Below are 72,089 nucleotides of genomic sequence, written 5' to 3' on the forward strand. Positions count from 1 at the left end.
AGGTAATTGAGAAAATAACGTGTTTTAGTTGAAAATAATTGATTTATATATTAATTAGAAATTAAAATAGATTTAAAATAATAGGGTCCAAAAATAATGAAGGGCGGGAAATTAACTAAAATAACATGAATAATTAAATAAGGGTAACTAAGTAATTTCAGGTGGAATTTTATTCCGACATATAATTCGTTTAATAGTAGTCTATTTAGATACGAATTTGATCCGATTAATATGATTATAATTACCTAGCAAGGGTAATTTTGTAATTTCAGCAAGTACCGACCGACTGACTACCAAATTTTTAATATTTCGTCATTATAATATAGTATAGTATAGATATATATAATAGAGCAAAGTAGGGGTTGGATGAAACAAAAAATCACCCTGAAATTACTTTTAAGCCCGTACGCACAAAAATACTAAAATCACCTTGAAATTACTTTTTAACCCCTAAGTTAAAAAAATATTTTTTAAATATTTTTTAATACCTGAAATTATTACGGCACATATCACATGCTCCCTACACTTTCTATTCACCCCCAGTAATTCTCATTCTCTCCCTTTACTATTGCTCAGCTCTCCTCTGTTCAATAAACTTTTGAGTATCAAGGCAACCCAAGGTATTGGTTTCAGACTGTGTGACGTGTTGATTGTGATTAATTACTTTTATATAGGTGTTATGGTGTTGTGTGAGACATTAGAGATATATGTTCTTTTTTATCTTTGTTTCTTGATTTCTCGTACTCTTGTTTGCTCATAACACATGCTCTCACCGCCCATTTGCCTGTGAATTCGCGCAAGCTAAACTCAAAATCTCTCAATTAGGTAATCCTCTCTCTCTGCCTTAAGATGATAATTAAATTAAAAAAATCAAAGGAGTCATGCTCTGGTTTTAAAATCAGGCAAGCACCATGCAGACATATTTGGCACTGGCCGGAAATCTACAACATCCAATTATATCATATGTCACTGATACATAAAGTTGTACACTGTATATTAGTATTAATTTAGTAAAATGCCTATCATTGTGAATGTATGGGTCCTGCTAATCTGGAGTGTAATCATCGATTCATTATAAGTTTTGCTGGAAAATAAAATGAATATAACGGATCACATTACATATACCGCATTTCCCGAATTTTTATTTTTTGCTTATTAGTATGCAAATTTATTGGGCATATATTTGGTTTGTCGTTTATCATCACAATCTGACTTAGTAATTGGTCTGTTAAGTTTTGTGAAATTGTATCTCTGATTGTTGAGTCTATTTTGATAACGGATTTTCTGATTATATTAATAGTCTACATAACAATTTCTATGACTGCACTGAAACTGTTTTGAGTTTGTAACTATAGTGTAGAAAAAGTATGAAATTGATTCGGTTAATTGAGCTATTATTTTCAAGTAAGATATATGTCAATAAACAGTGTTAATTTATGTACTTGTATGCCATCATGAAGTTGTAAATATATTATCATTGACATAATTCAAATGTGATTTGATGTGCATAGACAAATCAGTTATTTGTTATAAACAATGAGATATTCATGTTAATTGTCAAGATAGTCTTTCTGTGTAACTGTATGCCGTCGCATGGTCTCAACTTAAAATCTTTGGTATATTATTATTAGTTATTAGTAGATAAATGTAGATTCATCTTTAAGCAATTCCCTCCATTTCATTTAGCAAAAAAAAAAATTCCCTCCAGTTCACTTCTTTTATACAAAAAAGGGATAGACATAATTCTTGTTATTAAGATTAGTTTATGTTGTTAAAGTGCTCACCCATGCCTAAAATTGTAAAATAAGCAAGATATCCAGTTGTCAATTGTCATAATTATAATAAACATGCCACTGATTTCCCCTCTTTTTAAGCTTGTCTAGAGTATTCCTTATTGGTATTTATGTTGCAATATAAAGGATAAGACCAAAACATCTGATACAATACCAACATTTGGTAACAACATTGTGTATCATTGTTTTGTGTTTTTCATATGCAAACTATTTGGAATTTTCACATAACACTCTTTAGTGTGCTCCCAGTTTCGGCTATGGGGTCCCCTTGCCGTCGTACACACATTGACAAGAAGAAAAGGGACTTTGGCAAGTCTGCCTTGATAATTTTTCTTAAAAAGGGTAAAACTAAAATGCTTACGAGTGTCCTTCTTGCAGCTACCAACAACACAATACTGGATATCGGACCACAAGATCAGGTGTGCAAGTTCTGTGGCGCTTTTGTATGGGCAGTAGAATTTACTGGTACACACGTGGGCACGGGTCCTAAGGCTTACTCTATCTGTTGTGCTAAGGGAAAAGTGCAGCTCCCCTTACTAAAGGAGACACCACCTGAACTAAAACAACTTCTCACAAGCACTATTATGAGGGAAATAAAGTTTTAGCACAATCTACGGATATACAACATTATTTTTGCACTGTGTTCGTTTGGCGGCAGTGTGAATGAGAGTATAAACAACGGATCAGGACTATATGTGTTTCGCGTCAATGACCATGTATATCATAGTATTGGTTCTTTAGTTCCACCTGATGGCCGCACACCTAAATTTGCCCAGTTCTACATGTACGATGGACAAGAGGCAATTGATTACCGTTTACAATTCCCGCGTAGTGGAGATCCGTTGGATCCCGATATTGTTAATTTGTTACTACAAATGCTTACTAGAGAAAATGTGCTTCTGGGAATCTTTAAACAGATTCGCGAACTATAGCCTTTATCTGAACAAACACCCGTTCGGCTTCGGCTTCTCGAAAGGTCTACTGATGGGCGTTTTGTAAACCTCATAGGAAGAAATGATTATGAATTTGCAGGCCTTGCAGTGGACAACAACCTAGTCAACCGCAGGGATATAGTGGTTGAGTACAAACGAGGAGGCCTACAAAGAATAACCGGAATACATCTGTGTTTTATGTCATTGCAATACCCTCTGCTCTTCACTCACAGGGAAGATGGCTATATCCTGGGTATTAAACATCGTAATGTTAACAATGCGAATCAGGACAATGACAAGACTGTCAGCATGCGAGAAATCCAGGCATTCAGACTGCAGTGTCGTGCTAGCGAGGGGCACACTCTTTTATTAGGGGGGAGACTATTTTTACAATATGTGGTTGACTCCTGGTGTTGTATTGAGCGCATACGATTAAAATGGGTAGAGAAACATCAATCAATAATTAGATCAGACCTTTATAAAAAATATTGTTGATTCTGTTAGGCATGGAGACGTCTCGGCCACTGAAGTCGGCAAGCGTATAGTGCTACCATCAAACTTTACAGGCGGTTTTAGGTATATGCAACAAAATTTTCAAAACTCGTTGGCTATCTGCAAGGAATATGGCCACCCTGATTTGTTTGTGACTTTCACTTGCAATCTAAAATGGGTAGAAATACAGCGCGCGCTTGTAGCAGCAGGTAGTACAACTGCATCTGTGCGACCAGACTTTGTTGCACGAGTGTTCAAGCTTAAACTGGATGCCATGATGTCTGATTTCATGAAAAAGGATGTGGTTGACCGCGTCCTTGCAGGTTAACCTCGAAATATGGGAGCTATATTTCTTAATACGCCATTATTATACCTATAGTATAAAATGGTTATTCGAAAAAAATGAACAAATATAATTTAAAAAGCAGTTGTCAATGTCAGATTATTTTGTTTTTGTCTGGTTCATCATAGTTAACTATATTGGTAACATGCAGGTAGCTGTGTACACAATAGAATTTCAAAAGTGCGGCCTCCCGCATGCATATATTGTTCTATGGCTGGCTGAAGGTGACAAACTCGTGTTTACGGAAGATATCGATCACATTATTAGCGCTAAACTCCCTGATAAAGAAAATGATCATGTCGGATACCAAGTAGTCTCTCAATTTATTATGCACGACCCATATGGTGAGGCAAATCCTAGGTGCCCATGTATGATAAATGGAAAGTGTTCAAAATTCTACCCCAGATCTTATATCTCTGCCACTACAATGGATCAGATGTCTATGTTTTATATCAAAGGAGAGATACAGGAATAACAGTAGAAATTAACAAAATTCACCTAGACAACATGTACTTCCTTTTTATTATATTTACGTATCATTATCATTATACAAAACATTCCTGCAAGCAAGCCTGGTGTGATTTTCTTTGATAATAACCACAAGCTAGGAGTCGAAAGCAAACCTGGGGATTTTATCATCTATTATATTATTGTGAAACACCATGTTTAGCCACCATTCGTAAATTATGCTATTATTTACAGCTAGCTATCACTAAATTGGTATTGAAGTGTCCTTGTTATTCAATAAGCTCCTGCAAAGACCCTAGACTCATTACATACATTGTTTTCTAAGTATTAGTTAAATTAACCAGAATCTTTATGACATAAACCACATATCTACGAGGACGGTTATTTTTTCCCGAATAAGATGTTAAAACATCGATTAATAATTCTAAAATGTACACAACATGGGTCCATCGTTATAAAACAAAACTCCTCAGAATTTTTTATTTATTCTTCATGATCTATTCTGAAAAACATTCATTGTTATTGAGTCAGTAGATAAATAATTATTATTGCGCAAATCATAATATTTTCATATCTGATTACCTTGAAAAGTCTTTGCTGATTATAGAAAATATTAAATAATATAGAAGAATACTTAATTGATTAGGAAAACTGTTAGGTCATTTATAGCCTTATTAGGACAATTAAAAGGATGAAAATAATCTACATCATAAAAGATAATACCTTGTTCTGAACTCTCCAAAAACTCTATTGCGCTTAAAAACATACATACTTACGAACCTTTGGTAGTGATAATGCTATTAAAAGTACTTGCTATTAAATTTGTAATTGAAGCTTATATTTATCCTCCTCTGGTCCAGTCGGATTACATTTTTAATCTGTTTCACGGGCATGTGGTTCCTTACAATCGGGGATTACTTGTCAAGTATCAAGCACATATCAATGTGGAACGGTGCAATCGATCACAATCAATCAAGTACTTATTTAAATATATTGGCAAAGGTCCTGATAAAGTTATCGCGGTCATGGAACGCACTGACAGCCGATATAATGGCCCAACAGTGGCGGCATACACATCACAAGAAGTATAATTAGACGAGGTCAAAAATTACCTGTCCAGCAGATATGTGTCCTCAGCTGAAACTTGTTGGAGAATTTTTGAGTACCCCATACACCACAGAGAACCATATATACAACGTTTATACTTTCATCTTAAGAATGAACAAGAGGTTCGATTCTATGATGACGATACTCTGCCTGAAGTTTTAGATAGGGTAAGGCCGGATGACACCATGTTTATTCAATGGTTATTAAATAATCGACGGGATGAAACGGGTCGTGACCTAACATTTGTGAGGTACCCCACAAGGTTTCGCTGGGATAACTCTTGTAAGTTTTGGGCTGCCAGAAAAAAAAAAGTAGATGTTGTCGGGCGTAAAAGGTTTATGCTCACCCAGCCAGCGGCGAGAGATTTTATTTGCGCCTGCTTCTGAATGTCATTGTTGGTGCAAAAACTTTTGATGAGATACGCACCGTTGATGGTATAGTGTACCCAATAAACAAAGAGGCGTGCTTTCACAGGGGTTTACTTGAATCTGATAAAGAGTGGCACGTGGCTTTAGATGATGCCTCTCATTATGCAACATCACCACAACTTAGGGAATTGTTTGTAACAAGATTGATTTTTTATGAAGTAAGCAATCCAGCAGAGTTATGGGAAAAGCACCGGAACACTTTAGCTGATGATATTCAGTACACACAAAGAAGATTGTTGCAATTGCCCACGCTTGTCATTAATGATCACGATAAACAAGCACTAGCTCTGGAAGGTATTAATAATTTACTCAAACAGCATGGAAAGACGTTGACCGATTTCCCAGAACTCCCACAGTTAGACACGGCTGTAACGTATAAGTATGGGAACCAACTCTTACTGGAAGAATTGATGTATGATTGTCATGCACTACAAATTGAAGCAACAAAGCGAACCACATATCTTAACCAAATGCAGCGCCTGATATTTGACAAAGTTATCCAATCTGTTGCTTTAAATTCAGGAGACTTCTATTTCATTTATGGCCATGGTGGTACAGGCAAGACTTTCTTATGGTCTACCATACTGTGCAAACTCCGGAGTGAAGGTCTCATCGTCTTAGCTGTTGCATCATCGGGGATAGCTTCTCTCCTAATAGAGTGTGGAAGAACAACTCATTCCAGAGTCAGGATACCTACTGACATAAATGAGGTCAGCACATGTGAAATTAAAAAGAACACACATATTGCTGAATTAATATGCAAAACAAGCCTCATCATTTGGGATGAGGCTCTAATGACCCACTGCTATGTGTATGAGGCCGTTGATCGGAGCTTCCGTAAGATTCGCCGAACTGTAAATCCAAATGCTGACCCGCTGCCTTTTGGCGGCATCACCATGCTCATGGGTGGAGATTTCCGAAAAACTTTACATGTTGTACTAGGGTCGCGAAGGTATTGTGGCTGCAAGTATAAGCAAATCTTATCTTTGGCGAGAATGCAAGGTATACACGCTCACCGTAAATATGCGTGTCGAGCAAAATGTACCTTTGGTATCAATTGATGGAAAATTATTACATTTCAAGGATTGGATCTTAAACATCGGTAATGGGCTACAACAGACATTTCAACTTGGTGATGACACAGATTCAACGTGGATCAAAATCCCGAAAGAGGTATAATCTCCGTGCATTTAAGATAAGGACTTATGTTGCCCATCTTATATTATACGAATATGTGTATACGTGTCTATCTATATATATATATACCCATATGATAACAATCATTATTTAGATGCAGCACACCAGTTTAAAGTAACACATATGTTACACATATAGTCTTCACAAAAGGAACATGATACCAAATAAATGTCCCTGTAAAATACAAACAAAAAAACAGATCCATATTATATAATATTGGTTCTGCTAGCTAATCATATAACTTATAGTGTATACTTTGATAAAGGTTGTCATATTTAACGAGTTTATAGTTGCCTTTTATACATACCATTTACTACTTATTTAATAGACACAAAAATAACATAGTGCCAAGATAATGTACATAACTAGCCTTTTTATTCATATGAAATATAAATTCTGTCAACTCCGTAAATCATCCATTCTCCAATAAACTAGATCTATCTTGTAAACTTAACAAAATACTTAGGCTACCTATTGCCATAAAAATTATCTAATATCGGGAAAAATAGTTGTATCATTTATTATGGTTCCAAGCTGGAAATGTCACCAATTAAAACTGCCAAAATATTGTTCCAATTTAGGTTACTCTTAGTAATTCATACATGCAGTTACAGGTGTCATTTTCTGGTGACCCCATCAAGGCAATTATTGATGAGATCTATACAGACCTCAATAAAAAAACAAGGCTGCCTTGATTACTTCCATGATAGGGCGATCCTAACCCCTCTAAATGAATACGTGGATAAGATCAATCAGGAGGTACTAAAGAGGTTACCGGGTGCCTCTCAGTCTACAAAAGTTGTGAAATTATCTGCAAAAGCTCTTCCACTAATGCCTTTGATGAGTCCTTTATCCTACAGAATACCTAAACTCTTTAAAATTTAGTGGTGTCCCTAATCATGAAATCGAGATCAAAGTGGGAGCACCCATTATGCTGCTTCGTAACCTTAATCCAAAGAAAGGCCTATGCAATATGACACGTCTTATTGTTACTAGATGCTACACTTTTCTCATAGAATCCCTCATCATAACCGGGAAAAAGATTGGTGAAAAAACATATATGCCAAGGATATGTATGTCCCCAGCTGACAAAACACTTCCATTTATTCTCAAGAGGAAATAATTCCCAATTGCGATTTGCTACGCAATGATTGTCAATAAGAGCCAAGGCCATACTGTGAAAAATGTGGGACTATATTTTCCAAATCCAGTATTCAGCCATGGTCAGCTTTACGTTGCCATATCGAGAGTAACTTCCCCCGCAGGTTTGAAAATTGTTTGCGCAAAGGAACATGACATATGTGATGGTTACACAAAAAATATTGTGTACCATGAAATCTTTAACGACATTGTGTCTGTGGATTAATTTTACTTTGTGGAAACCACAATTTGGACACTGGATACATCCTCTCATCCGCTGAAAAGGGCTATCATACACTATTATGTATAATTTTCAGACAACTGTATTTTCTGCTGCTTGGGCATTCTGCTAATGATGTTGAGCAAAATTGAGATATTCTATTCATATCCTTGACAATTTAATGTTTTAGTACACATATATTTGGAGATAAATTTTTCAGATGTATATATTTTTTAATTTGTACCATTATCTTTATGTGGTTTTCTTCTCATATGGCCATCATTTAGGACGATGGCTTTCGAAAACTATTAATTAGTCACTATTAGAGTCCAAATTATTTATAGAGGGATGAATCCACCTAAACTGGACGAGTTAGTATTTTTGTTAGCAGTGTTTGATAAACATTTTACTTGGTTGTACTACTCTTACTTAACTGGACGCTTTCTAAACCAGTGATTGTAAAAATTTTGACTGAATTGTTTGTCAATGCTACTTTCAGCTTTCACAGACGACTCATCAACTTTTTCATCTTCTCATTCCACAACCCCGTTACTAAGCTCAAGTTGTAAGTAACCTACTTATCCTCTTTCTATTTTACAAATTGTTAGGTGCTTCACTGACTACGTTATTGTCAAATATTCGTAGTGTAACCATGTTTACCTTTTTAACATGTAAAATGTATCTTGTATCCAGATGGAATACTTGTTAAGAGTTTATTAATTATTCGTTCAGAATTTTAAGAATTTAGATTATTAACAAATGGCCCATTATTGTCCATTTAAGGTCTCAACATTGTAATAATATTATCATTGAGAACTTATTAACGAAAATTTATATTTTACTAAAATTAACATACCAAGTTTTTGCCCAACGCATATTACTGGTTGATTAGGATAATTATAAATTTTTCAAAATTTAATCAACAAAATAATTACAACTTTAAATTTACTCAGAACGTATATCAAATAATAATAATAATTATTATTATTTAATTCTGGATTATTTGTAATACATTAGACATGTCATATATAGTATAATTCAATTAAATAATATAAAAATAAAAGAGGCTCATAAATAATTAGTAATTCATAACAAACGTTTAAGCGATGATATAAAACCAAACATAGTTGAGATTTTAAAGCACAATATTTTTTTAACAAGCTCTATTTTCCAAGAAAATGCATAGATTACGTATTTTATATTATATCTCAGCAACACATGCCACATGATTTGTCGTTTCATGTATCTTAGATTTATGTTATCGGATAATTTTAAAATTTAATAAACAAAAAATTGTAACTACTATTTTAAGATTAAAAAAACAAATTGGAAAATTGGAAAAAATTAAAAAGTACTAAACGGGTAATTTAAAACTCTACACAGAGAGAAACATCAACGGTTGTAACTTTATTTCTTCACTACATTCCAAATCTGGGCTGTAAAAAAATTAATACAAATAACTGATGTAAACGGTCCAGAAGACACTTAAGGACATTCATTGTCCTTAATGAGTGGTAAAAAACTTCTCTTCCAATATACCAGCCATGTATATATTCATGTGAAAACCATCACCTACCTGTATAGTGTGACACTCCATAAAAATACTAAGCTTCCCGTCAACACAAATGGCAATTCTTAGCCAACTTGGAAATGGCTACCACAAAAGTAAGGTCCTGGCGCGCATCATTTGAATATGGGAAAGCTTCTCATTACACGCTTATTATTCTACAATGCTGAATTTTATTTTGATTGATGCAAAGGTAAAATTTTCTCATAAAATCATTTTATCATCTGCTTGCATGTAAAAAATTATTCATTTCTATTTTCCACCATTACACATGATTAACTTCGAGTACACTTTGTAGAATGAATTATACTGGGCTATAGCTCCATTTTCGGAGCATGATCACATATTGTCCTTCATTTGTGAAGGACTACATTACTACATAAAAGATTTCAAAATAGTTACAGCACAACCTTTTTGGAAATCTATCGATACGGACCGGACTCTTATCTTAGGAAAAAACAGTCGTATCATTGATTGCCTGCATAGTAGCTCTATCCCTCGCCTCAAATTTGGTTTTTGCTCCTGGCCAGAAACAAAATGGGCTAACATGAAGAATATCCTTACCGATACTGAGAAATAGCTTTTCCCACATAATTTCATTCGGGCGTGTTCTACCTTTTTTTCCTTACTAATAAACTTTAGAATTATGGCATTTTTATACATAGGCGGAGTCATTATATATGTAGGAGATATCGAATTCCAGATAAACGACATTAGAAGAGTTAACCCGATTTTGGTTGATAGCAGGTATATCTAGCTAACTATTCTCCAAATACCACATTGCAAATCAACCTTCTTTATAATATTCATACAAACAATGCAGGCTTTCGAAATTACAAGTATCTCTGTGGGGAAACAAGACGCGGATGTTCAAATATGATTTCTAGCCACATCGCCATAAAAATGTAACAGTCGTCATTACTGGATTACTAATCAAAAAACAAAAAGGTATACCCGATAGAAGTAATAGACAACCAAATCTTAAATTATCTGAAATATCACACATAATTTTACTAGAATTATGCCTTTATTTCTATTGCAGTGATAATTTCTTTCATCTCAACACCATCTACTAGTCTATTCTTCAACGCGCCGGGCGACGAGTTGCTCAATCTACCAAGACGCGCCAGCGCGATATATGGTGACTTTATATGCCAGGTGCCCCACGAAGTGGAATATCAATACGAACTACTACAGAGCCTTCCACCAAAACCCCACATTTGACAGTAAAATAACTCCTACAGATCAGGCTCTGGGCCTACCAAAAGGTTATTAGTCCATTACATATCTTTTGGAAAAAAATTATATCACGCACCTTATACCGTATAACATTAAAAAGTTTCCTAACATTACGCACATTTCACATATAAGTTCTGCTGCATTGTTACTATCGTTGATGTCAAGCTACACGCATACCGCTATGATGGCTCTTACCTTTCCTGCAAACATATCGTATCTATCGAGAAAATAAGTATCATTGTGATGAATGTGGAAGGAGTTTTGTAACACCTATCAGGAGGTAAAATTTTGACTTATGTGTTTATTAATTTGTAGAGGCGCTCTTCAAAGGAGACTTAAAAATACTTTGTCGAACACGATTTAATTAACAGGCCACGTACTGTGCTAATTGTCGAGGATAATACTGGAAAAACTAAGTTCACTCTCCAGCCTCCGGAGCTTAAACAACTCCCAGGCTACACCCGAAATGAGCTAATAGCTTATAGCAAAAGGTAAACTATTATTCCATTACATATCAATTATAAATACACAAAAATTATATGATCATACCAAATTAATATATTACACAAATGCGCGTCAATGGATCCCGTATCTTTCCGGCTGTTCTACAGGTCATAAAAGGAGCTCAATGTACTTTTGATATTGTGCTCACTCCCTCCTCTTACACAAACAGAAATGGAAGTTTTATGGTGGACGAGATTGTGCAGTATTCAAGATTGTCGAATAAGAATGTATTTAATTAGGATCATCCTACTACTCCAACATCACACTTACAAGTGGGCATAGTTAAGCTGTGTATCTTCAAACAAATATCCTGGACAACCACGTCATTAAGAATACCTTTCCTATATCACTACATTCTCAAAAATGGCAATATCCCGGACAACCACGTCACTAAGAATACCTTTCCTATATCACTACATTCTCAAAAACGACAGTATCGCATATTTTCTCATGTCTTTCATTCACTTTAGTTTCAATAATCATTCTTATAAAACAGCTACATTGAAACTGACTACACTTACTTTACTCATTTAATGATATCTCTATCGTCTACATATATGGTATATGCCTCAACACAAATGATGCTCAACAAACAGAAGAAAAATATACTAGACACCATCCATCTGTTGCACTTTAGTAGCTATACATATGTCAGGTGTCAGACCTCAGCAACAACATCTGTTTCAACCGCTGTAAGACACAGATTTCAGTCCAAAATTCCTAAAAGCAAACCATCAATTTTCACCACTCTAAAAATATAATTTTTGCACAAACTAATAAATATCAAATGTATGCATCAAATAAATCCAAGACCATAACTTTATGACTCAAATATCTTCCACCTCACGATTAAAATCAATTTAAAAAAATCGTGAAAAATATTTAAATTTATGACAAAATCAAATTTACCAGTTATGGTTACATCTTGAACCTCTTTGTTCTTCGCCTCAAATAAATTTAAATTAAGATATTTTCTTTACATATGTCAATAGCAATTCAGCAAGGGATCACATCAAAATATTTTAATTATAACAAAATTGGTGAACAAAATTATAGACTCTGTCCTGTACAAATAATTTCTGTAACATGGATACACGGTTAAACCGGATGCCTCAATGGGACTAAACAAGCACAAGTACATCGTTATGAGTTTCTCATACTTGTTTGGTACATATATTTACCACTATGGCTTAGTTTAATCATGAAATCAACTTTTATCGGTTATGCGAACAAAACCTCCTTTTCCATTTTAAAAAAAATTATGGTATATGATATTTATCCTTAAGGTAAAATGGCTAAGAATTTTAAGTGCCAACATGCCATATACTTCTGCAACTTTGTTTGCGGCTTGAGCAGTAAAACTAGAGCATTACCCAATAATAATAATTAAATTTATTAATAAAATATAACTAACAAAAACACATTCGCCTCTACTACCGTTTAGTTCCTTAGAAAATAACTGGGATTCTTGGACACTACAAAAATGGGTATCTAAAACATAAATATTCATTGCAAATAGATACCAGCCTAAATTCTTTTAATTTGGACATCCATCTCTTCATTATTACTAATTTCAAATGTAACAACGTATGTATTTAATGCAATTATGAAGCAGTAATTATAACAAATTATGTTGGGAATAAAGCAGTGATAACAATCTGACCAAGTACATTACTTGATGTGCACTTCCGTTACAATATTAGTACCATACGTGAGGCCCAATCACACATACCTAATAAAATAAACTCTCGTTACTATATAAAAGGCATCTGCACAAATACAATACATAAAAAAACTACACGACTACAAAAGTCCATAAACAAACTTATCCTCCAGAAATGGCTCCTCAAACAATTTTAATTTATGCTCTCAACCGGGATGCTGGCAAAGCAAAACTCCTTGTTCGTGCGACGCGTGTCTGGGAAGCTACTCAACACTAAGGTCATTTTCATTTATAAAGAGGTAAGATGCATATCTTTTACAATAATATATTTCACACTCAATATAGGAGAGGCCTTCCCAAATTAGATTATCAACATATATCATAATAAAAAATGATTTATCTTATAATCAAAGGTTATTATCATATTTGATTGCAAGTTTATGATCAAATTTATAAATCAATGTTATCAAATAACTTTATATTCGGCTTCTACGGTGCTTCTGTACTTAATGGTGAAGGTAGTACAAAAGTGATTATTTATTTATGTTTACTGATTTTACAATCATAACAAAACATTGCAGGAAATCAGATAATGCTCACTATCTGGAACAATCAAAAGGCGGACTACTTCCCATTGCTAAAAGAAGGCTCAGTTTATAACATCTCTGACTTTAAGATTGTCTCCAACCCAAAAGAATACAGAGTAGTGGATGCAGAACTGGCACTAAACTTTTATCACAACACACGTGTCCTACCTGTTGAAGACACGGATCGAATCCCCCATTTCAAATTTAACCTAACAAAATTTGAGGATGTCCAATCACTACTTTGGGAAAAGAAACAATTCATAGTTACACGATTAAATTTCAATATACTCTACTGCACAATAATATCAACACATCTAATTCCTGTATTTGGATAACTATGCACCTATCTACACACATCTTTCATGTGAATGTAGAAATTATTGGAATGGTAAAAAAAATTGGTTATCTCAATACTGCCTCCAATGGTGCTAAAAAATTGGAGATCCTTTTGCTTGACAGAAGGTCAGCCTTATTTATGTAATAGGGCTGCTGAAATATCAAAAAACTACTATTTGCATTCCAATTATTGACTATGTAAAAAAGCTATATATTTTTCTTTCGACCAAAATGTTAACTTTAACAAATACTTCCAAATCTTACACAGCCACAATGAGATGATTGTCAATCTGTGGAAAGATAAAGCACTTCATTTTTTGGAGCGTTTAGCTGCTCTCAAAGGGACGGCAACATTCGTTATCATAACGGGCCTCCTTGCTAAGCAATACTCAGGTTCATAAAAATTCAACTACAAATATTGTGCACCTTTCATACACTTACAAAACTTAAATTAAGTTTAGATTATTTTGATACAAAATTTTGCTACATAGTACACTGTGATTTATATTGAATCACAGGCAATCTACACTAGACACAACTCTAATTAAATTCCAACAAATGGTGCTTAAATTGACCTACTGTCATTATAATGTTGTGCAACTGTCGATCCTTAACTAAAATTGGTACCTCCATAAGTTTTGATATTGATATTTATATTTATAAACATGGACATGTATAAAAATAAGAATAGAGACTGCAAAAACTTTATGAACACTATTGAAAATATTAACCTACTGCCACAACTTCCTAAGAACAAGTGTACCAGATTATAAAAATACAAACTCAATTTTTTTTAAATATTTATATACGGTACTCATTGGTCTGTCGTACTGACATCCACAAAGGAATTGCAAGAAATGGTCATATACTTGCATTCGAGTACCTTACTTCATCATGAATAAATTTTTGGTACATTCATCCAATGTTGTAATCCTATCTTTTCTACAACACCGGGATCTAATTTTTTAAATGTTAATATAAAGATCGACATGTATAACTTTCTCTACATTCATAAAGGCTGGACTCAGGGACGTAATTGAGAAAGATGAATTATTTGCATTAAATAATCTTTTCAGATTTACTTGGCTCAGATACAAATAAAACTCTACTAATAATATATGTCTAAACAAAAATGTTTAAACCATTTATTACTCCCATATTTGATCTTCTTGGACTACAACTTGCTACCTTGCACGGACAACAGTCATACTTTCCAGTGGAGAGGCAACCGAGACCTACTTCAATATAGACTATATCCCTCTCAAAGAACTGGAGCGTGATATGTTAGTAGTAGCGAAACTATACTACCCCCAACCAAGAAACAACTCATCACAACGACAGAAAATGCTTTGAAACAATTCTCCATCAAGGAAATAATGGATACTCAAATCTCAAGTGCCACTAAGGTAATCACATATGTTCCCATCAGACATAACACATGGACAACATTTAATTAATTTATTTTGTGAACTTAATATAAACACAAATCAGTTGTATAAAAATAATATGTCATGCAGGTACAACGTTTCATCTGTGAATCTACTATTGTGGATGTCTCTAAATATGACGGCTGGTTCTACAACTCATGCCCAAAGTGCCCAAAGAAGATAAGGGTTGACAATGACAAATTTTATTGTGGTAACTGCACCAAGAAAAAAAATGGTTTCAAACAACGGTGGTGATTTTCCCACCATATTTCGAGTGGTCACTATTTATTCTATATCCACTACCTTCCCTAAACAAAAAACATTATTAAAATTAAATTTTATTGGAAACCCTTTTAACACCTACACACTGTGAGAAATTTTTCTAACACAATCTGCCCATAATAGGTACAAGGTTATTGTTGGGGTGAAGGATACTTCAGGAAAAAGTACTTTCACTATTTTCAACAAGGAGGTTGAGCGACTAACGAGTGTCCCCATTGAGAACATCATATCTGAGATTGGCCATGTATTTTTACTGTTAGGTCACACACATTGTAAAAGGGGGTTGAATACAGTGTATAGTACAATCAAATCGAATTAAGAACACAAGTATGAAACACAAAATAATCTTATTAAAAAAACAGTATTACAATAAAACTGTTCTCTCTCAGTGATGAACAAATATCACGAGAGCTGCTAGGTTTACAATGAATAATATTCTCGATCAAGATAACACGTCTAGTGTAAACCCTATACTGTGTTTATATAGATACACATTTATAAGATAATCTTCTAATTGATATCGAATATTATTATGTGTCCTAAAATATATCAACTAGTTATCTTTTCTTCCAAGTATTCTATTCTTCATAGAATTCTTCTCCATGCATATCTCTTCTTATTTTAGTCTTAATCTTCTTTCCTTTCAATCAGCCGCCTTCCTTATCTGAAAGTCTTCTTAAGTCCTGATATATCTCCTGATAAATATCTTCTGATATCTTAAGTTCTGATAACTTAAGTTCTGATATCTTAAGTTCTGACTTCAGTATAAGTACTGATTTCCAGTTAAGTCCTGATTTGTCCTGTTAGTTAAGATCTGAAAACTAAACACAAATCATTATTAGACATGACATCACAAATATATCTAACAATCTCCCCCAACTTGTAAATTAGCATAATATACAAGTTCAATAGATATTTGATGATGTCAAAAAAATTAAGTACAAATGCATATGAGAATTTGACTAAATAACTACAACTCACAGTCTTTGTAGCTTTTATCATCCTTAAAGTCTGATATCAGCTTTAGCCTGTATATACTTCAAAATTTATCAGTTGTAGTTCTTGACTTGGCTTCTGTGTGTGATCTCTTTAATTTCAGGAGTTGTTCTGAGATAGTTCTTCAACAGAGTTCTTTCTGCATATTCAAGTTCATTCGGCATCCTCCTTTTTACATCTTTAAGTTCAACTGTATCTTCACCTGTCTGAAAGATAGCAGCCCTGAGATCATTTATTTTTGCTTTCCTTATCTCCTGATCCAGTCTGATGACATAGGCTTTATCAGACTCTAGATTGAATTCAAGTCCCTTAATACCAAAAAATGTAGTGATTTTGGCAGTATTAGGCTTCTTCTCAACCAGTTCACCATTGTGAGCTCTGTACTTAAGATAGTATGGCCTGTCAGACTTTACAGAGTAAAGTTTCTTCTGTCTTTCAATATTAGACCTTATGTATCTGGCAGCACCATCTGTTGATATGTTCTTCACTTGAAGTAGAAATAACACATGTTGCAATTCTTCAAAGTACTTCAAATGAATAGCATTCTTTCTTATATGGAATACCCTCCCATATTTCATGAAATATAACATGATTTCTTCCTTCAATACAGAGTGGTAGACCATTTGTACAGACTCCAGTTGATTCAATCTTTCAGGAGTTGTTCCCACTCCTGTTTCAGAAAGAGATTAGGATCTAAGGTAGAGTTGATTACTCTTCTCTCATCAGCATTACCCAGTCCTGTCTTATCTCTAGCTTCCTTCCCTCGAATAACTCTTGCTTCAAAACCACTTGATGTAGTCTTCAAAGATTGAGTAGATTGTTGAGCTTTAGTGAACCCAGGTAGTAGAAGTTTTGAAGCTTTAACATGAGCAATGTCAGAGGTTTCCTTTCCTTTATCTTCTGATATCAAGCCAACTTGAGCTTTGTCAGAGGTTGCTTGCTACATTGTCATATCAGAATTTACTAAGTCCTGATCTTGAACAACATGAGCTTTGTCAGAGGTTGTTTGAATATTCTTCTTCTTCTTCAAAATTAGACTAGTATCTTCATCAGAATTTACTTGTTCATCCATGGTTGGCAGATAGATTTTTACAGAATCATCAACTTTAGCTTTGCCCTTGAACCTTGGATCTACCTCTACTTGTGATTTGGCTTTGAATTCATATTTAGTTGCCTCAGAGTTTGACTTCTCTTTAATTACAATGCCCTTAGGCTTTGGAGGTTTCTTTGCAGTAATAGAAGCTTTAGACTTAGATTTGACATTTTCTGCTTTAAGTCTGGCTTCTTCTTCCTTCAGACTTTAAAAGTCCATTCCTGGATTGTCTTTGAGAAATAGTCTTTTAGAAATTTCTTCATCCAGCTTCTGTAACTTGGGGTCTTGATAGTAGACTGTTGTTTCCTTCCCCTTAAGCTTCAGTGTCTGCATAAACTTCTGTGATTCTTGACTCTCACCCTGTATCAGAACATCAGGCTTAGTTAGAACTTGTTTATCAGAACATTTTGTTCTATCAGCATCAGAACTTGATCTCTGTGTAGAAGTTCCTGCTTTCCTGGATGAAGAACCTTTTCCTTGACCATGACCTCTACCCCTTACAGAGTTTCCTTGGTCTTCATTATCATCATCCTTACCCTTCAATGGTTGATCAGTTTTGCATTTGGACTTAATCACTTTCTCCCCCTTTTTGGCATCATCAGGTATAAGGAGAGAGACAAGCAATTCCACAGAGTTTTGGATTTCATTGAGTTGAGTTTGTTGAGCAGCTTGATTCTTTAAAACATCATATATTTGAGCTTGCTACTTTTCTTGAATCTTTTCTATATTCCCAATGCGGTCAAAGGCTGGCTTAAAAAACCCGTTCTTTTCTAGTTTGACATTCATGTCTTGCTGAATCAGGGTTTCTTGAATTTTGGCCACCTTGGCTTGAGTGCAGCTTGATTCTTTGACATTCATGTCTTGCTGAATCAGGGTTTCTTGAATTTTGTTCACCTTGGCTTGAGTTATTGAGTGTTGACCTTGAAGATGCCTTGTACTCAGTGCAGTAACTCTAAGTTGTGCCTTGAAATCATCATTTATCAGTATTTCATCAGCTTTGGCCAGGTGCTCAGCAAGAATATTTGCAGTAGGAACAAAATCAACTTTGTTCCACTCCTTGATCCATTCTTTTCCTCTTGGAATTTCACTTCAAGGTACTGGTGCATCCTCTCTAACAAATTTCTTGATTAGATCAGTTTTGCCTAGAACTTGTTGAGGTGCATGTCCAAATGGACCAGCTACATCAGCATTTTCATTTGTAGCAGCTTCACCAGTATTTTCATCATTTTCAGCATCAGAACTTACAGAGCCTGTAGAATCAGCTTCCTCTGATAAAATGATATTGTGTGAGGCTATAGAGGTTTCAAGATCATCCTCTAAGTTCTGATCAACATCCAAATTCTGATGCTCACCTAATACCTGATCTTCATCATCTAGATTCAGAAGAGGTGTTGTTGGAATATCTACATTAATATCAACATCTAAAATTGGTGTTGTTGATGAAGTATGTTGAAGAATGGTTGGAGCATTAAAGTACAGAACCTCATGCACAACCAAGTTGTGAATATCTATTTCAGCACTTGTACCTGGGTCTTCAGCATGTACTTGTTCAATGATAGGAGACACAGGAGATGTGGATACTCTGTCTTGAGCAGTTTCTTCAGCTTGAATTGGTGACAGTGGAGGTGTAGATTCAGTGGCTTCAGCAAATTCTAGTTGTGTAGATGGAAGGGATTCAATCACAATTGGCTCCTTTGGGATCAGAGATTCCTGATCCCCTTCCTTAGCTGCTGCTTCCACATCCTCTGAATCTGACTCAACTATGTCCCAGTTAGCTCTTTGTTTCTTCACTCTCTTCAAGGGTGGAGAGACTTTGGGAGCTTTATCATCAGAATGTACCTTTCTAAGCCTTTTGAGGGGCCTAGAACTCCCAGTTTCCTTTGTTTTCTGAGGAGACATTTCCTCGGCTGCTTCTCCAACAGGTTCTGATGTGTGAACTTGTGCCTCATCTTCTGATTCATTTCTCAGAATCATCCTCCTTCTTTTCTGCTGTGACTGAGGTACTATCTTAGTCCTCTTTGCTCTAGAAGAAGAAGGCTGCATTTATCACAGGTTCAGATGCATGAACCCGTGCTTCAATTGTTTCATCAAACCATCAAAATTTATTATTGACCATTATTAAATCAAAACATTCATCACAGGATAAAGTTAAAAACGATGAAGTAAAGATTAACAAATTGCAATTGAAACATGAACAGTCACATAATTTGAGAAACAAAGACCAAATCTTGCAATTTAAAGGAAATTTCATTAATATATCAGATGAGTACATTTCATGAAATTTATCAATTACATGCAAAAATTACAAGATAGTCCTATTCTAAAAATTCTTAACATCAACAGCCTTAGTCCTAGTCTAAGAAGACCTAACGACTAGCTCATTCTACTGCTGATGAAAAGCACTGCAAGACGGATGATCCGTTCTTGCTGTCGGAGAGCTTCTCTCCTTTCCTCTTCCAGACGATCACAATGGAGATGATAGTCCATATAAAAGAATAAGAGGTCTGTGTGAACCTCTTGTGGAACTGAGTTCCAGATTTCGTCAGGAATGACAGTTACATGCCACTCCTATCGCCAATCATCACAACTCAACTCGATATTGAAAGTATCATAGTTCAGGAGCAAGTTGAAACAAACCAGGTTTTTGATGAGTATGTAAAAAGAGTGAGTTTATGAGAAAGATGGAAGATGTATTGGCTGGAATGAAAATAGCCAATAGAATACCAAGAGATGCAAGGAGTATTTAATAATTACAAGTAAAAATAATGATACCTCGTCTCCCTAGACCAATGTGTAATAATAACAGTCAGTAAAAGATCTAAAGCCAGATTTAATGAGCACGGGAAATAATTAACAATTACTATGCACATGTGGGTTTTTAAGACATACACGTTAACCATTAACCCATAATTATTATGACTGATTTATCTCACATAAACCAATATTCTGATAAAATATAACTGTTCAAGTAGTGACCAAAAATAAATCAAGTAAATAAATACTGCCACGTAAGCATCAGAACTTGATTATTATCATAATTTAAAGGTCATCAGAATATGGCTTCTTAACTCAAAAAGTGAATGTTTATTTCTGTAATTCTTCACACAAATACTGATTTGGTTTCAACAGAACTTAATCATCAGAACTTGTCCTCAGAATATATGCAACTAACACTTAAACTGTTCATTAAAAACAACATTGATCACCACAGTAATTTTCATCATTCATATGGAGTGTAAATGTGTGCATGAAGCTAAATATCAGACAGAGAGTAAAGTCTGATTCACTCGAGTACATCTTAGAAATAAGGCATAACTAAGAACTTTGCTTAAAATCTGTCATTAGTCTGAAGTCTACTATAGAATGAGTTCATGCATGAGTCCACCTCAACTGTTTTGTGCTCATTTTATGCATCTTTTGAAATCCCTTTTTACAGTGGCTTCTCAGTGTAAGTGAGTCACGACTGCTTATCAGAATTTATGCTATTATCAGAGTATTTCTCCAGTAATCAGAGAATGTGAAAAGTCACCAAGAAAATTTTATTTTGCTTTTCTAATGCATATTACTTAATACCAACAATGCACTTGGGTCTTCCCTTTCACATATATTTTTCTCTAGATCTCAAAGGAGTACCTGATATTTATTTCTTTTCTTTTTCTTCTGATAAGTGAGGCTTATCAACACTTAGTACATCCATAAGATTTACCAACATCAGAATTTAACAGATAAGAAGCACTATTCTAGTTTTTGACTTAGTAATAAGATACACAAAGTAAACCTAACCAAGCTCAATATCAGAATTTGCTTGTGTTAAAATATTTCCACATAAACAGTTACTTCAAACATGGGATCTTTAGTATATTAAAGACTACTAGGTCGGCATCTAGCACAGTTATCCTCATTGGATTGAATAGTCACAGAAATATTCATATCACTATTAGAGTTTAGAAATTCACATCAGACAACAATCAGCACTTAGTAAATTTCAATTTAAGCACAGATTACATAAAGATAGTAATATCTGTAAATACTGATCATAAAGTCTAATATATCATAACATAAACTAAGCAGATTTAGCGAAAGAACCTGAAACCATTCCAAGTTCATTTACCAATTTTGTAAAAGTAGCTTCACATAGTGGTTTTGTGAAGATATCTGCTAGTTGTTGATCTGTTGGAACAAAATGTAATTCCACTGTACCTTCCATCATATGTTCCCTTATGAAGTGGCACCTAATGCTGATATGCTTTGTCATTGAGTGTTGAACTGAATTACCTGTCATAGCAATAACACTATGATTATCATAGTATATAGGGATTATAGAAAATTCTAACCCATAATCCAGTTACTGATTCTTCATCCAAAGAATCTGTGCACAACAGCTTCCTGCAGCAATGTACTCTGCCTCTGCAGTTGATGTGGAAATTGACTTTTGTTTCTTTCTAAACCAAGAAACTAATCAGCCTCCAAGAAATTGGCAGCTTCCACTTGTGCTTTTTCTGTCAATTTTGCACCCTCTGTAATCAGTAATATTTACTGATGTACCAGTATCCTTATCCAATTTTGTTGCAGTGGTCATGGGAGTGGATGCACTTGAACAGTCTTGCATTCCAAATTTCTTCAACAAATTTCTGGTGTACTTAAATTGACAAATAAAAGTTCCTTCTTCATTTTGCTTGACTTGAAGGCCCAGAAAATAGCTAAGTTCTCCAATCATACTCATTTGATATCTTGACTGCATGAGCTTGGCAAACCTTTTACAAAGTCTGTCATTTGTAGAACCAAAGTTGATATCATCAACATATATATGTACCAAAAGTAAATCCTTTCCATGGTTGAGATAAAATAAAGTTTTGTCAATTGTCCCTCTGTTAAATCCACTTTCCAGAAGAAACTGAGCTAATGTCTCATACCATGCTCTTGGAGCTTGCTTAAGGCCATAAAGTGCTTTATCAAGTCTGTAGACATGATTAGGAAATTTTGAATCTACAAAACCTTGAGGTTGTTCAACATATACTTCTTCTTCTAATTTTCCATTAAAAAGCACTTTTTACATCCATTTGAAAGACTGTAAACTTTTTGTAAGCAATATAAGCCAAAAATATCCTTATGGCTTCCAATCTAGCAACTGGTGCAAATGTTTCATCATAATCAATTCCCTCATATTAAGAATATCCTTTTGCAACCAGCCTTGCTTTATTCCTTGTAATTATGCCATCACTATCAGTTTTATTTCTGAACACCCATTTTGTACCAACAACTGATCTGTTCTTTGATCTTGGCACTAGGGTCCAGACTTTATTTATTTCAAATTTATTTAACTCTTCTTGCATTGCTTGCACCCAATCAGCATCTTGAAGAGCTTCTTCCACTTTCTTTGGTTCAGCCTGAGAAAGAAAAGAATGATAGAGACATTCATTTGATGTTGTTGTTCTAGTTCTAATACCTGCTTCAGTATCTCCAATAATCAAGTCAGGTGTATGTGCTGTAGTCCACTTCCTTGCAGATGGAAGGTGATCTCTAGAAATGGATGTTCCCCCATGATCCATGATGTCTCCATCAACATTTTCTGATGCTCCCCCTGAAATTATGCTCTCTGAGTTGGATTCTTCAGAATTTGAGTTTCCAGAATTATCAGAACTTGGTCCATCAGAACTTGATGAATCAGAACTTGAAGAGCCTGTTTTTTAGGTTCTAATGCTTCTTGAGATGTGGTTGGATCTTCAGTATGCTCCCCCTGCACAGGTGCATTTTCCTTTGGAGTAGTCACCACAGTTTCAATAACATCAGAGTTTAACCCATCAGAGTTTGCTGTATCAGGATTTAGACTATCAGAATTTAAAACTTCATTCTCAAATCTCAGCTGATCATGATCATTGAAATCTTCAAGTCCAGTAATCTTCTTATCATCAAAAGAGACATTGATAGATACCATGACTACCCTTGTTCTTAAATTGTAGACTCTGAAGGCTTTTGTGGAAAGTGGATATCCAACAAAGATTCCTTCATCAGCTTTTAGATCAAATTTGGATAGTTGTTCAGGATGAGTCTTAAGAACAAAACACTTGCATCCAAATATATGAAAGTACTTCAGATTTGGCTTTTTTTTCTTCACCATCTCATATGGTGTCTTTCCATGCTTGTTGATACGTGTTGGATTCTGAGTAAAACAAGCAGTCTGCACAGCTTCAGCCCAAAAGTAGGTTGGTAACTTTGCTTCATCAAGCATAGTTCGTGCAGCTTCAATAAGAGTTCTATTCTTTCTTTCAACAACTCCATTTTGCTGTGGAGTTCCAGGAGCAGAAAATTTCTGCTTTATTCCATGGTCTTTGCAGAACTCTTCCATGATCAAATTCTTGAACTCAGTGCCATTATCACTTCTTATAATTTTCACAGAGTCTTTGACCAACTTATCCAGTTATTTGACATGATCAATCAAGATAGATGCAGTTTCACTTTTTGTGTGCAAGAAATACACCTATGTGTATCTGGTAAACTCATCTACTATGACCGTAGCATATTTCTTCTTTGCAATAGACATGACATTCACTGGACCAAATAGATCAACATGTAGTAGGTGATAAGGCTCAAGAATTGAAGATTCAGTCTTCCTCTTGAATGAAGATTTTCTTTGTTTTGCCTTTTGACATGAATCACAGAGGCCATCAGGAGAAAATACTGATTTTGGCAGTCCTCTTACAAGATCTTTCTTGACTAGTTCATTTATATTGTTGAAATTTAAATGAGAGAGTTTCTTGTGCCAATCCAAGCTTTCCTCAATTGATGTTCTGCTTAACAGACAGATTATAGAACCATCAGTTTTTGTTGAAAGCTTGGCTTCATAAATGTTACCATGACTGTATCCCTTTAGAACAACTTTTCCTGTAGATTTGCTTACAACTTCACAGTGTTCTTCAAAGAAATCCACATGATAACCTCTGTCAGAGATTTGACTAACACTCAGCAGGTTGTGTTTAAGTCCTGAGACTAGAGCTACTTTTTCAATGATGACATTCCCAAGATTGATATTGCCATATCCCTGAGTTTTTCCAATGTTGCCATCTCCATAAGACACTCCTGGGCCAGCTTTCTCCACAAAGTCTGATAGCAGGGCTTTATTTTCAGTCATATATCCTGAACATCCACTATCAAGAACTAAGATATTTTTCCTGTTGCCCTGCAATCATAAAGCCCACTAATGATTAGTTTTAAGGACCCAGACTTGCTTGGATCCTTTGGCCTTATTAAGTTTGTTAACATTTACAGCGGATTTAACATCAGAGTTTATGTCAATATTTTTCTTATCAGAATTTACAGTATTAGACTTTGCATCAGAACTTACATTAGAAGGAACAATGCTAACTTTCTTTAAAAAGGTTTTATTTGATAATAATCATAGTACAAACTATGAAATTCCTTACAAGTGTAAATGGAATCCATAAACTACCACAATAAAAACAAGGATTTTATGGCTTAAACCTAACAGAATGACTCTTAACTCTTGACTTAGAAGGTAAGGAGTTTATATTCTTATTCTTCCTGCAAAAAGAAGCCAGATGGTTAGAATTTCCACAGTTATAACATTTCTTTCTAGGAGCATTAGGAACAGGCATATAATTATTACTTTTATTCACACCTTCCTTTCCATTCCTATTTTTCCTAGGTGGCTTTACCTTGTTTATATTCTTAATCTCTTTCAGCTTATACTTAAGCTGCTTCTTTGTCATTAAGCCTATGTTAACTTCAGTTGGCTTATCCTGTTTTGGTTTGTCAGAAGTTAATTTCCCTTTACCTTCTGATTCAGTATCTTTCATCTTTTCAGAATCAGACTTTACAGTTTTAGCTACAAACTTAACAGGATTTACCTTTGGCTTATTATTCAGTTTAACAATAATTGGCTTAATTTGTTCAGTTCATGTTTCACTTTTATCATCTCCATAACCTAAGCCCTCTTTCCAGTTTCCACTACTTAGTAAATTCTGAGTAGTTCTGCCAGAGTTAGTCCAAGTCCTGATAATCTCTCTATCCTTTTCTAACTCAGTTTTTAGAGATTGATTCAATTTTAACACTTCATCTCTAACATAAAAAGCATCATTTCTTTCTTTCTGAGTTTAATGGAACATAACTAACTCCTTTTCTAAATAGTCATTCATTTTCTTAAAAGCCAGATTTTCAGAAGTTAACCTATCACATGTTAAAGTCTGATCTCTATAGCTAATGAATATGGTTTTAAGATAAGATCTCAACTCAGTAATATCATCAGTATGAAAAGCATAAGTTGTTTGAGGTACCTTTAACTCAGCAGCTTCAGAACTGCTATCAGCATTTGTCATCAAGGCATAGTTCACCTCATCTTCAGAATCTGAAGTGTCTGTCCAGCTTTCCTTCTTTGTGACAAGTGCCTTGCCTTTGTCACCTTTTCCTTTCTTGCAATCAGGAGATATGTGGTCTTTCTCACCACAATTGTAGCATTTAACATTTGAGTAATCTCCTCTATCAGACTTTTCAGCTTTGCCTTCAGATTTTCTGAATCCCTTCTTATCAGAACTTCCACTTTTCCTGGAAAACTTCCTTCCCTTTCTGAATTTCCTGTAGGCTATCTTTGTGATACCTTTCACCATAAGAGCACACAATTTTATCATCTCTTCATCAGCATCCATCTCAGATAGACTTTCAGTTTCTGAATCCTCATCATCATCAGAACTTGATGACTCAGTATCAGACTTTGTGATGAGAGCCTTTCCTTTGCCTTTCTTTTAGACAGCCACTTTGAGGGATTCCTCCTCAGCCTTAAGAGCAAATGTTCTTGTCTTTCTCCCATGTCTCGTGCTTCTTTGATCCATCTCAAGTTCATGAGTCTTCAGCATACCATAGATTTCATCAAGAGTAGTTTCATCAAGAGCATAGTTATCTCTTATCGTGGTTGCCTTCAAATCCCAACTTTCAGGAAGAGCTAAAAGGAATTTAAGATTAGTATCTTCAAGATCATATTCCTTATCCACCAGTGACAGATCATTCAAGAGTTTGACAAATCTGTCATGTAAACCAGTTAATGACTCATCAGGTTTTGAGTCAAAGTGCTCATACTCTTGAGTGAGTATAGTCCTCCTGTTCTTATTAATTGAATAGTTCCCTGGCATCTTGTTTCCAAGGCATCCCATATCTCCTTTGCAGTCTTGCAGTTTATTACCCTGTTTGACATGACATTATCAATGGCACTATGCAGCAAATGCCTCACCTTTGCATCCTTGGCAATAGATGAGATATCTTCAGCTGTATATTCACTTTTCTCCTTTGGTACAGCCATTACTGGCTGATCTGCAACTACAACAGAGAGCTTGGTTGGCTTATGTGGTCCTTCATTAATTCTGTCAAGGTATTCTGGATCTGTAGCTTCCAGAAACATAGTCATCCTTACTTTCCTTATGGGATACTCAGAAGGTTTCAGTATGGGAACCCTAATTGTCTCATATCGATTATGGATTTGAGTCTTTGGAGTTTCTTCAGTTTTGGTGGGCTTGGTTGGAGTTTGTTCTTCTTCAGACATGATTATTTTGGATCTTTACTGTATATGTGTTAACAGATTAGGACTTACTAAATTCTCATATACATTTGTACTTAATGTTTTTGACATCATCAAATATCTATTAAACTTGTATATATGTTAACATATTGGCCCTGATACCACTTGTTAGGTCACACACACTGTAGAAGAGGGTTGAATACGGTGTATAGTTCAATCAAATCGAATTAAGAACACAAGTATGAAACACATAATAATCTTAGTAATAAAATAGTATTACAATGAAACCGTTCTCTCTCAGTGATGAACAAATATCACGAGAGCTGCTAGGGTTACAATATATAATATTCTTGATTAAGATAACACGTCTAGTGTAAACCCTATGCTGTGTTTATATAGACACACAGTTTGAAGATAATCTTCTAATTGATATCGAATATGATTCTGTGTCCTAAAATATATCAACTAGTTATCTTTTCTTCCAAGTATTCTATTCTTCATAGAATTCTTCTCCATGCATATCTCTTCTTGTTTTAGTCTTGATCTTCTTTCCTTTCAATCAGCCGCCTTCCTTATCTGAAAGTCTTCTTAAGTCCTGATATTATCTCCTGATAAATATCTTCTGATATCTTAAGTTCTGACTTCAGTATAAGTACTGATTTCCAGTTAAGTCCTGATTTATCCTGTTAGCTAAGATCTGAAAAATAAACACAAATCATTACTAGACATGACATCACAAATATATCTAACACTTACCATTTAAATTTATTCACCAAATATTATGGAAAATTATGAGGCCTACTCCATTAAAGTGACTGATCAAAATGATCAAAAAATATCAACAATGCAGGACAAACTCACCGATGAAATTCCTCCAATAGTCAACAACGTCATAGGCAAAACATGCTTCTTTGAGGTAAAAGTTACCTATTTCAACAGAATTGGATGTGATAGATACACAGTTGCATGCATATTTGAAATTACAGAGGTAACAGCGATAACAGAATCTTTTAATCCAGGCGATGAGGCAAGTACAAGAATGAAATAAAAAGTTGTTTGAAGCACCCCGTACCATGCTTCCATAATGCCTGATGGATGCCTTCGGCCTATATAAATTTGCATTAGACAACACTCAATTTCATTATCTTTCATATCTGTTTCATATTTTCTTCCCTGAAAATCATGGACATTACTAAGCTAACTTTTCTATTTTGGATTTCTTGTATTGCATATTTTAATCAAATATATCTTCTAAACAGTTCCAACCTGTTTATTTTGCAACCATGTATTACTGCTCAAATCCTCTGCTATTGGATTTCTACAGAATACACTAAACTTCCTCAATAAATAAAACTTAATGATTTAGACATGACACCTTAAACAAATAAAGGAGACTGTTTTAAAAGAAACACAAGAAAAAAAAAAGACATAATCATCTCATTATAGGTGCATTGTTTTTCTACTATAACCTTCTATTTTCCTATCTCAAGTTTCTAACTCCGTTCACCAAACTTTCATGTCTCTCACACCAAATATGATATAAGGACCTCAACCTTAGCCCTTAATCTCTCAAACTCAAGTGATACTTCTGCACCCTTTTTGGTCTCCTTCGCAGCAAGCCTACGTTTTTAGTCAGCCCTAACTCTTCCAGTCTTTACCATCTTCTAAGCGTCACTCGCTTTGAGCATCCCTTGTTACAAGAAAGCATCAACAACACTACTTTCCGTCATTTTACTCCTCTAACATTTAAATCAAAGAATAATATGACTTAATTGTATATTTATGATTGATTACTACATAAAGGGGGGAAATAAATTGGTTGAACAAATAAAATTCTAATGTTATAAAACTCAAATTACCGTTATCTAAGTAAATTATCTTTATAATTAATGTTATGATCATGCTACAGAATTAGGTTTACACGCTTCATACTATAAGAAATGTAACAATCAACCTAAATATTTAAGTTTCATCACACAGTATTATATTTAATTTGATATCATTTTATTGTTTAGGTTTATGAAAACGACTCCAATTCCTATATATCATTAGCGCACTTATTTCCATTTACATGGTATTAGATTTTCATACTTAAAGATATTCACGAGCATATGCAACTATAGCCAAAATTCTAACCACGCATTAAACGAGCTATCCGCCTATTCACAAACGAAATTACAACACTATATCGTGCGGCCGGATCGGTTCTACCTACTCGATGTATAGAATCCGGTCCGTCCCTTTTATGGTACAACTGAACAAGAAATTCATTTTTTTGGTATATATATTAAAAAAATTCCAAAAATGGTACTAAATGCCTGTACTAGGGGGGTTTTCATATGACACCCAGAACAAGTGGCATTCTGGGGTCCTTTATATTTTTTTTCTGCGAGAAATAATGACTTTGTTTGTTTTGTTTTGAAGGGAATAAAATTAGAAAAAGGGCAATTTTTGGACTCCCATATGAAAAAAATGGAAAATGTTTTTAGTAATTTTTTTTTGTTGGCTTGTAATGTAAACCTATTTTATGTGTGTATTTTTTAATTTAAATAAAATCCCCTACAAATAAGATTTTTCTAGCTCCGAAAAGGGTGTCGTGCAATGTGAGATTAAATTTTTTAGGTGAGGGCATGTTTTGGCATGGGCGTATGTAAATAATCGTTGATTTATTGGGTTCCAATTTTTTTTTATCTTATAATGTAAACCTATATTTTGGGAAAAATTTAATTTTGAATTAAAAATTTATGTGGCCAACACTTTTGTAGCTTCGAAAATGGTGTCTTTAGCAGCGAGTGCGTAATTGTCAAGCGAGGGCAAATTTGTGCACGGGCATATTTAAATAACCAAAATTTGTTTAGGTCCATTCTTCTATTGTTTGGTAGGTATGTAAAAAAAAATTGAGTCTGTATGATTAAATAATAAATTTTATTTATTTGAGAGAGGGTGTCATAACGTTAAATTTAAAAACGTTAACTGTTAGGCGTAGACATAAAATGAATGTGTATTGAGCATTGGAAACTAAAATATTATGACAGAACAAGTAAATAATGAAATGGAAAACAAGGAAACGGAACCATATTACAAGTAGACTGCTTGTAATAGCAGTAGTACATATGTTTGACAACAAGATCACGTGTTTTAGTGTGGGCGCCCTGGGCATTTCTTACTACGCTTGGTGTGACCTTCTTGGTTACATAAACTACATTTCTTTCCAGACCGCAGACCATCAATCTCCGTTCGGATCCGCACCGATTGTCCCTTATCTCCGCGTTTTTTCTTTAGTTTTTTCAAGGACTCTTCCGGCACTAACTTTCCATACCCCTTCCAAGGTACGGGTAAATCGTAGTTCCAGTATTCAGTTGGTTCCAACGGATAAATTATTGGCCTGTACAAGTCCTACATTGTTTAGTTCTTATGGAAATGTTCGATGAAATGCTCCCAACTCAATCCATGTGTTATACAACCTGCCATTGCATGGGAGCACAACATGTGATGGGTCGCCCATTTTCCACAGGTGCACGTACGGTCATTGAGGTTGACAACCTGGGTTTTACCTCCCTTTACCGTCCCCTTAGCAGTTGTGTACTGATGTGTTAGTATTTTCATAATCCCGCGGAGACGATGGAAAGTAATAATCGCATGTCCCGTTGCCTTTCTCCGAATTTTTGCTAACATAGCGGCGGAACGTGCACATAACTGTTGCCCCTCTTGTAGACCGTCATCCACTATGTTTCGATGTTTATCTACAATTATGACCACTTTGTAAAAGAGGTACTCCATCATTGCTGTTACTGGAAGAAAACGAGCCCTCTTTATGTTGCCGTTGAATCCCTCAAGCATGTTTGTGGTTGTTTGACCGTAGCGAACACCAGTATCGTGGGAAAGTGTCCACCTCTCCACGGGTATTGTAGCAAGATACTGTAGGGCGGTGGGGGAAATTTCACCAATCCGCAACATATATGCATCGTGCTTTGAGACTTGTGTGGTTCTCCCAGCTTTCCACATTAATTTTTTTAGTTCACCACCTGGGTGATGACTACAAAAGTTACTTCTTACATGGAGGAGACAGAACATATGGATGCCGAGTGGCTCAGCAAAACCGTTTTGAGGGTCTCGTAGGGCGGAGATAATGCTGGCAGCACGGTCAGAAATGATGCAGACACCGGTCCGTTGCCGACATACATGTCTTCAAAGACGCTGTAAAAACCAAGACTAGTTCTCGTACGTCTCCTCATCAACCAAGCCATAACAGAAAGGGAACGGGTGGTTGTTCGAATCAACACCCATAGCAATAAGCAGTCTACCCCTATATCTTCCTTTCAAGAATGTCCCATCTATTGAAATCACAGGACGTGCATGTTGCCACCCGTCCATCATTGCCTTTAAAGACCAAAAAATCCGCTTGCAGACGGATGTGCCCCGCTCCTTAGCATGAGGGACAGCATCGATCTCAGCAATGGTTCCAGGATTTGTCTTCATAATAGCTGCCAGAAACATGGGTAGAGCTTGGTATGTTGTAGCCCAACTGCCATACACTTCCTCAATTGCTATTTGATTCCCTCTCCACGCTTTCTTGTACCCCACTATGTGGTTGTGCTCGTTGTTGATCAACGGGATAATGGTTTAAATGGGAATTTCCTGTGTATCTATTACCTGTTTCACATAAAATCATAAATGTCAAAAAAAATTCGGCCTTAATAAGCGGCGTTTGTTAAAGATTTACTTACACGTGGTTTTACAATCTGCGCAATCATCCTTGCAGATAACTTCTTGTGACCTTGTAACGGCTGATCGATCATGCATTTGTGTTCCTCTCTATTAACATTAATCCGCCAGTACCCGGAATCATGCATGAAAGCAGCCCTCATCCTCCAGTTACACCCCTCAACCCGGCACTATACAATCAGCTGTTCTTTGTTACTCCTTGTAGTTTTATATGTACGATCAGTGTTAATATGTGCACGCCTCACTGCTCCCAAGAGCGTTTCTTTGTCACGGTAACACATTCCCTCACTCAGTTCCCCCTTGTCGAGGTCTACATCAGCATATATATATCATAAGGGTTATCTATGATTGGTGGAGTGTATTGCTCTGTGCGAAACCATGGAACCCTTGGAACATGATGTTGTTCTCGAACTACCGGAAATGTATTGGAAATTTTTTCATTTCTCTCTGAATGTCCTTCACCATCTTCGGTGGCAGAAGATTCCTCATCATCATCATCGTGAAAGTGAAAATTCTCCTCACTTGATGAATTGGCTACAACTCCATCTGCCAGCAGGGCTAATCGCTGACCTGAACCTCTTCCCACCACATCACTTTCATAACTAGCCCCCCTTGAAACCCACCACTGTATTGACTGATTTCCCCTCCATACACTCTACCATGTTCAGTATCCCCCCTCCATAGCCTCCACCATATTGACTACTCCACCCTCCATTACCCCCACCATGTTCAATAGTCCCCCCTCCATACCCCTCACCATGTTGACTACTCCCCCCTCCATACCCTGCACCATATTGACTATTCCCCCTCCATAGCCTCCATCATATTGTATACTCCCCCCTCCATACCCTCCAACATATTGACTACTACCCCCTTCATACCGTCCACCATGTTCACTAGCCCCCTACCAGACCCTCCACCATGTTGAGTAGTCCTCCCTCCATACCCTACACCTTGATCAAAAAGTACATTTGACCACAATGGTTGTACATCACCACCATATGTTGTTGCTGTTGGTTGTGACCCGAAATTATGCTGGAATGAGTACGGGTCATCAACAACAATTTCTTCTGTTTCGATGAACAAAGAAACATCTCCTTGAATGTTTAGCAACATGGCAGGAACATTTAACATGCGTGTACCATCATCATCACATAAAATATCCATTTGATAAAACCTTCAACTAGGTTGTACTGACCAAGATATGGATACTTTAAACTCAATTTTAAATTCCACTGATATGAACTAATGTTCATTAAATTATACACGACACTTTTAAGGTCATTGTAAGTGGTACCAAACCTAATAAACATCATTTTTTTGGATCGATAGAGTAATTGATATTACTACCATCTCGAATAACTACTCCACCCCAAAAAAATTTGACATTCACGTGGCCTTCCATCTCCCTGCGTTGAAGACAGCATTAACAGTTAGGAAACCAAAGTCAAGATTGTAGATGTAAATAAACATACATGTAATACTGACATACCCTTTTGGACAGAGGAGTGTTCTACAAGTATGAATGATATTATTATCCTAAAGATTTAGGAACTTAGAATTGCAGTATGTTTTAAATACATTCAATGTTGGAGGACACATATATATAGGAATAGAAGCTGTAGGCTAGAGATAGCTAAACTTTTTGAGAATTCGGATAGGAATGCATTATTGATAGAATCCAATGGAGATTTCCAATAGGATTTTTGTTAAAGAGAAATCTACTATTTTTGTCCTATTTGGAAGATATGAAAGAGAAGATAAGATTCTTGAAATTTACAACAGAAGCAAATGTTGTATTATGTTGTTTATATTTTTTGTGTTTAATTTTATTTGAGTCCGTGATTAGTAATTATGTCTTATAAAATTACTTGGCATAAGTAATTGTCTTACTCATCGTCAGACAAAAAACAATCAGAAACATAATCAGGACCTATAGCAAATTATGATACATCATTACAGTGTGGAGGTCGCCGTCTTCAGCATACTCCTGACTTCTTCTTTGTAGGTCTATACGGTTTAAGCGCATACTCATTCGATTCTCTTCCTCTCTAGCACGAAATAATGCTAATTCCAGCTCATGAGGCGTGTCTCGTTGCATGTGTATGGTGCGTTGTTTTGGTATTCGCACTCCTTCCTGGACACATTGGCCCATACAACTGTTGAGACACCCAACACGCCATTCGCATTCCCTCTGCATCGAGATTATTGAACTTCCTGCGTAACGTTCATTCGGATCCATTAAGTACCTAAAATTATCATCACAAAACCATTTCCTACAATTGCTCAGTTAATATCACCAGGGGTATAACTCATTATGTTGTTGTTACTATATCGTGGAATTTAAATATCACAAGGGGTATAACACACTCTATTTATAACATAAAAGTAGGTGCAACGATACAGCTATATTTACGCTTCTCAGTAATGAGATGCAGTGTTGCATAATTTTATGTCATGTCAAATACTGTTTCACTATTTTTTTTGCAGGTTATCCACCATACCTTATCTTCTTGGTACAGTAAATGTCACTAATGAAAGTAATGCAGCCAAGCATTAGACTATTCATGACACTTTCAAATTGCTAATAATGCATCATTCACGTGTTGCAGTGTATTTTGTACAGTGACAAGTCACTTCTAAATAATTGATGCTGAATGCACGTTACTTCTGATAGGAATACGGAATGAAAAAGGATGACTAGAAAATCAGGATTTTTCTATATAATCTATCAATCAAGATGTGAAACAAATTATTACTATCAATAGCATGTCTTCTAACACAAATCGCAACTGGTTGCTCATAGAAAGAGATGATGATTACCGTAGTGTTAGAGTTATTGATGCTAAAGAGTAATTTGCTGGTGTACGTCGCGAATGGGCTTATCGACGTGAAGAATCTGACCGGTTGAGAGATGCCCTGCTTTCTATGGGTCTAAGAGTCCCAACTCGATATTCTATTGGCATATATTCTCAAGCGGGGGATAGTCCAACTTGGGCAGGATTTAGGAAAAAAGTTATTAGGGCCGTGACAAGTATTAGAAAGGAAAATAACCGAATGTTGTTGCATAGGAGTCGTCAGTACATGTATGAACTGGCGCGAGATTCTGTCCGCGGCATTGGGAGAGATCTTATAGAAGATGAGCAACACAGACTATTACAAAATGAGAACTACCTTTCCGACGATTATATGTCCGATGATTGACTTTGAATTATGTGCTATCTTATTTTCTCCCTTCTTATATATTAAATTTTGTTTACTTATGAGAATTAAAAAATGTATTTTACGAATCCTGCAATTATAAATACACTTATGAAGGCATAATTACTTTACGTGAACTGTTATTCACAGTAGCTTATGTCTTCTTAACCAATTCACTTATAAATACAAGGTCACAAACTCATGAAGTCACACTCCTATAAAGTAATTATGTCTTCACTCCCAAACTTGGATTTATGTTTTTGCGGAAAAATAGCAGTTGTAGCGCACTACTGGAAGGGTATTGACTCGGGAAGGCGGTTTATCAAATGTCCCGACCGTCTTTGTATTTACGAACGTTGGATCGAAGAGCCACTTGAACCCCGTGCAACAGTTCTCATTGAAGTCCTTAGGAAAGAAATTACTATAGAGAATGTAGCCCACTCTGCAGAAATTTGTGAGCTGTAGCGTGAAATTGAGGAGTCAAAAATGGAATTGCAGAAAATGAAGGCGTTCATCGAGTCGCATACTTGGAACCTCAATGAGGATGATGATGACTCCGACGATACAGATGAATGATTCAGTTCATATATTTTCTGCTCCTAATATTTGTATTTCTGCATCGTATGCTTTTTATTCCTGTATCGTGTTATTATTAAATTACTCCCTCCGTCCCCCTCAATTCTTTACATTGGGGGACGGGGCTTTGACACGCACTTTAATGCTTTAATTAAATATAATTGCATAATTATTTTTTTTAATTTTTTTCTTCTAAATAAAAATATAATGTACAAACTTTTATACAAAAAAAGAAAATTATAAAAATAAATTACGGAAGTATATTTTATAGCTGCCTTAAAATGCGTGTCAAGCATGTGAAAAAATCTGTAAAGAAATGAGAGGGACACAGGTAGTATATTTTTAGCAATTTCATATTAAGGCTCAAAATAGCCCTCTACCACATTTTGACACTTCGAATATTACCTTATTAGTTCCAACTAACTTAATATATTTTTAAAATAAAATATAGATTTTAATAACTATATTATTATTAAAAAAAATTAAAATATATTTTATTAGGTAAAATATTTTACTAAGTAATATTACATAAATTTTTTAACTTAGTAATATTATAAATACAAAGTAATATAATATTAGTTCCAACTAATTTAATTACTATTTTTGGAATAAAATAATATAAACGTAATTTGAGAAAAATTGACACCAAATTATATTTTTAGCAATTTCATATTAAGGCTCAAAATAGCCCTCTACCACATTTTGACACTTCGAATATTACCTTATTAGTTCCAACTAACTTAATATATTTTTAAAATGAAATATAGATTTTAATAACTATATTATTATTAAAAAAAATTAAAATATATTTTACTAGGTAAAATATTTTACTAAGTAATATTACATAAATTTTTTAACTTAGTAATAATATAAATACAAAGTAATATAATATTAGTTCCAACTAATTTAATTACTATTTTTGGAACAAAGTAATAGAAAAATAATTTGAGAAAAATTGACATCAAATTATATTTTTAGCAATTTCATATTAAGGCTCAAAATAGCCCTCTACCACATTTTGACACTTCGAATATTATCTTATTAGTTCCAACTAATTTAATATATTTTTAAAATAAAATATAGATTTTAATAACTATATTATTAATAAAAAAATTAAAATATATTTTACTAGGTAAAATATTTTACTAAGTTTACTTAATTTTTTTAACTTACTAAAAATATAAATACAAAGTATTAGGAGAAGAATGTTTTGTATTAGGCAATTTAAAAAAATATTAAGAAGAAGAGGAAATTCTGAGCGGATAAGAAAGAAGAAGGGAAAAAGAAAGAGAACAGGAGAGAGAAAAAATCGCCGGAAGAATCCAGGTGAACCGGCGTTCAGGTGAAGGGGGTTAAAGGCAGAAAGCAGGAGCTCCCCGCGGCAACAGGCGTTCTCCCGGATCCCGCTGCGCCTACAGGCGTTCGTCTGGTCCTCTCTCTCTCTCTCTCTCTCTCTCTCTCTCTCTCGCTCATTACAGTGCGAATTTATCCTGTGTATTTCAATAAGTAAATCGATTTTTTGTGTTTATTTCAATAACTGCATCGAAATTCTACCTTATAATTAGTTCATCAATTTCAAAATTCTGCCTACATATTGTTTGTTAATTATGTTATAATTATGTTATAATTATGCCTACATATGGTTTGTTAATTAAAAACGCATGATTGGTTAGATCGATTTTTAGAAATTTTATGTTTGACAGTCTGTACAATTATGTTAATTTTTAGAAATTGTTGAAATTTAAGATTAAAATTTAATTACCTGTTTACAAATAATTAATAATTATTTGCTTATGTTTATGCCTACCGTTAAATTTAATAAATTGCAAAAATATAGTTAATCAGTTATATATAATTTGCTTAAATGTAATTAATAATTATTTGCTTATATTAATTGCTATCACCAAAAAAATTAGTTCGTACATTCGTTGGATGACAGGCTTGTTATACTGAGTTTGTTGGTTGGCTTTTTGGATTGGGAATGTGATAATATAGAGGAAATCCTGCCCGTTTTTTTTTAGATTTTACAATGCCTTATAGCAAGTTCCTTTCTTTTACAGGATTAAATGGTTGGACGACAACTTATCAACTCGGGACCAATTGAAGGGGATTTACTTAATCAACAGAACAGACATCGTTCACAGTTTGTGTGGGATGGCACGGTACACATTCTTTTCCCAATATCCATTATAATTTACAAAAGTCTTGATGCGTATTTTAAATGCATAATTACACATTTAATTGCAGGGTAATGATGATCATTTACGGCTACGTTCGAATTTCAAAACATACTGGGATTGTATTGAGGCGAACCCCCTACCACAATGTATCCACGATGCCGTAAGAAAAGCTGTTTCATGGGTTTTCTGCTAACCGGGAGTATGAGACATGATGCTTGGCTCATATCTGCTTTTCTTGATCGCTGGCGCCCGGAGACTCATACTTTCCATCTCCGTTTTGGCGAGGCCACTGTGATATTGGAGGATGTTTACTACATATTGGGCCTACGCAGTGTCGGACATCCAGTGTTACCTATTGGAGGGGATGTAGGTGCATCTTTACTCCATGAGCTTCTTGGTGTTGCCCTAGATCCAGAGCAAGATATGGATGTCATAAAGAAGGGTGAAATTAAGATGAGTTGGTTGATTCGTCATTTTGGTGATTGTTCACGTTTACACTCTTTTTCCGGTCATGACTACAAGTGTGAGCTCTTATACCACACACGTGCGCACTTGCTTCTGCTCATTGGCTCTACTGTGCCGAATTACAGTGGTTACCGCATGCCTTTGAACCTCCTCCCATTTGTTCGGCACTTGGAACACATCAGTACTTACAGGTGGGGCACTGCATGTCTGGCTTATCTTTACCGACGCTTGTGCTCCGCCAGTATTGGATATAAGACGGAGCTTTGTGGGTCATTGACTTTATTACAGGTACATATCCATACTACAACCTTCATGCATACTATTATATACATGATCCATGCTTCATACTTAATATTATATGCGTACAGGTTTGGATCTATGAGCATTGTACAACCTTAGCTCCGATGCAGCGAAATGTTTATTTGATGCAGCATCCCCGTGCTCTGAGGTATGCTACATTCTAACTCATTTGTTTGATTTTCACAAATGTTGCAACCATCTCGTTAACACAATATATTTTGCTCTAGATGGATGGTCCCATTGAATGCTACGACTGTGCAGACACATTCGTTGCGCGGGATTCGCTATGACTTAGATACCATATCCGAGGATTCCTTCAGGTGGAGGCCCTACGAGGATTGTGCAGATGAGGCACGAGACATCCCTACGCTTGAGTTATCACTTATGAGTGCACCTTCTCCCCTTTTTTACTTGACATGAGTGGAGTGGTGCTACACTGATAGGGTCACTAGACAGTTTGGCTACTTACAGCAGGTCCCTACCGACTCTCCGCTCGGAGACCATGATTCTTTTCATAGGGGTCAGAGAGGATGGCCTTTGCAGTTGGATAGGGTGCGTGAGCTGTGGGACTCACGCCACAGTGCAGTGCTTCAGCCACCAGCTTACAGGCGCACTCGGAGACATATGTGCGCAGTTCAGTATCCTCAGTGGTTCGATAGAGTCACAAGGCATTTCATGATCAACCCTAGGATGTGGAGGGGCCAACAAGGCTTCCAGGGGTCGCAGGGATACCTACCCGTGGCTGTAAGATTTATATTCTTAAGTAAAATACCTCCGTTTTTTTCCTTATATGACTTCATGTTTACACTTTGACATGTTGTCAATGCAGGATGAGGACTTGTCCGCTGCCTACCACCAGATTCGGGGTTCAGGCGTGGCTGAGGATGATACTACTGTGGATGAGGCACTTCAGGGTTTACTTGGCACATTAGATGTAATAGGATTCACTTCTCTTTCACAAAGGCCCCCGCATCAACCTCCTGCTACCCCACGTACTAGCGGTGCTCATGCACGTAAGCCACATACCGCTTCTCTTCATGTTCCGGTAGCTCCTTTGGATGGTTGGGAGCCTTGGCCTCGCCCATCAGTTGGTGAGGGCTCTTCTCTATACACCTCGTCTGCATCGGGTTGGGAGCAAAGTTCCCCGGGGCATGGACATACTGAGCCTACATGGGACCACTACGTTCAGGGATAGGGATCCTCTCATATGTCTACTTGGGGTCGTAGTTCCCAAGTCCATGATGTTGCGGGCTCCTCGTGGGGGCAGATATCTCAGAGCCATGCTGCTGCTACATCTACTTTTGGCCACAGTACTCAGAGCCCTTATTTCGGCACATCTACTACGGGCCACAGTTCTGAGAGCCCTTATGTTGTTCCTAGTGCTTGGGCTGCTGGATCCACTTGGGGCCATTCTACTCAGAGTGATTATGGTCATGTGGTTCAGAATTTTCCACAGCCTACCGACAATTTTCCACCCAAGACTAGTGGTTCGGGATTTTCTTTTCAGACCCCGGCTAGGGGGTTCGACCCTTGGTTGGTACATGACACCTCCACACAGAGCTTCGAGCAGGGGCGTCAGATGCATACACCCCATCAGATGCAGGATAAAGATATGGGGGATGACAGTGATGAGCAGGATGACGCTAGTGAGGAAGCCGATACTCCTGTGCATGTCAGGAAGCAGCCCCGTAGAGCAATAAAAGGGAAATGGAGGCTATGCCACACCGGCGGGAGGTTCTGTGGCTGATCAGTGTTGTTGCTCATGTTCCCAGCCTTCTCGTCTTTATTTATGCCATGTTTTCAGTTTGTATGCAGTTTAGACTTTACTTTATTAGTTATGGTCACTTTCGGACTTGTTGTATTTTATTATGTCACGATCAACTCATTTTCGTTCCCGGTATTAGTATTCAAAATGCTTTCTAAACTAGCTCCAAATGGTGCACCCTTAAACAATTTAAAAACTTGATCCAAATGAAAATAATGTGACAAGGGAACCATTGGAAAAATAAAATGATACATCAATGATAACGGGAAATATGATATTGCAACACATTGCCAATATGAGACAATAAACTCGATACTTATTTACTCGCATTTTCATTTGTTCTAATAACTGTAAAGCTACTTCGAATGACAGTAATAGACTATAGAACCCACTGATAAAAGTAATTCAAACACGCAATGGACTATTAATGACAATCTTATTTTGCTTTCAATCTTTATTCACGCTCTACAGTTGTTACACAATGACATTTCATTTTTCTTACTTTCACTACAACGAGTAGTCATTTCAAAATAATAGAAGATAATTGCATGTGAAAATATGACAACTCAAAGTCTTTATTAAAGGCAGTATGGAAAACATCAATGACAACTCAAATCACATATTTGCAAATTAATTGTTGCTGTTGTTGATAAGATTTTAGTGGTTGTTGGATGATATATTAATATTATATTTATCATTGAGTATACGGTAAGAATGCAAAATAACCTTTACGCTGTACCACTATAAGGCTCATTTTTCCCTATAAATACATCATACTTCATAACTTTAAACCATATGTTCAAACTGTAGGCATCTTATTACACATAAAATGGATAAGGGCATGCAACGCCTACAAATGTTAAGAGAGGTATGCGTCAACTAAGTTTAGCTGAATCCGTTGAACATGGAAGGAAAAAGAAAGAATCCAAAACCGCGAAGAAATCGTATGGTAAGGTTAATCAGAAAATATTGGACGAAATAAAAGCTGATAAAATGAAGATTGAAAGGGCCTATAACGATATGTCCCAAACGGAGGAGGAACGTATCCGTCAGGTGGATGAGGTTTACAAAAATATGACATAATGGAAATCAACCTTATCGAACAAGACGATAACTTAATAGCAAGGTACGTTGTGGCTCATCAGCAACACCTATAGATAGAGGCTGAGGATGAAGAGTCTGGTGAAAAGTCTGATGAATATGTTGTTAAACTTGCTGATTTTTAGCAAACAATGTAATTTCTTTACCTCATTGTAATAGTTTTTTTCCTCAAATATCTTCTTCTTGTCCATCACTGCATTAAACACCCCATGTGCGAATCTCCTCGAAAATAAGATAAGTTGAAACAAGTACTGTGTGTTTTCAAAGGTAATGCACATGTAATAATTCAGAACTTTAGTCACGTGCAAATGTTTTAAATGATTTGAAAACTCAAACTATTAAATTCACCTTCATCATTATTGCCCCAGTTCAAAGTTTAAAGTTTTACCAGTTCATTTTTTGGCCTATAAATATTTGCAGACCTATAAGTCATCATCTCAATTGTTGGATTTTAATCGCAGTGGGGGCATGGCAAAACACTTTTACACATATAAAATCCAAATAAAAGCATATAAATTGTGGTAAAAACATAGGGATCGAATCTAACCTTTAAAATAATTCGGAGACAACGATCAGAGATCCTTAGCAGTTGCTCCTCAAGTGTGAAGCACTCCACCGGTATCCACCAAGAAAATGATGTTAAGGAGGAGGAAGGAGGTGGAGAGAATTGGGTTTTCCAAACTTTTTGGGTTTTTTGGGGTTCAAATAAAAATAGGGTCTATAATAGTATATTTATAGGCAAAATTTTCAGCTGAAATTTTCCCATAAATATTATTATTATTATCCCATTTATTATTCTCATTAATAATTAAAACACCTTTTAATTATTAATCCTTTTTCTAAACACTTTAGAAATAATTCTCTCTCTTGATTTAATTTCCAAAAATTAAATCCTTAATTAATAATATTAAGAACTTTTCTTAATTAATTTATAATCAATTAAATCTCATTAAATCAATTATTAAATTTGCCAATTAATTATTTATTTCACAAATAAATAATTATTAGCCATTATTAATTAATTCCTCCACCATAAAATCATTCTCTTTTTATGGTGTGACCCTGTAGGTTCAATATTAAGCCGGTAGTAGAAATAAATAATAATAAAACTATTTTATCATTATTTATATAAATCCTCTAATTTATTAAATATGATTAATTAATTAATCACATTTATTCTACATCGTGAGGGATACTTCTCACCATATCGCGACTATCCGGATAATATGAATTCACTGCTTAGAATACCAAGAACCTATTCAGTGAATAGTTACCGTACAATAAACTCCTTCTACCCTACAATGTCCCGATTAAATACAAGGCATGGATCTCATGTCAAGCCTATCTAATTCAATCACTTGCTTATCATTTACTATTCGTAGTTCTATGCAAATTAGAAACTCCTTTCTAATTTCATTCACTCTGGCCAGAGATTCCTGAACTAGCATAAGTGGATCAGCCTTGAACATTCGCTTCCTTCACTGGAAGGGGTAGATCCTTTATTTATCATACACTATCTTCGTGTACAAATTCCTATACCCAGTAGAGCCCTAATAATTGTCCCTGGAGACTAAGAACTAAACCAAAGCATAGTTCAGTGTACACAAGATGACTATGATGACCTCAAGTCTAAGGATACTTGTACAACTATCACTATGTGAACAACTGCTGACACTTGAGTGAACTCCATCAGTTGTTCAGCTGTGCGAGTCATGTTCAGTGAACTTATTCCATAATAAGCACCTACATACTAGCTATAGTGTCACCACACAAATGTCTATGAGAACAGACATCCTTCATAATGAAGCAAGCATAGTATGTACCGATCTCTGCGGATTATTAATTACCAGTTAGTAATCCTACGACCAGTAACTATTTAAGTTTAGAGTTATCATCTTGTAGGTCTCACTATTATGATCTCATCATAATCCATAAAAAGCTTTACTCTAAACTATGGTATATCTTATTTAAACACTTAAATAGATAGAGCCCGTAATAAAAACAAAACAAGTCTTTTATTAATATCAATAAAATCAAAACAGATTACACAGGAAGTTATTCCTAAATCCTAATTCATGATTGGACTTAGGACATATTCCTTTCAATCTCCCACTTGTACTAAAGCCAATCACTCTGGTATCTAATACCCATCTTGTCTTTATGACGATCAAAGTGACTTTCATAAAGTAGCTTTGTGAGTGGGTCTGTTATGTTATTATGTGTGTCAACTCTATTTCAATACAATACAAGAAATGTTACCGCGCTCCCACTAACCCTTTTGTAGACGCATGGTTCATCTTCGTTTTTGATAAAATCAAACTCTTTGATTGTCTCATCAAAATGAATGTTCCATCTTTCGAGAAGCTTGCTTTAAACCACATATGGTTCGCAGTAGCTTACACACTAGGCTTTCATTTCCCTTGGAAAGAAAACCATCTGGCTATATGCCAGATATCATAGTCGTAGTAAGCAGCAATCGCAAGCAAAATCCGAACTGATTTTAACAGGGCTATAGGTAAAAAGTTTCATCAAAGTCAATCCATTGCCTTTGTTTGAATCCTTTTACCAAAAGCCTGGCCTTAAAGGTCTCCACCTGGCCATCTGCTATAATCTATCTTTTGTATACCGTATACATAGATTCCATTCCGGATTTCATGGCACTATGCCATTTCTCTGAGTCAACACTACTCATAGCCTCATTATAGGTTACAGGGTCGTCATCATCAATGATCGACAACTCATTGTCATTCTCAATGACAAGGCCATAATACCTCTCAGGTTGGCGAGACACTCTCCCTGATCTATGAATGGGCTGTTCCACAAAAGGTTGTTCAGTCAGAACAGGTGTTTCCACTCGATCTGTAGTAGTTTGTGCTTCTTGAACTTCATCAAGTTCAATTTTGCTCCCACTATTTCCTTCAAGGATAAACTCCTTTTCCAAGAAGGTAGCATGTCTAGAGACAAACACCCGATGATCGGTGCAAAAGTAATACCCTAAAGTCTCTTTAGGATATCCCACAAAACTACATTTTACGGATCAATATTCCAGCTTATCTGGGTCAACTTTCTTGACATAAGCTGGACATCCCCAAATCTTAACGTGTTTAAGACTCGGTTTCCTTTCTTTCCATATCTCATACAAAGTTTGAGGAACAGATTTTGGAAGGCACCATATTCAGTAAATATGCTGAGGTTTCCAATGCATAACCCCATAGGAATACTGGAAGACTTGCATAGCTCATCATGGACCGAACTATGTCTAACAAAGTTCGATTTCTCCTTTCAGATACAAATCTGGAGTAGTCCACTGAGAGACTATACCATTTACTTTGAGATAATCTAGAAACACTCCATTAAAGTATTCACCACCTCGATCTGATCGAAGAGTTATAATACTATGTTTAGTTGTTTCTCCACTTCATACTTATATTCTTTGAACTTTTCAAAGTCCTCAGACTTGTGTTTCATCAAACACATATCCGAATCCAGATCTATCATCTATGAAAGTAATGAAGTATGAAAATCCACCCATGGCTTGCGTAGACATTGGTCCACATACATCTGTGTGTACCATTCCTAGCAAATTTGCAGTCCTCTCTCCATGTCTACTAAATGGAGACTGCAGTGCCACTATGAAGTGAGATTTTCATCATCCCTTTTCTTTTATTAGTTTGTTCAATCTGAAGTAAATTATGTCACATTTATACATACCATTATTTAAAGTACCACGTCCATAAAGAATATTATCTCTAAGAATAGAACATTCATTATTCTCAATAATAAATGAAAATCCAGCCAAGTCTTACATGGGAATAATATTCCTCACAATCGAGGGAACAAAATAACACTTATTTAAAACAATAGTCTTGCCCGTAGGCATATGTAAATGAAATGATTCTACATCTTCAGCAGCAACTCTTTCTCCATTTCCCATCAGTAGAATCACCTCATCTTCCTCAAGAGTCCTACTTCTCCTTGGTCCCTGCAACAAATTGCAGATTTGAGAACCACAGGCGGTATCTAATACCCAAGTAGAAATTTGATTTAATGACATATTCACTTCTATCATGAACATACCTGAATCAGAAGCGGTAGTCTCACTACCCTTCTTCTTCTTCAATTCTGCAAGGTAAACCTTGCAGTTCCTCTTCCAGTGCCCCACCTTGTTACAGTGAAAGCAAACAACTTTGCTCTTGGGGTCTTCAGCTTTTGGTGGAACCGGCTTTTCTTCACCTACTTTCTTCTTCTTGGAAGGGTTCCTCTTCCTTTTCTTAGGATTGGAACCTTCACCAATTAGAAGAACATAACTCTTCTTAGGGGGAAAATTCGATTCCGCAGCCTTCAACATGTTGTGGAGTTCAGGCAGGCTTACATCCAACTTATTCATGTGAAAGTTCACAACAAACTGCGAGAACGAACTCGGAAGCGATTGCAAGACCAGGTCTTGGCTCAGCTCCCCATCCATGGTAAAACCAAGTTGTCCAAGACGTTCAATCAAATTGATCATCTTAAGTGCATGGTCATTCACAGATGATCCCTCAGACATCCTACAACCGAACAACTCCTTCGATATCTCATATCGAGCTGTCCTCCCCGCCACATCATACAACTCTTGTAGATGCATGAGGATAGTGTGAGCATCCGTATGCTCATGTTGCTTCTGTAGCTCAATGTTCATGGAAGCTAGCATGATGCATTGAGCAACATTTGCATCATCTATACACTTACGATACACAACATGTTCATCATTATGTGCATCACTAGCAGGTTCAGTAGGCTTAGGTGAGTCAATCACGTATTTCAGCTTCTCAATCCTGAGAACAATTCTCAAGTTTCGAAGCCAGTCAGCATAATTAGGACCAGTCAATTTGTGAGCATCCAGTATGCTCCTGAGTGATAGTGCAGAAGACATAATGTATATTGTAAATCTGTAAATGACAAACACATAACAACACTTAGCAAATATTCGATTTCATTTTAAAAACACTATATGAATCGGGTTTTTATTCATAAGTGGCTCCCACTAGTTTACCTAATTTATTCAACCCCCTACGTGAAAAATTAAGCATTCATAATGCTAGTGGGAATAGGGATCCTACATTCCATTACACAACCCCGGCTGTAGCACGAACCGCCATGTAATGTTCAATAGGCAGAAAACTCTTGTCAATTACATCTTATTTTATTCCCTAATCAAACTTTAGCCTCTTGAATAATTGAGTCTCGGCTGTGGCACGACAAACTCAATATTCTAAGTCAAGTCTAACCCAACATTCCGTACAGTTGAATCAGTCCCCAAAGGCCCACGACTGTAGCACGTACCGACCTTTAGATTCTTATTCAATGTACACATCTCTATGTAATAGACAAGTATTTCTTATTTCGAAATCAAAGCCCTCGGCTGTAGCACGAACCGACAATGATTCAAAAATAAGAACTACATTCTATCATGTTGGAAGGCTATGACCGATACAAGCCCGTTGTATCATTGGCCAATTACTACTTGATATTATTTAATTTTAAAGGGATTATATTACGTTACAATCATAATCATATTATAAAGAAATTCTTCCTTTTAAATTAAATATTTCAAATCAATAATCAATAATCAGATGATTCCCAGATCGGGTGGAGCATTGTCAAGAGGCGTCACTTAATAACCCTTTCTTACAGATAGAAATCTGTTGTTGACAGAATCATCCTTTCTCTCATATCGAAAATTTATATTCAATTACATGTTTCACAAACACAAGAATCTCATGATTGTATTCATAATATTGTTATTAAGATTATGAAACAATTTCACTATACTAGGTTGTCTAACAAACGTCTTATGTTCATTTAAGTTCACCTAATTCTATCATCGCATGATAAACTAAGCATATATCACATATATCAACATGAATAAACATCAAGGTAGGCATGTTATATCATCTAACACATTAGTCTAAGCATTATACATCTCTATGTATCACATGAAGCATTTAAAAGCAATTAAAACAGTTAAAAAACAGCTTTAAAACACTTACGGAAATATAAACAGTTCAAAACTTTTATATAAACTAAAATTGACCACTCCATTAGATCCGTCTCGGAAAAACGAATCCAACGGTATATTGCACGCCCAAAACGGAGTTACGAAACTCCCAGAAAATCAATTTTAATCTGGAGAGTCGGGCTGTCACGCATTACAGGAACGCGTTACAAGCCCTGTAACGCATTCCGGTGATGCGTTACAACCCTTTTAACCAATTAAAAGGTGTAACGCATTCCGTGAATGCGCCACAGGGTGTAACGCATTCCCGGATTGCGCGACACCCCTCCTTTTTTTTTTCTTTTGCAGCAGCCGCCGACAGCCTCTTCTCGAACAGCGCGCTAGACAACTCTGTTCTTTCTTTCTTTCCGTGCAGCAACATCAGCAGACAACACAGACACAATAGCAGAGCAGATACATACATACATACATACTTACAATTTATATATATATATATATATGATTATTTAATTACGAATTTAATTACAAGATCTTCAAAAATTCATAATAAAAAATCTATACATCATAAAATTATAAAAAAATACCCAGACGATCTACAACACTTGTAGAACCCAAATCAACATTCAAAATTATTCTGAGAAACGATTTCTCATCAGACAAAATTAATCCATGATATAACTTGTAAAAATCATAATTAATTCATACAAGCACATAAAATTCTGAAATTTTTACCACAGATCTATATGCATACAACCTAAGCTCTGATACCATTGTTGGATTTTAATCGCAGCGGGGGCATGGCAAAACACTTTTACACATATAAAATCCAAATAAAAGCATATAAATCGTGGTAAAAACATAGGGATCGAATCTAACCTTTAAAATAATTCGGAGACAACGATCAGAGATCCATAGCAGTTGCTCCTCAAGTGTGAAGCACTCCACCGGTATCCACCAAGAAAACGATGTTAAGGAGGAGGAAGGAGGTGGAGAGAATTGGGTTTTCCAAACTTTTTGGGTTTTTTGGGTTCAAATAAAAATAGGGTCTATAATAGTATATTTATATGCAAAATTTTCAGCTGAAATTTTCCCATAAATATTATTATTATTCAATTTATTATTCTCATTAATAATTAAAACACCTTTTAATTATTAATCCTTTTTCTAAACAATTTAGAAATAATTCTCTCTCTTGATTTAATTTCCAAAAATTAAATCCTTAATTAATAATATTAAGAACTTTTTTTAATTAATTTATAATCAATTAAATCTCATTTAATCAATTATTAAATTTGCCAATTAATTATTTATTTCACAAATAAATAATTATTAGCCATTATTAATTAATTCCTCCACCATAAAATCATTCTCTTTTTATGGTGTGACCCTGTAGGTTCAATATTAAGTCGATAGTAGAAATAAATAATAATAAAACTATTTTATCATTATTTATATAAATTCTCTAATTTATTAAATATGATTAATTAATTAATCACATTTATTCTACATCGTGAGGGATACTTCTCAGCATATCGCGACTATTCGGATAACATGAATTCACTGCTTAGAATACCAAGAACCTTTTCAGTGAATAGTTACCGTACAATAAACTCCTTCTACCCTACAATGTCCCGATTAAATACAAGGCATGTATCTCGTGTCAAGCCTATCTAATTCAATCACTTGCTTACCATTTACTATGCGTAGTTCTATGCAAATTAGAAACTACTTTCTAATTTCATTCACTCTGGCCAGAGATTCCTGAACTAGCATAAGTGGATCAGCCTTGAACATTCGCTTCCTTCACTGGAAGGGGTAGATCCTTTATTGATCATACACTATCTTCGTGTACAAATTCCTATACCCAGTAGAACCCTAATAATTGTCCCTGGAGACTAAAAACTAAACCAAAGCATAGTTCAGTGTACACAAGATGACTATGATGACCTCAAGTCTAAGGATACTTGTACAACTATCACTATGTGAACAACTGCTGACACGTGAGTGAACTCCATCAGTTGTTCAGCTGTGCGAGTCATGTTCAGTGAACTTATTCCATAATAAGCACCTACATACTAGCTATAGTGTCACCACACAAATGTCTATGAGAACAGACATCCTTCATAATGAAGCAAGCATAGTATGTACCGATCTCTGCGGATTATTAATTACCAGTTAGTAATCCTACGACCAGGAACTATTTAAGTTTAGAGTTATCATCTTTTAGGTCTCACTATTATGATCTCATCATAATCCATAAAAATCTTTACTCTAAACTATGGTATATCTTATTTAAACACTTAAATAGATAGAGCCCGTAATAAAAACAAAACAAGTCTTTTATTAATATCAATGAAATCAAAACAGATTACAGAGGAAGTTATTCCTAAATCCTAATTCATGATTGGACTTAGGACATATTCCTTTCATCAATTTCACCCCTCTCTAGTTTAACATTCTCCACATTTTTAGATTCATACACTGAGGTCATGGACAAGGGCAAGGGACACGCAAGCTCGGAAATGCGTAACAACGGGGAAGTTAATTGGTATAAATGGACCGAATCTCGGGCACCTACTGAATCTCACATAGCAAAAATCAGTGAGGTTAAACAATTTATCCGAAGAATGCGAGCTATACGGGCTACACAAGGATTCGCCGTCCGTGACAATGAACAGTTTATTGGGTACGGGGAAATGCACTTCGAGTTTATGAAATTATCGATCCGGTACGAAGATAACATTAATAAGAATTTCAACGCTGGTAACATTTCAAAGGAAGAACATGATTATGAATTAAAAGAAATATGTCGATACTACTACTTCATGGAGGACGAGCTTGAGATGAGGAAAAGGGAGGCCAGGATGTAGTCGCAAGGTATAGGAGTGAAAAGATACGTGAAGAGGAACAACAGTGGGATAAGAAATATGTTAAGTATATTGTCAAACTTGGGGATTTTTCTCAAGGCCACGATGATGCTGGTATGACTACAAACATCTGTTATAGCACTCACGACCCCTACCCGTGGCCACCGCGTCAAACTCGATCGAGTAGGCACGCATCAACCCACAAAAATGGGGAGGGAGGTCATAAGCATACCTCCCCTCACATTCAAGGGGATGAGGAAGAAAATGATGAGAAAGCTAACGAGATTGAAGATCAAGAATTTGATCATTACGTTGTTAATCTTGCGGATAACTAAAGAATTTGAGAGTTCTTTCATTATCCTTTTTTCAGTTGCAATGTACTTCCTACTTTATCATTTTCATTATATCCCACTTTCTGTTACAACGTAATTTTAAATTCTTTATCACTCATGACACCCTTTCTCGAGTTTCAAATTAAAAACTAAAATGTAACATATACAATACAAATATATTTTACATACCTACCGAATAATAGAAAAATGGACCCAACAAATTTTTTGTCAATTACACACAAACATGTCCTCGCTTGACAATTACGCACTCGCCGCTCAATATACCATTTTCGAAGCTACAAAAATGTTACTAATATTACTTTTTAATAAAATTAAATTTTTCCCAAAATATAGGTTTACATTTACAACACAAAAAAAAATTGGAACTCGATAAATCTACGGTTATTTACATACGCTCATGCCAAAACATGCCCTCACCTAAAAATTTTAATCTCACATTGCACGACACCCTTTTCGGAGTTAGAAAAATCTTATTTGTACGGGATTTTATTTAAATTAAAAAATACACACATAAAATAGGTTTACATTACGAGCCAACAAAAAAAAAGTTTACTAAAAACATTTTCCATTTTTTTAATATGGGAGTCCAAAAATAACCCTTTATCAAATTTTATTCCCTTCAAAATAAAACAAATAAAGTCATTACTTCTCGCAGGGAAAAAAATAATAAAGGACCCCAGAACGCCACTTATTCTGGGTGTCATATGAAAATCTGCCCTAGTACAAGCGTTCTGTACCATTTTTGGAATTTTTTAAATATGTATACCAAAAAAAAGAACTTCTTGTTCAGTGGTACCATAAAAGGGACGGAGCCATAGAATCCTGCAATTGATTGCATTATCACAAATTTTACTCCAGCACCGCATTCAACTTTGTGATATATATCATCACTGCTTAACAAAAACCTGCCACCACAAATTTTATGCAACTGTAGCGGTAGAGTTTGCACATTATAATTGTCCGTGATTACTTCATTATTGTTCAGGTCTTTTAACTTGGATTAGTGAGAATATCATAGTTCATAAACATGTCCATAGAAGAATATAAGTCCTAAACTACCTACATCAGTGCAAATAATCATATTAAGTTCCACAACCTTAAAGATCCAACTCTTTTGGCCTGTCATACAAATTAGAGGATATTATTTAGTTTATCTAAACGTTATTTTACTATAACTCTCATGACAACAACAGATATAGGAAAATCAAGCACGCCAATAATCAAATTTCTCAAAAATGCCACCATCGATCAACTAAGATCATATAACATTAAGCTACAAAAATTTCGTTAACCTTAATTAACAAATATGTTCTACCCATGGAACCAATATGAAACCCACCTATGCAAAATAAATATGAGGCAACACTTACGGCAATATCTCCCAAAAAAATCAACTACCGTATCAATAACATACTAGAACGTGCCCGTACCTCACACGGGCTTTAGAGCTAATTAACAATTAATTGACCCAATCGGTTTGTGCTAAATCGGAAGGTACTTACTATCCATATATACCAAAATGGTTTCTCAAACAGCCAACAAGCCCATCACTCTACGCCCATAAAAATTTAAATTTTTTTTCTTAATATTGGTTCTTTATGAATATGAAAATGGAAAAAAAAATAAAAATATCACTTTTAAATTTATTTACCCCTTTTTACATCAAAATTAAGTAGATAATACTAAAGATAACTTTAATTACTGATTTTTAAAGTTGCATTTATGACTGAGTTAAGTCTTAAGTTACAGAGTATTTTCGTAAATATCTTTTTTTAAATAATATATACTATATTATCATAGACGAAATATTAAAAGTTTGGTAGTCGATCGGTCAATACTTGCTAAATTACTTAATCACCCTTATTATAATGTTATTTTTATTAACTTACATTTAGTTATTATATTTAATTACACAGAGACCGCCTTAAACAGACGCTGATGCCTCGATTTTCGCAAAGAATTCTGAATTGTTGTTTACTTCCTTGGAAAAGTTGTGGTTTACTTCCTTGAAAAATCCGGCTTCTCTTGCGTGGCCCCCAAAATATAGACACAAGTACAAATTTAAAGATCAAATAATTTAATAAAAAGAAAAAAAATATAGGAATAGACATTTGTACTACTTATTCTGGCCTTACGGACCAATATATATATATATAATAGTAAAAAATAATATATGCATTTGTTAATCGGTCGGTCAATTCTAATTTAATGAGTCAAGTTATCATTTTTTAAGATATGCGCATGTAAAGATTGGGCAAAATGTACACGTTTTATAAATATTACGTATCATATGTACACATATACAATTTAATTTTATTCATTTTATAAGATCACACAATTTTATAATTTGAATTTATGACTTGATATAATAATAATAATAATAATAATAATAATAATAATAGTTATTATATAAATTAGGTTGAGATATAATCTTATCAACAAACTAAGTAATTCTAAATAAAAATATAATAGTTAAACATATGACCTATTTGACTGAGTGAAGTATAAATATATTTTAGAAACTATTTACTAGGTTAGTTTATGAACTTATTTATTTTAAAATTTAATTATTATAAATAATTATTATAATATAATAAAACATATATATTTGACTATACTTATTCAGACAAATTTATTTTTTAAACAAATATAATTAAAAAAATAATAATTATTTAAAAGAACCGTGCGGGGTTTAAAATAATATTTTGTAATTTTTGTTTAAAAACCATGTTTATTAAACTAAATAATTTAAACATAAGATACACAAGTTAACGTGTTTCCAACCATTGACATGACAGTAATGGGGAGTGAGTTGTATGTCCTGAAAATGACATCACTACTCAAAGAAGAACAAACAATATGTTTGCAGACAGTCGGGCGTTGGCGTTGCTCAAGGAGGAATATATGTAGGTATGTGAATTAATAAAGCAGAGGACCACTGACTGTATTGTCTGCAACTCGTGAGCCTCATGAGGGCAAAATAGGCCACTCCCTCATTCCCATTGATTAATGTTATGTTTAACAACCGAATTTAAACTATTATTTATATCAAGTACATATTTGAAATTGACGGGGCAAAATTCCAGGTTCCGCTCTTGTTAAGTGTAGGTTTTCTTCTCACGAGTTTCTTCCGACCAAATGCATGCGGCGTTCGGTGTTGAAAATAAAAGATATAAATTCCAATTGTTATATCTTTAATTTCAAATTTAATTATTTAAAAGAATTTATCTTAAAAGAATATCCCAACTCTATATGGGCTGACAACCTAGGCCTAGCGCTTCATACTAGAACATTGCTATGATCGACAAATATTTCAAAGGGTGTTTGTAGTTTGATTCTCTGTTTCATTGCAGATGAGATGATTACTTAATAATTTATTCACAAATAATAAGTCTAAAGATAAATTGTATGCAACTAATAATTGTTCATATTATTACTCATTTTCTCCTAAAATTTCCAGTTTAATTCTGCTTTTTCAAAGTCCAGTTTAGGAATTTCTTGGTTACCACCCACACAACTTCCAAGTCATGTATAGTCTAGTGACAGGACTTGCTTAAAAAAAAAGGCAATTTCGAAGCAACTGTAGACAATAGAAAAATCATTAGTCTAAAGCTAATATTTGGTTTGGTCAATATTCAAAATGCATACACACCTCGGCCCCCTGTCGTTATTCATGTTATCGTTGGACTATTATGGCGTGCTTTGAATTGTAAGGATACCCTGATTTTGTAACAAACATTTTCTTCTACCAAACTGCCTATGAAGCTATGTTATTATTAGTATTATTATACACCAAATTGTGTGGGGCAGTAAGTATGTCGTGTTTTTTATATTACTATACTATATGCTCAGCTCATCCATCTCTGGTTGTATTAATTATCAAGTCAACACAGCTCTCTTATGCTGTGTAACATGTGTATGACTCAGTGTCTACTGTCGGGGTTGTATATTTATTAAAACGAATATAACATTAGATTTTAACCTCACCTTGGTCTAACGCCTATATTTAAATTCGCAGAGTAACTAATTATTTAACATAGGGCCTATTTTATAAGTTTGTGAGTACTTAGACTAGAGATGCACAAAAAATCCACTCAGCAGGATTTTATCCGGACTTTAAAAATTTCGGTTTTTTTTTAAATGGATGGGGCCGGGCCGGGCTTCCTAATAAATATAAGGTCCGTTTCAGGCCCGCGGGCAGGGCCGGATCGGGCCGAATCGGGCTTTTTATTTATATATTAAAAATATATTTTAATATTTTATAACTCAAATTATGAGTAGTTTAAATATCATAGAAAATAATATCTTGATATATCAGATAGAGTAGTTTAGACACCGAAATAAATAATTATTTTTAATATAATATATAAATAATCATATATACTTTAATTGTTTTTAATATTATGATATATTATTTTAAAAATCATAAAATGTATTGTGTATTTTCAAATTTTATATAAAAAATCGATTTTTTAAACGGGCTTTTCAAAAAGCCCGGGCTTTTATCCGGGCCGAACCGAACTTTTATCTGAGCTTTTTTCGATCCGTACTTTTATCTTGACTTTTTTAAATTCGGGCTTTTCGGGTCGGACTGGATTTTCGAGAAAAAGGAGGCCCATTTAAGGCCCGTGGGCTGTGCCGAACCGGGTCGGGCTTTTTTCCGGATCAAGCTTTTCGGGCTTTTTTCGGATCGGATTTCGGGTTTCAGATTTTTTGAACATCTCTAACTTAGACGTGAGTATTGGTTGACTTAATTTAGTCAAATCTTGAACTTAAAAACTAATAAGTTAAATGTTAGTAATGACGTAATTTTTCTAAACTTATTTTATTTTTTCGGCTTTTTATTAACATAATTTAATATGGATAGGAAAATAATTAATTCTTATAAAATAGAGGTCCATGATCCAAATTTTGATTCAGAAATGAGTTTCCCAAGAGGATAGTAAAAAAGGTATTAAAATGTATGTAATATAAGATTCTATTAAATTCTGTCTCTAAAAACTTAAAAATTTAGAGTAATCGATTACACTAAAATATTTAATCAACATATCCTAACTTTCCGGCAATCCCTGAAATATAAATTTCTTATAAACAAAGATGTGCTCAAGTATTTAAGTACGGAAGTCCAAATTAATTAATTGGATGTATAGTTTTGGCATGATAAAAATTAAGTTTTGCTAAATTTTTCAATACACGCGATTCACCAATTTTCATAGGAGATTAATATAATTTAATTTTAATGGGTCTTGTTTAAATTTTTTTTGCTAATTACGCATATGACGGAAATTGAAATTGACCTTTCACAAGTAGTACAAGAACTCAACTACCGCATCAACAAACTACCACATCAAAAACTTGTTAACTTGGTCTTGTTTAAGCTGGGCGGTTGAATTAAAATTAATTATTCAGCCTTCCAACAACCTGAAAGATTTGGACGTACCTGTATATATAATGTTCCGAGCAGTTGATTTTGAAATTAAATTATATGGATTCAAGATTCAACTAGTGTCTATTACTCTATTCTGTGACCCCCATATTGACATAATGCATGCTCAAATTACTATATTATGAGCCTGTTAGTATGCGAACACTCCCATTTGCTGTATACATTTATTTTTCTTATAATTTGCATTTTTTTGTCATACTATAATTATAATTTTTTAAAATGTGATAAGTTACAATAATTTATCCTTTATTATTTATAAATCTCTCTTTATTCTCGTTTATTATAAGATGAGATGTGTCGGTAACCCAAAATTGAGTAAAACAATAGTTTTAAAATAATATATCATGAGTGATATTTTAATTTGAGTTATTACTATTGACGAGATTTATTTGGGTCCATCTTATTAATAGTATGATGATCAATCAGATCATCTTAAGTGATATTTTGAAAATTTTGAGATTCAAATATACGTATCAAGATAGTTGTCTGTGAGACATGTATGTCTAATTATTAAAAGAAATTAGTTTTCATAAGTTTACATCACATAAGTTTCTTGTTAATATTATAAAAAATTATCATATAAATATAGGAGGATGTGATTATAATTACAAAGATTACATACATTTATAAAAAATATCATTGCTATTTTATATGAAAAACACATAAACTTAAAAATAAAGTTACCTGAAATAATCTCAGCAACTTTATTGGCATACTAAAAATAAGTAAATATGTTAGGAAAGACATAATACATAATAACAATTTCTAAATAATAAATAAATAAATAAATAATGTCGAAATGACACTAATCTTTGTATCAAGAAATGTGGGGGTTCAACGGTAGACATGAAATGGGGAGGTAATTATGAAAAGTAGAAAGTCAAAAATTCAATTGGTTTGAATTTGGTCGTAGCAGCCAAGAAATTCCTGAAAGCCTTTACTTTATTTTTCCACTCAAGTTTCTCCCACCAGCCTTTGCTCACCTACGTCTCTGCCTTGCTACTTGTCCCTTTCAAGTTGCAAGTTACGAGTATTATATTTGAATAATTAGGCCAAAATTCAGGACGGCCTCTTATCATTTGAATTATTTGACAAGTATCAGTAAATATTCTTCTCATTATATTTGGTTTATGCGCTCACATTTTAATTCAATTGCTACTGTATTTTATTTTTTTGGATATGTGCATGTTTATTTAATTTTTAATTTTTATATAAACCGATAAATAACTGAGTTCAGTGAGCAAAATAGTGTGTAAACCAAAACTTGTACAAAATAGTTATAAATTGATGTGACATTCAAGTGTCAGAATTTAATTCGTAGACACGTAAAAATAAAAGCGAGGTCCCATATTTTTATGAGCTAAATTATCATTTATAAAATATTTAAAAAAAATTATAATAATATTTGAGTTCACTATTATTTTCTATCTTTGTATCATACTATCTACAGTTTAAATTCCACGTAACTTGGTGTGCTTCAATATATACAATTTCTATATCTTTGAAGAACGTAAATAAATCTATATATTTGAAGAACGTAAATAAATAAGAAAAAGAAATTACATTGGCATTTGGCACTAAAAAGCTTTGTGCAAATCCACTATAAATACATGTCCTGACTTGCAACTTCCTCAAACCACAATACTAGCCCAGTACGCACTTCTCAAACTCTTCCACATTATTTTAAAACCTTGAGCACATTTGATGGCACATCAAGAGTCCTTAGTGTTCACAGTAACAAGGCAAGCACCGGAGCTAATAACTCCGGCTAAAACAACCCCGCACGAGTACAAACTCCTCTCTGACATAGATGATCAGGAGGGTCTTCGTTTCCAAATCCCAGTCATTCAATTTTACGCAAAGAAAAATGATTTCTTAGATGCACGAAAAATGGAGCCCGTGAAAGTCATCAGGGAGGCACTTGCGAAAACACTGGTGTTTTACTACCCGTTTGCTGGACGGTTAAGGGAAGGCGCGGGGCGTAAAATGGGAGTGGACTGCACGGGAGAGGGAGTGATGTTCATTGAAGCTGATGCAGATGTTACTCTTGAGGACTTTGGTGATGCTCTTCAGCCACCTTTTCCATGCTTAGAGGACCTTCTTTTTGATGTTCCTGCCTCCGCTGGAGTCTTTGATTGCCCTCTGCTCCTTATTCAGGTACTTACCATATGTTACTATTTTATATAACGGTACATGCTAATTACTTTTTCAAGTAAGGTAAAACCCCTCTAAAATGATATCTTGGATCATTTAAAATTATGACTTTAGGAAGGTTATCACGTTAGAGAGTTTAATATATTATTATTCATAAATATTGATATATGGGACTGAGACTTTTTATCCCTACACATGTTACTCCCTAGGTACTTTAGGACGGTTATTTTTCCAAATCAAACGTAAAGAATTGGCTGGGACGAAGGGAGTATCATTTTAGGGAGTATTAATTTAGAAGCGTTCTACCATAAATGCACAATGATGAGAAATTGAGTCTCATTTAATCATATTTGGTCTTCTAAGTTCTAACAATTAATATTTATTCCATATATAGAATTATAATAATTGTCTCTACTAAACATGTGGCTCTATTAAAGTAAGTAACTGTGACCTGTCGCAAGATGCAAAGAGAGCACAGAGCAGCAATACAGTAATTTGACAAAAAAAAGCTTGAACTTTTAGAAGTTAAGATTGCCAAATGATTTGTCTGCCAAGAACTCTGTTTACAGAAAAGTTTTGGGATGTGACAATGAAATGAACAAAGAATTGTCGAAAAATATTAATCGAAAGTAACAGCAGTACAAATCACCGATTACAAATATTCCATAACAAATTTACTGATATTAAATTCTTACTCTATTGTTTCTGCATATGATATTTAGGTAACTCGGCTCAAGTGTGGAGGATTTATATTTGCCCTGCGACTTAACCACACCATGTGTGATGCTGCTGGGCTTGTTCAATTCATGACTGCTTTAGGCGAGATTGCGAGAGGGGCAAGTGCTCCATCTATTCCTCCTGTGTGGCAAAGAGAATTGCTGAATGCAAGGGTTCCACAACGTGTTACATGCACCCACCATGAGTATGATGAAGTGGCTGACACCAACGGAACCATTATTCCTCTCGATGACATGGTTCATCGTTCCTTCTTCTTTGGTCCTACTGAGATTCATGCCCTCCGTCAACTGATTCCTGCTCACCTTCGCAAGTGCTCTTCCTTTGAAGTGCTCACCGCTTGCCTGTGGCGTAGCCGGACTCGTTCCCTTCAGCCTGACCCTGAAGAGGAGGTGCGCGTGCTCTGTATTGTTAATGCACGGGCAAGATTCAATCCACCCTTGCCTATTGGATACTATGGGAACGCATTTGCATTCCCAGTAGCTTTGACAACGGCTGGAAAGCTCTGTCAGAATCCAATTGGATATGCATTGGAGCTTGTAAGGAAAACTAAAGAAGATGTTACAGAAGAGTACATGAGGTCTGTTGCTGACCTAATGGTCTTAAAAGGCCGGCCTCATTTCACAGCTGTGAGGACCTATCTTGTGTCCGACGTGACACGTGCTGGATTTGGAGATGTTGATTTCGGATGGGGAAAGCCTGCTTATGGTGGACCTGCCAAAGGCGGGGTGGGTGCCATACCAGGGCTAGCTAGCTTTTACATACCATTCAAGAACAAAAAAGGTGAGAACGGAATTGTGGTGCCTGTTTGCTTACCAGCATTTGCAATGGAAAATTTTGTAGCGGAACTTGATGGCATGTTGAAGAAGAATGACCAATCGGTCATTGCTAACACTTCACTTTATATCACATCCGCATTATAAATTTTGCTTAGATTTGTGATATTCAAGTCCAGTGAGAAAGTATGTTTGCTAAATGAAGTGACACTAGTTATGTACCAATTATGCAAGTTGTAATACAGATTCCTGTGTTTGTATTTATAAGTTAATTTATGGGTTGTATGGTTTCATTATCTGCAAAATGTTGTCTCAGTTAGTCTACTAAAGGTTTACTAAAATTGTCAAAATTCTAAACTACAAGGCAACATTACTATTGAAACAGAGAACAGTCATGATAGAAGTCAAACTCTTGACCTCCTTAAAGAAGCCAAGACATAGCAACCTTTTGAGGTACAGACACTCAGCCACTCACTTAAATCTTGATGCAATCATGCAAGTGAACCACTACAATAACTCATTTGCTTTGTTCTCGAGTCAGTGAAGGGGACAAATGCCAATGTCAATCATTCATTCTTTTTGTCCAATATCTGTGCTTTCTATGGATGGATTCCCGAACACTTTGACACCTTCTTTGATATATGGGTCCTTTTCTTCAATAGCAAACATTAGCTATTTAACACTGAGAGATGCTAGTAATGCAATTGAATCTCACAACTGTTTCAAAACGCCACCTAACATGTTTTGAGGGTCATTATATAATTAATAAGATAGATCCCATGTATTCATATCAATCTCACAAATTAAAATATCACTCACATTACGTCATTTTGAAACTATTTTGTACCCAATGTTGATCTCTAACACTACTCTTAACAACTAGCTAGCAAATCGTTCCTGGGCTGCTAGATCAACTCAATAATTATTTTGTTTTTAAAATTTATTTAAGTTTCCGCATGAAATAATAATGGCAAATACAAATTACCTATTTACATTTACTACTTGCTAGAGTTGTTCACGAATTAAACCGAGTCGAGTTTTGATCGAGTTGAACCGAACTTTTTTTTTCCCCGAGGAGCCGAGCCAAGCCGAGTTTTCTTAACGAACAAAATATTTTGTTCGAGCTCGAGCTCGTTAACTAACAAGCCGCACACGAAATTTTATCGAACACAACCGAGCCGAGTCGAATAGAGCCGAACACGAGCCGAAAACAAGCTTTATCCATCAAAACGAGCCGAGTCAGGCCGAGTAGAAGTAAAATTTTTTGGTCAAACCACCGGTTGACTGTTAAAATAGTAAACCAAATACATTTATTGTTTTCTAAAATTTTTTGTCATATCACCAAAATATATAGATCTTAACATCCGTACCGTTGGATCATTTATAAATATTTTTTTTAAAAAAAATCAAGGGCCTAAACACTAAATAGAAGTATTATTCAAACCATTGGTTGATTGTTAAAATAACAAATAAAATAAATTTATTATTTTCTGAAAATTTTGTCTTATCACTAAAATATATGGAGCTTGACATCCGTGTTAGGTAATGAATCACACAGCGCAGGGGGGTGAATGTGTTTTGGTATTTTTCTGCTTTTCTTGAAGTGTTTATGGTGATGAATAAAGTAAACTAAAACCTTGCAGTGAAATGTGTTAATACTGAATTTAAACAGGTGATAACAGTGAACACATATCTTTCAAAACTCACTTAATTTTATATTAAAATTAAGAATGTTTTGCTACAAAATTTTTAGGCTCTTTGTTGATAAAGAGCTTAGCTTTTTCCTTGAGAGAATACAAGATTTCTGATCTAAATTGTTACTACTAACAAAAGACCAGTGTTAACTTTTTACAATAGTTAAAAACTGGTTTACACAACATGTAATAAGAAGTGTCAATCACTTTATCAACCTGTCACTATTCTTTCCATTTCTGGCTTAACATATCTTTATATTGTGTTAACTTTGATCTTCATTTGTCAGTTAATCTTTACCCTTTATCTTGCACTCTTCAAGCTGCTTTTTGTAGACTTGTCAATCCAACTGATTGGATCGTTTGTTGATTGATAATCTTGGATATTTAACTTGATTGTATTCTACATTTGAGTTTCATTAGAGGTCTCCAATTAGCTATTAGAGAGCTGGCATCTCGATAAGTATAAAGGCTTATCGAGATCTCGTAGTTCTCTAATGATTCATGACTTATCGAGATCTTCGAGTTCTCGAGTGACTTTGACTTATTCGAGGTCTCTGAGTTCTCGAATGCTATTTGACTATTCGAGGTCTATGAGTTCTCGAATGTTGTTTGACTGTTCCAGGTCTCTGAGTTCTCGAGTGTAATCTTGACTTATCGAGATCTCCATTTCTTTGCATGTAGAATCAATTTATCGATATCTCTGAGTTCTCTAGTGGTATTATGACTTCTCGATAACTCAGAGTTCTCTAGTAAAGAAATGACTTGTCGATATCTCCAATCTTCATGTCTTCAATTTGGCTTGTCGATATCTCTGAGACTTCTCTATAAGATTTCCTTGATTTCTCAATAAGTCATTCTGGAGTTCTCGAATGCCTTCTCTATAACATTTAATCTGTGACTTGTAGACTTCTTGACTTAGAATATTTTTCACAAAATAGATTTATTCAACTCCAAGCTTCTTCACACATTCTCTGAGGCATGATCTTCATGATCTTCTTCCAGAGCTTATTCTTAGGCTTGAGACCGTTTACAGAAAAATACTCCAGTCTGGTCTATTTACATTTTTACAGACTTAAATGTTACAATACAGAATACAAACTTAGATTACAATATAACTTAGTTAGGGTTGTTAATTTGACTTAGTCTTGTTATAGTACATACATGTTTTGCACAACAATCTCCCCTAATTTGTGAGAAGATTGCTTATCAGAAATTCATGCCTGTTAACAAGACTAACCCCAAGCTTCAATGGACAGATACATTTTACATACAAATTGACACAAATATTACATTTATAAATCAGGTGATTTCTTGAGTTTAACAGTTACACACATCGGATAAATATTGTATCTCTTGTTTCTTCTCTAATGAGGTCCTTTAAGTATACAAGAATTTCCAGTTCCTCTATGATTGGTGTCCCTCTCAGAGCTTTCACAAGTTTAAGTTTGTCATGTTTTGAATAACCACTCAGCAAATCAATCCTAATTCTTGAGAATTTGCCAGCTTTGACATTTAGAAATCTTCCATCCTTGGTAACTCTACTCATCCCTTTTGCCTTGAGATCTTCAGATCTTGGAATAAACATTTCTATCTCCTCATCATACTTTCTCTTCCTCTCCTCACTTTCAGCCTTGTTTCTTGCTCTTCTTTCTTCACTTTCTATCACCCATTCAGATAATACAGATCTCGAAGCTTTAGTTGTTGTATCCTTGTCCTTTAGTAAGCTTATCACTCTCTTGATTTCCGTGGTTGAAAATGTGTCAATTAAGTTGCTGCCAAGAAATGTGAAGTAATCATCCTGATAATAGATTCTTACTTCACTTAGTGTTACAATCCAAACTCTAACCATTTCTTCAGCTAGCTATTAAAAGTAATCTTCATCTGAGATACACCAGTTTAGAGGTAGAGAATCATTTTGCTTGTAACAATTCCAGATGACCCTCTCAGTAACTTACACTTTCTTAGGTTTTCTCCCAACAGACTTGTAGTGAACTTTGAGTGATGGCTTGATATAAGGCAGGTTTGTGATTTTCTTGAGAAGTGTTTGGCTTGAGGTGATTGGTATTTTTAGATATGTGTTAGCAGTTTGTTTGTATAAGAATTTAGGCTTTGAGGTAGGAGGTGGTTCAGTGTATGAGTTTGTTGGCTTTGAAGGTTAAGCTTGGTTGGTTTAAATTTTTAGGGTTTGTTGGTGTGATCCAGAATTGTCTTCCTTCTTTTTCCTCCTCCTTTCATCTCTCTTCTTGTCATCTTCTTTCTTCTCATCCTGCTTCTTATCCTTGCCGCCAGTTGCTCTTGAAGATTGACTTGGATTTGAGCCAGAAGGTTTTTGTTCATCATGCTTCTGCTCATCATCATCCTTGTCATCTTTTAGATTAAATTGAGTAGTTGGCAACATGGTGACAGAATTCATCAGTTATATGTCTAAAATCTTTATCATCTCTACATCCTCATGCTTTTTGCTCCTTTTGTACTTTAGATCAGACTGCAAAGTCATGATCAACCTCATATTTGATCTGACACAGTTTTTAGGAAAATGAGATGTTTGCATTGTTTGTTTTGTACAGATTTAGGCCACCCCTTTGTTTGGATATAGATAGGCTTCAGGAAAAGCTGATATCTGTGCATTTTTGAGCTCTTTTAGCAACTGGGTGTCCTCTTGAATAACTGGATTTACACTTTCAATCATTACATCCAGTTCAGATGCTCTTAAAGTTTTAAGATTTGGAAGAGACACCTGAAGACATCTGTTCACACCACCATCATTGTTATTCACAATAATTATCTTCTCCAAGAAATTATCAATTTTCACAACCACTGCCCTAATGAAGTTGATATTTTTGGCCAATGCTTTATTGTAGGTGATGTAGTTGTTTTGAAGAGATATCCTTAGTACTGTAAGAAGTTCAATGAATTCTTGATCTTGATTTGGTCCTTTTGCAGCCTTTAAAAGACTTTCTTTTCCAACATCATGAGAGACTTGAGCATGTGAAGAACTTTGACCAACCTGAATAGACTCTTTAGACTTAGATTTAGCATCCCTGGATTGTTGAATCCTAGCCTCAATCTCCCCATTGGGCTTGATGATTGGCATGAGTAGAGGAGTTGGTAATTCTGGCCTTATTTCTTCAGGTAGTGAAGGCAGTGGTATGTTGAGCTTCCCCATGATGGCTCCCAAAGCAACGGAGTTTTGCATTTGAAGATGCTTATGAGAGTCCACCAGGGTTTTGATATCTGTCTATTGACCCTTCACTAGAGAAGTCAAAGCCTGGACTTATGCATTTAGGGAGGCATTTGAGGTCTCTAGAGAAGCAACCTGTGCCTTGAGATCTTGAATGTCTTGAGTAGAGGAGCCTGAAGTAGATGCTCCAAATGCAGCTTGCACATGCTTCTGTATTTCATCAATGACCAAAGGGTAAGGAGTGTATCTTACAGTGTGCATTTGATCCAACTTCCACCTTGTGTCATTAGAATTTGTTATGTGATCTTGAACTACCTTGTGCAGAGTTACAAAGGATTGCTTCAGTTGTTTCATACTCTTGTCCACCCCACTTAGATCATACCTTGACATTTATTCTGAAAAGGTTTTGAATTGATTCTTGATCTCTACTTGTGAGGGGATTATCTCATCCATCTTTTTCCTCACCATCCCCATGATTTTATCATGATGACGAGTTAATGTGACAGTGAGGACCTTCCCAAAATTGTGAAAGGCCTTGATTTGAACTTTAGTCACTTCATTTACTGCATCATAGACTTCCTTTGGAGACAGACATCTGGCATTGCTTTCTAGAATGGTGAGATACTCTTCTCTAAACTATGCCAAGAGTGTGTCCATTTCTATCTTGAACTCCTTATCCAACCAGGCATCACATTTTGCATCTCTGCCAGCTTCATCTACTATTTTGGCTTGTTGGTCCTCCACATCTGTTTGATAAGACAAAATTATTGCTTGATAATCCTGATTGGACATATTTGATGTGAGGAGTTGTGGAGATATCTTTGCAAGTCCTGCTAGCTGGTCAACCCTGAAATCTTCAAGAGTAGGTTGAGTTGCAGCTTCTTGTAGCCAGTTAGAGACTAGAAGAGTTTGTTGAGAGGTTGAGGGTTCATTAGTTCGGATTTGAGAGGAGTCAGGAACACTTGTGACATGAGTCATAGTTGGACTCACAGTTTGCACTGCGGTTATGACAGGGTGTTGTTCCTCACTAGTTGTGGGAACATCCATTTGAATTGAAGGGGAGTTGACTGTGCTACTATCATTTGCAACAGCCTCAAACCCTTGTGTATCTTGCAGCACACTGTCACTTAAATATGCTATACTTGCCTCTCCCATAACAGGGTCATTGACAATTGTACTCCTAGCATCAATTGCTAATACAATTTCTGCTAGGGTTTTGAGAGGAGTTGTTCCTAGAACAGGAACCTCCAATTGAATTGGAGATGATTTAGATAGCTCCCCCTCAGGAGTACTACCCTCAAACCTTGCAGTCTGTGAAGACTGATTTGCACATGAAGGTGCATTTGTGACCTCCATGGGGTCTTCAGTAAAAACTGATGAATCCCCCATGGTTTTGATGGTGTCATCAAGGTCTACCCCAGCTAGTAGCCTGTCACCATCTAAATGAGGTGTCTGGGTGGTGAGCAAGGTTTCTTGAACCAAGTCACTTGAATGGGGTTGTACTTGAGAATTAGATTCAAGTTCATTGTGAGAAGAAGAAATTTGAGAGATAAGTAGAGTTTGATCATGAGTGAGTGTTGGAAGCTCCCCCTAAATTGATGAGGGAGCTTCAAAGGATGTGTTTTCCTTGTGTGTGTCATCCTTGTTTCTCCTTCCATACACTTGTATTTGATCAAGTGATTGTTGTGTAGACTCTTTACAGGGTATATTTGAGAGAATGCTATTTTCAATAGAGACACCCTGTTGAGAGGATGCCCCCAGAGTCTATTCAAGTCCCTTGTTTATAACTACATCCTTTTGAGATGATGCAGAGGTGTCTAGAGTGGTCAATTCAGTTTGCTTAGCCTTCTTTGGTTTTCTGACCAAGGGTGACTCAGTTGGTGTTTATTCCTCACCACTCTCATTCAGTATAGTAAGGGTTATTTCCTTTCTCTTCTTTTCACTCACTTCACCCTTTTGAGAGGATGAAGTGGTTGATTTCCTGGCAGCTATTGGTTTTGAAGAAGTAGGCTCAACATGGGTAGGCTCCTGTGGGTGTGCCTGTGTTTGTACTTCCACAGGATCAGGAACCATTGTTGCACTAGATTGAATTACATTGGTCCTCATATCAGGCATAGGGTAAGGATAGGCCTTAAATCTTTCAATCATGAAAGGTGTTAACTTAAGACCCACCTGTACCTTATTTTTAGTAGTAAGTGATCCAAATAGAATTTTGGACACTTGCTTACAGTTGCCTAATAATGACCTATCTACACCATCAAGCATATGAATGTCATTTACTTTATGATTTAAAGCAGACATTATGAATCTATGATAAAAAATTTCTTTACCTCTTGAAGTGAATGACATGATGAGCCTGGTGCTTAATTCCTCAAGAATGTAGTGTCCTACATTGATCTGTTTGTTGTGAGCCATTGAGTAGACCGACTTCTGAACAACACTAGAGATGTTGTCAAATCCTGATTTCCTGCATGTGAAAGCTCTTATCACAGAATCAAACAGAAAGGACCACTCCCTTCTCAGATTTTTATTATTCAAGATAGCCAAGTTAATCTTCTCAGAGTAGTTGATAAAATCCAAGAATTCATACAACTCCTCCTGAGTTGGAATCCTTACTACCTTGTTAGTTGGAATGTTCAAGGCCAGGTTCATATTAGCTTCAGTTATCTCAACATGTTGTCCTTTGATTTGACAGTTAACCACTAGACTTGTAGATTGATCTTCATGCACAACTGTCCTAGCTACAGTTGTGTTCCATAAATTACCCAATACATCCAGATAGAGAACTAGGTTAGCTGTAAGAGCTCCAATAAATTAGGTTTCAGATAAGAACTTGACAAAGCTTTTAAAAGCTTCAGGTGCTTGATTTGCATCTAAGAATGCAAGGAAGTTGGTCTCATTTTGGATGAAGGGTACAATAATGTTTGTTGCCATTGTTGTGATTGTGAGGATTAATGGGTAAAAAAAATTATTGAGAAAGGATTTGAAACGAGAGAGAAATCGGTTTGGAATTGAAAAAGCTAGGTCACTTAGAGTTCTCGAAGGCGTAAGTATATTTATATCGAGATGTCTGAGTATTTATAGTAAAAGTGAATGACTTGTCGAGAACTCAAAAATAGACGTTTGGAATTAGTCTATCGAGAAGTCATTTTGAAAGGTGAAAAATAAATCGATAACTCATATTGTTTATTCTTGTAGAGAACTAAAAATAAACCTATCGAGATTTCTAACTTGTCAATCTAACTGATTGGATCGTTTGTTGATTGATAATCTTGGATATTTAACTTGGTTGTATTCTGCATTTGAGTTTCATTAGAGGTCTCCAATTAGCTGTTAGAGAGCTGACATCTCGATAAGTATAAAGGCTTATCAATATGTCATAGTTCTCTAATGATTCATGACTTATCGAGATCTTCGAGTTCTTGAGTGACTTTGACTTATTCGAGGTCTCTGAGTTCTCGAATGCTATTTGACTATTCGAGGTCTATGAGTTCTCGAATGTTGTTTGACTGTTCGAGGTCTCTGAGTTCTCAAGTGTAATATTGACTTATCGAGATCTCTATTTCTTTGCATGTAGAAATCAACTTATCGATATCTCTGAGTTCTTTAGTGGCATTATGACTTGTCGATAACTCAGAGTTCTCTTGTAAAGAAATGACTTGTCGATATCTCCAATCTTCATGTCTTCAATTTGGCTTGTCGATATCTCCAATCTTCATGTCTTCAATTTGGCTTGTCGATATCTCTGAGACTTCTCTATAAGCTTTCCTTGACTTTTCGATAAGTCATTCTGGAGTTCTCGAATGACTTTTCTATAATACTTAATCTATGACTTGTAGACTTCTTGACTTAGAATGTTTTTCAAAAAACAGATTTATTCAACTCCAAGCTTCTTCACACATTCTCTGAGTCATGATCTTCATGATCTTCTTCCAGAGCTTATTCTTAGGCTTGAGACTGTTTACAGAAAAATACTCCAGTCTAGTCTATTTACATTTTTACAGACTTATATGTTACAATACAGAATGCAAACTTAGATTATAATATAACTTACTTAGGGTTGTCAATTTGACTTAATCTTGTTATAGTACAGACATGTCTTGCACAACAATCTGTATGGTTGGATCATTCATAAATATTTTTAGAAAAATTGAAACATCAATATTGGACTAATCACTAGTAAGAAGTACTTGTTTAAAAACTAGTTGACTATTAAATAGCAAATAAAAAACATTTATTGTTTTTAAAATTTTTATAATATATCAATAAAATATATAGATCTTGACATCGGTTGGATCATTCATAAATAGTTTTAAAAAATTGAAACACCAATAGGGGAATAAACACTAGATACAAGCAGTAGCCAAATCACTTGTTAATTATTAAAATATCAAATTAAATAAATTTATTTTTATCTGAAACTTTTTTCAGATTACTAAATATATATATATATTGACTTCCATACGGTTTAATAATTGAGAAATAATTTTAAAAAATATGAATAATGTTCATAGTAATCCAATATATAAAAAATTATTTTAAAAAAATCGAGTTGAACCGAGCCAAGTTCAAGCCGAACCGAACTGAGCCGAGCTTGAGCCAAACATGCCAAAAGCTCAGTTCGAGCTCATTCGCTTAACGGACACCGAACATATTTTTATGTTCGAGTTCGAACTCAGTTCGCGAACAGGTCTAATTACTTGCGCATGAAATTATCGCGATAAACTGACTTACGTTCTTCAGGATTGATTATAGTTGTTGTGCATCACAAGTAATTCATCAAACAAAGAGACGATCACGGATTTTATCAAGAACTACTTGATGGGGATTTATGAAAGGTTAAATCCATATGAGAACATAGGCCTTGTTTGTTCTGATGGAATCCAACTATGTAACTTAAAATTCCTTGGAACCAAAAAGAGTTACGGTGTTTGGTTTGATGAATTTTAGATTAGGCAAGGGAACTCCAAGTTCCAAGGTTTTTGTAGTTATCACAAAATATTAGAACTTAGTTACCAAGGTCCACCATGGTCACCACAAGTTACATAGCTATCCAATATAAAAATATTAATTACTTACCAAATTTAACAACGTAACTTATAATTGCATAGTAATAAACCAAACACAGGTTTTTTAATTACTTAGAAAATTGTAATTACAACTTAGTTACGGAGAAGTTAAAATTCCTATGTAAACACTATAAAGAGTAATGTTTAGAATTTACCTAAAATTAATAATACAAGAACAAAATACCAAAAGAATTGTTCGAGGCACGTGAGCACCACGCTATCCTTAAAACAGATAAGTCCCTTCCGTGTGTGCTTCAAGGTGTTGTGGCCTCCGTCTCCCAGGATACAACGAACAAAGATAGTCTCAAGCACTTGAAGACCCGCATCCTACGAACTAATCAAATACTACTTTCTATCTTACAGAAACATGAACCTACAGCTCCAAGAGGAATGCAAGAAAATGATCTTTGTATGATTTTTTAGTCACTCAAACAATGAGACAAGAGTCTCTTTTTATAGGGGGGGGAATATGTAACTTACAATTTAATTAACTTTGTAACCTCCCAATTAATGATCCAATAAAATCATATCATTATTATAGGAGTTACAAAATTAAAATCCTACAAGTTACAAATCAAGCATTATAAATAAATGCAAAAGATTTTTTTATTCAATATTTGTCCAACAATTCTCCACATGAATAAAAAAATGACTTTGCAAAATGACTCTTTTGACACGGAGATAGAAAGTCACGACAGGAAACCACCATAGGATAGGTAGGCGTTACCCCTTGAACCTTCCCTTGTAAGAACATATTTACATCTCTAGAATTTCAGTAGTCGCGTTGACCTTGAACTTCCCTTCTGTATTGTGAAATTATGATACATCCCCCACTGGAGTCTTTACTATATTTGTTCAGTTCTCACTGTTAATCTCATTTTGGTCTTGTGCTTTAGCCTGGTTCTGTGAGTTTTTCCCAGAATTAGCCCCCACAATTCCTTCTTAAAGCGACCCCACTTCACTAACATAGGTGATCTCTAAAATAATACAGAAGTATTATTATTTGATATATCGACACATAAGGATCATTAAAAGCATAGCTTATCATTTTCCATATTTTATCACTGTTTTCATCATAGAAATGGACCCAGGAGTAAAATCTCCACAGTGATCTCACTAAGTCTTTACAGTTAGGTTGTCCCTTTGAACCAAGATCTTGGGATCTCCAGTCAAAAAGGTTGGGTTTCCTTTGTATCGACTTTTGTTATGGGCTTTAGTCCCATTCTTTTTGATGATTTCTCAACTAACTCTCTATTTAACCCTTTGGTTAGCGGATCCGCAGTGTTATCCCTTGACTTGATGTAGTCAATAGTGATAACTCCAGTTGTGAGTATTTGTTTAATGAAATTATATTGAGGATTAAATTTTCTCGATGTTCCATAAAAAATTATTCTAATTGATCAAATAACCAATTTTCATAATTTGTTATAATCAAAGAGTCTACAGACTATGTCATCATCAAGGTTTCAATTCAGAATTGATATTACCAACTTTCAGCGTCCCGAAAAATAGCAATTTCAATTCACTAGAAAACCAAATTTGAGCGTCCTCAAATTGGGATTCTCATTAATTTAATTACTCAATTTAAGTGTCCTCAAATTAGCAACTTTGTCATATCATTTGAAACCATTGACAATAATTTCTATTAACATGAACTAGTCTCTCATGCCACAAATTGGAAGACTAAAGCAAGTAAGCAGAAGAATTATTAAACTTTATTAGTTAATATTCTTTACAGTCATTACATTTATTTCAAATAACCAATCGGTTAAATAACCATATGAAGGGTTTTTAGCACATAAACGCAACGAAAAACATAAATTTAAATCTTAAAAATTGAAACCCTCCGCAGGATCCATGCGAAAAACAATATTTAATTCGTAGTTCAGTATGTTTACCTTAAGAAGCTTTACGTTAATGGAAAGATGGAGGTATTTAATGATCACCACGTAGCCCGTCGCTGGAACGATCTATGCCTTGAAGGTATCCACACGAATGATCGCCCGAAGGATGGGTGTGTACTAGCATGTTCTTGAGGCCGCCTTCTAGCTCTGTCTATCTCTCTTCAAGCTGCCAGAGTGTATGTTTTATCAAATAAAACATGTAACTCTAATTCTATTAGAAAAAGATATTATATAGGCAAGAGCAAATGGGCCTCCAACCCTAAAC

At 35.1% G+C, this 72,089-nt stretch overlaps 3 protein-coding genes across 3 annotated transcripts; 2 read left to right on the plus strand and 1 right to left on the minus strand.

Annotated features, from left to right (window-relative positions):
• The first annotated feature begins 2,050 nt into the window (after positions 1-2,050).
• Positions 2,051-6,624, plus strand: LOC141665980 (uncharacterized). The gene is made up of 7 exons (XM_074471967.1): positions 2,051-2,391; positions 2,452-2,593; positions 2,726-3,135; positions 3,230-3,521; positions 3,712-3,909; positions 4,889-5,113; positions 5,470-6,624. Exons 1-7 carry the CDS (start codon positions 2,051-2,053, stop codon positions 6,622-6,624), a joined length of 2,763 nt encoding a protein of 920 aa, XP_074328068.1.
• A 24,118-nt stretch (positions 6,625-30,742) lies between these two features.
• Positions 30,743-31,834, minus strand: LOC141665981 (uncharacterized). Its single transcript, XM_074471968.1, has 2 exons — positions 31,563-31,834; positions 30,743-31,469 (listed from the first exon to the last, which is right to left on the minus strand). The coding sequence occupies exons 1-2, from the start codon at positions 31,832-31,834 to the stop codon at positions 30,743-30,745; spliced, it is 999 nt and encodes a 332-aa protein (XP_074328069.1).
• Positions 31,835-57,934: 26,100 nt separating this feature from the next.
• LOC141667296 (benzyl alcohol O-benzoyltransferase-like) lies at positions 57,935-60,272 on the plus strand. Its single transcript, XM_074473723.1, has 2 exons — positions 57,935-58,468; positions 59,188-60,272. The coding sequence occupies exons 1-2, from the start codon at positions 58,016-58,018 to the stop codon at positions 60,121-60,123; spliced, it is 1,389 nt and encodes a 462-aa protein (XP_074329824.1). The 5' UTR covers positions 57,935-58,015; the 3' UTR covers positions 60,124-60,272.
• The last annotated feature ends 11,817 nt before the right edge of the window (positions 60,273-72,089 follow it).

Source organism: Apium graveolens, chromosome 6 (genome assembly GCF_009905375.1).
Source record: "Apium graveolens cultivar Ventura chromosome 6, ASM990537v1, whole genome shotgun sequence".
Taxonomy (NCBI): Eukaryota; Viridiplantae; Streptophyta; class Magnoliopsida; order Apiales; family Apiaceae; genus Apium; species Apium graveolens.

What these genes read in the sequence shown, in the direction of transcription:
- LOC141665980 (XM_074471967.1), top strand. Translation starts at nt 2,051, where the DNA reads ATGGGGTCCCCTTGCCGTCGTACACACATTGACAAGAAGAAAAGGGAC. An exon ending in CAATATGTGGTTGACTCCTG is followed by an intron (nt 3,136 to 3,229) that starts GTGTTGTATTGA and finishes TGATTCTGTTAG; the next exon opens with GCATGGAGACGTCTCGGCCA. An exon ending in ATTTCATGAAAAAGGATGTG is followed by an intron (nt 3,522 to 3,711) that starts GTTGACCGCGTC and finishes GGTAACATGCAG; the next exon opens with GTAGCTGTGTACACAATAGA.
- LOC141665981 (XM_074471968.1), bottom strand. Translation starts at nt 31,834, where the DNA reads ATGTTTCTGGCAGCTATTATGAAGACAAATCCTGGAACCATTGCTGAG. An exon ending in GGCTTGGTTGATGAGGAGAC is followed by an intron (nt 31,470 to 31,562) that starts GTACGAGAACTA and finishes CCGTGCTGCCAG; the next exon opens with CATTATCTCCGCCCTACGAG.
- LOC141667296 (XM_074473723.1), top strand. Translation starts at nt 58,016, where the DNA reads ATGGCACATCAAGAGTCCTTAGTGTTCACAGTAACAAGGCAAGCACCG. An exon ending in GCCCTCTGCTCCTTATTCAG is followed by an intron (nt 58,469 to 59,187) that starts GTACTTACCATA and finishes TATGATATTTAG; the next exon opens with GTAACTCGGCTCAAGTGTGG.